The following is a 72,089-nucleotide window of genomic DNA, read 5'->3' on the forward strand; positions in this document are numbered from 1 at the left end:
ATGAGACTTGACCGCTAACCTGTTAACCGTGCCAAACCAGATTCAACATCATCAACCCTCATCTTCAACGTCAATAGTAGAAAAAGAAAACAGCTGAATCGAGACCCGAGTCACTTACCGGAGCTGTTAATTGACACCAAACCACTGCCGTGAGCCGATCCACCGGAGATTACCTGCAGACGTCTCCACTGCCGGACTGTTGATGTCGATCACCGGACAAAAGGACTGACCGGCGGTCAGAGTCTTCGACCGTCGGTCCTCCCTCTCTCCTCTCCGCAGCTCTCTCTCTCTTCGATGTGTCGCCGCCGGAAAAAACGAGGGTACGGGGTGGGCGGGGGGTGGTTGGTTGCTGTTTGACCGGAGAAAGGAAGGAAGAAGGGGGGGGGGTTCGCCGGAAATCATCGTCGCCGCCACGGACGGCGGCGTCGCCGCCGGTCGGTCACCGGTCAGGAGTGAGAGAGATCGGGTGCGTGTTGTTGTTGTCTGGTTGTTTAACCGAAAGAGAGACAGAACTCATAGGGCTCTTAAACCTGTCTTTATGTGTGTGACTTGTTGTTGCCTGTATGTGTATTTGAGAGAGGGGGTTCGAGTGGGGTGAAGGAGAAGCATCTCCTTTGTGTCCAGTAGAAAGGTGAAGAGCCTTTTTATTTGGGTTTTGGGTATGAATAGTCACAAGGAGGGGAAGCAGGTTATGTGCCTACTATCAAGTGGAGATGAGATTTTATACTCACTTATGTGGGTATTGTCTAAGGTTGTTTTATTATGTCTTGTGTGTTAAGATCTATAGAGATCTTATGTGTACTAAATAAAATCTTGCTTTTTAATTTTTGAGACCATAATCTTTACAAAAGATTTTGCTTAGATTTTAGTAAGATTTTATAGGATTTTATAGAGGCCTAATATATTATGTATAGATTTAGGCTTGTGAGTTTTGGGCTTGGACCCAGGGCCCACAAGCCCATCTCATGTGCAAGTGGCACGTAATTTCTACGAGACCCATTGTCAAAACCCGACATCGTAAAAATGTCAAAATTTGTTGTTTTAAATTAAAATGACGCAACGTAGTGTCGGTAGTCGCGTGTGACGTGCTTGATCGTCGCTTACGGTATAAATTCACGAAAATTGCGTAGAAGACGCCGTTCACTGTTTAAATCCATTTTTCGATCCGGTTTCACTGTAATCACTAAAATTTTAATTTTCGAAGCTGAATTTTATCGTAAGAATTTAATATTTGTCGGCGTTGTCAGTATTTTGTACGGCATCGGTCCGTTGTCGCGTAATATTCAGCAGATTTTCCGTAATCACCACACGCGCACTGTATAGCTGAACAAACGTTCCTGGGCACTTCCAGGGCCTAATTAAGTTAATTAGCGCCGTAAACACTATTTATTATTGCGTAATTACCTGTTAATCACGTAATTAAGGGCGTAAATTACCGGTTGTCACATAAACAGAGCTTGAATGTGAGATTAGAGGAGTGGCGTGCAGATTTAGAGAGTGAGTGTTTGAGAATTAGTTGCTCTAAGACTAAGTGTCTTTATTGTGATACTCAGATTACAATTGACGGTCAAAGGATTCCGTTGGCAATGAAGTCAAAATATTTAGAATTGTTTGTATAAAGGGATGAGAAGATAAATAGTGATGTAGTTCATCGCATCCAACCATGATGGTGTAGGTGGAGAATAGCCACTAGGTATTCTGTGACAAGAGGAACTAAATGGGAAATTTTATAGGGTTGCAGTAAGTCCACCTTTATTGTATGGAGGTAGTAGAGATGAGGATGTTAAGATGGATGTGTGGGCATACAAGTTTAGATCGGATAAGAAGTTAGGTTATTAAGGAATTGTTAGGAGTGGGTAATATATCGGATAAGATGCATGGGGAAATTGAGATGGTTTGGACCGAAGTCGACAACACTAGTTAAAGTAGTGGAATCCTTGGCTGTGGAGGGGAGGAGGAGTAGAGGTAGTCCCAAATTAACTTAGGATGTCAGATTAGGCATGATTTGTTAAAGTTGTACCTTTTCTGAGGATATGGTACACTATAGGGTTATATGGAGACATATAATTAAGGTTAAGGACTTTTAAGAGAGAGTTTTTATTTTATTTTATTTTATTTTATTTTATTTTATTATTATCATTGTTGTTGTTGTTGTTAGGGAGGTCGGAGCAACGCCGCCACCGTAGCAGGTTAGTGAGGCGGGTTGGTGAGGCTAGGAGGGATACCCGCGTGAGATGATGATGGCTTCGAGATTTTCGACCGTTGAGCAACAGTCAAAATCAATAAAATAAAAAACCTATTTTTAATACTATATATATTATTCTTTCATCCACATAATTTAAACACACACTCTCAAAATCCTTTATCATTAAAACCCTATTAACTCTCTACAATGGATTAAAAAAAGGAAAATTGGTTTTTAATAAACCAACATTTGTCCCGTTGGTAAATAATAATCTTACCTTCGTAATTGGTATACAATAATCCTACCTATCAACATGTTGGTACTCAATGAACTTCCGTTATTTTTTTTAACTGAAGTTAATTTTTAAGTTTTATTTATTATACAAAAAGTCCATGTAGTTGTAATTTATTAGTTTTAACTATTTTATAAAACAAAAAAACCTTAAGGGACTGTAATTTACTAGTTTTAAAATAGTTAAAACTAGTAAATTACAACTACAGGGACTGTTTGTGTAATAAATAAAACTTAAAAACTAACTTCAGTTAAAAAAAATTAACGGAAGTTCATTGAGTACCAACATGTTGATAGGTAGGATTATTGTATACCAATTACGTAGGTAAGATTATTATTTACCAACGGGACAAAGGTTGGTTTATTAAAAACCAATTTTCCTTAAAAAAAAGAAAGGAGTTAAATTTCATTTAGGGAAATTGGCCTGTAATAATCCCACCTAGACCTTATTGGCCATTAATAATCCCACCTCAGAATATTCCCCTCACCAGTCCCACCTTTCACCTATTTTTCCTACAATGGTCCCCCGTTAAAAAAACTTAACGGAGTTAAGCTTTTTTCCAAATTAAAAACAGATTTTTAGGGCTTTTGATTAGAACGACGATACGAGTCCATTGATGTAAAACTTGTCTCGAAACAGTGCTCAGAACGATGAAAATGACGCTTTAATTCGGGTGTTTAAATTTCCAATTAACCTAAATCAAGTCACTTGGAGCACCATTTCGAGGCAAGTTTTACATCAATGGACTCGTATCGTGGTTCTGATCAAAAGCCCTAAAAAATTTGTTTGTAATTTTGAAAAAAACTTAACTCCGTTAAGTTTTTTTTAACGGGGGACCATTGTAGGAAAAATAGGTGAAAGGTGGGACTGGTGGGGGGAATATTCTGAGGTGGGATTATTAATGGCCAATAAGGTCTAGGTGGGATTATTATAGGCCAATTCCCCTTTCATTTATGTATTTTGTTGTATTTTTATGAAGTTTATTTACATTTGACTTTCTTTAGATTAATATATATATATATATATATATATATATATATATATAGGGAGCCGCTAGAATGAGAACCACCTCGAGTTGTAAGAACCGCGAGAACTACACCCCACGGAGCGCCGTTCGCCATGATTTTTTTTTACAAGTAGATGTGTATATTATAAACACAGCCGTAAAAAATCATGGCGAACGGCGCTCCGTGGGGTGTAGTTTTTTACACCACAAGTTTGGTGAAAAAAAAAGAAAAAAGAAAAAAATTAAAAAACACCAAACTTGTGGTGTAAAAAACTACACCCCACGGAGCGCCGTTCGCCATGATTTTTTACGGCTGTGTTTATAATATACACATCTACTTGTAAAAAAAAATCATGGCGAACGGTGCTCCGTGGGGTGTAGTTCTCGCGGTTCTTACAACTCGAGGTGGTTCTCATTTTAGCAGCCCCCTATATATATATATATGTGTGTGTGTGTGTGTGTATATATATATATAGGGTTGGGCTATATAGAAAACCCTAAATATTTAAGAAACCCGGGAAACTCAAAGCTCCCGACTTTTTTTTTTTGAAAAAAATAACACATGTAATATACATGTTTTAAAGAGTTTTGGGCAAAAAAAAAAATCAAAAAAGCGCCGAAGGGTTTTCTAAAAAAAAAACAAATTTCAGCAACTTTCAGCATTTTTTGTCTAACACATGTTAGTCAACGAAGTTTTTGGAACTTGTTTTTTTTTTTTTGCTTTTTTGTTTTTTTTGGCCCAAAACTCTTAAAAACATGTATATTACATGTGTTATTTTTTTCAAAAAAAAAAAGTCGGTAGCTTTGAGTTTCCAGAGTTTCCTAAAATTTTTAGGGTTTTTTGTCTAGCATTACCCTATATATATATATAGGGAGAAGATCATGCGAGAACCACCTCTTATTGTGAGAACCGCGAGAACCAATGTGAACACACCAAAAATGCCTAAAAATAGCTAAAAATCACACAATTTTTTTTTTAATTTTTTAATATTAAAATTTTTTTTTTGGCTTCTAAAAGTAGCGATTTTAACATAAAAAATATGAAAAAATTCAAAAAAAATTTTTTAGATTTTTTAAGATTTTTTTATGTTTTTTGAGGGTTTAGTTTTTAGCATTTTAGCTTGAGGGGGGGGGGGTTTAGGTTTTTGGGGGGTGGGGGAGGGGGTTTAGGTTTTTTTTTGGGGGGGGGGGGGGTTAGGTTTTTTTTAGGTTTTTTTAGCATTTAGCTTGGGGGGGTTTAGGTTTTTTTTTTTGGGGGGGGGGGGGGGGGGTTAGGTTTTTTTTTGGGGGGGGGGGGGGGGTTAGGTTTTTTTAGCTATTTTAGGTTGTGTTCACATTGGTTCTCAAGGTTCTCACAATAAGGGTAGTTCTTGCATGAGCCCCTCTCTATATATATATATATATATATAGGGGACCGCTAGAATGAGAACCACCTCGAGTTGTAAGAACCGCGAGAACCACACCGTACGGGGCGAGGTGGACCAAATTATTATAAACACATTCGTAAAAAAAAAGTTAAAAAAAATGCCGTGCGTGTAGTTTTTTACACCACAAGTTTGTGGTTTACGAGTTCCGTAAATTAAAATTTTTTTTTACGAATGTGTTTATAATACATGTATCTACGTTTTTGAAAAAAAATTGGTCCACCTCGCCCCGGATCAAGTAGTTCTCGCGGTTCTTACAACTCGAGGTGGTTCTCATTCTAGCAGCCCCCTATATATATGTGTGTATATATATATATATAGGGGGCTGCTAGAATGAGAACCACCTCGAGTTGTAAGAACCGCGAGTATATATATATATATATATATATATATATATATATATATATATATATATATATATATATATATATATGGGAGGGTTATCTTGAGAACGCTAAATATTGCGAGAACCGTGAGAACGAATGAAAAAACCAATCAAAACCAATTTTTTTATACAAACCTCATTCTAATTAGGATACAACATCAAAACAAGAATTTATAACATCAAATAATTTATTTCTCATTTCAAAATCATTCTTTTTAGATTTTTTACACATGTGTAAATATAGCAGATTTACACATGTGTAAATGACAAACTTACACATGTGTAAATTTTCTTTATTTATGAATTCACGTAAATTTAAACGTGTAAATTGAATTTCTAACGTTGTATTCGAATAATAATGATAAGTGTAGAAAAAAATTTTGAATTTGAATTGTTTTTGACCAAGTTCTTATGGTTTTTTCATTTGTTCTCACGGTTCTCACAAATATTTAGCGTTCTCATTTAAACCTTTCCCTATATATATATATATATATATATATATATATATATATATATATATAGGGGGCTGCTAGAATGAGAACCACCTCGAGTTGTAAGAACCGCGAGAACTACACCCCACGGGTGGGCGTTCACCATGATTTCTTTTTACAACTAGATGTGTGTATTGTAAACATAGCCATAAAAAAAAATTTAAACGCCGCGGCCGAGGGGGTAGGGGTAGTTTTTTACACCACAAGTTTGGTGTTTTTAACTTTTTTTCTTTTTTCTTTTTTTTTTCACCAAACTTGTGGTGTAAAAACTACCCCCTCGGCCGTGGCGTTTAAAATTTTTTTTTACGACTGTGTTTATAATACACACATCTAGTTGTAAAAAAAAATCATGGTGAACGCCCACCCGTGGGGTGTAGTTCTCGCGGTTCTTACAACTGGTGGTGGTTTTCATTCTAGCGGCTCCCTATATATATATATATATATATATATATATATATATATATATATATATATATATATATATATATATATATATATATATATATATATATATATATGTATATATATATATATATGTATATATAGTTTCTGGCATGGGTGGGCGCCACAACCACTTACTACTAGTTAATGGGTACTTATGACACTTTTTGATGTGACGAGTTGGTGGAGGCTAGGTTACTTACCCTTGAGTGTCTCTTCCTCCATTTGTTGTTGTATTTGTTTTTACTTTACTATGTTACTCATCAACCTTCTGTCTGTTACCGATCGTTGTGTATATCTTTAGGCCTGTTTTTTGTTTCTATTATCTGTTACAAGTGTTGGAGGTGTCTCCGAAAGCAGCTTTGTGAATGTTAATGGGTACGGTTGTTATATAACATAGTTATTTATGCCACTCCATTATACCAAGATAAATTAAAAGTCCATCACAATGCATGTTTAACAGGATTTTACTCACAAACGTCCCAAGATATTACATTCCAGTTAATATTAATATCAACTAGTGTTTTTCCTTGCGCTACGCGGCGGGAAATCAGTTGGTATTTGTTCGGTTCGTTTTGGTACCGACACTCCCTATAGCAGTTGAAAGAAAAAATTACAAAAAATAAACTCGTGATATGCCCAAAAGAATACGGTTCGTTCTGGTACCGACACTGATATTTGTATCGATGTTGTTCGATTGAAATCCGTTCGGTTAGTCCTCAACACTCGTATAGTTTACAATAAAAAAATGATTTTTTTCTATATTTTTGTTGGCACTCGTATAGTTTATAGTTTACGATATCTATCGATAACTATAAAAAAAGAATACCGGTTCCGATACTACCGATATTGGTACCGATGTTATTCGGTTGAAATTGGTTCGGTACGTCCCATACAAATACTCGTACAGTTTACGATAAAAAAATGTGTTTTTATATTTTTATCGGCACTTGTAAAGTTTACAATAGAAAAAGAAAAACAAATTGAATTTCATTGTCGGTTTTGGTTCACTCTAGTACGATAGCGTTATGGTATCAATTTTAAATATCATTGTCGGTTTTGGTTCGATTTGGTATGATAGCGTCTTGGTATCCGTTTTAAATATCATTGTCGGTTTCGGTTTATTTTGGTACGATAGCGACCTGGTATCCATTTTCAAAAAAATAAAAACATATTAGAAAAAATTAAAATAAATATAATATTAAAATTTTAATTTTACTATTCATCAACACTTCAAAATAATATGTATAAATTAAAATAAATATAATATTAAAATTTTAATTTTACTATTCATCAACACTTCAAAATAATATGTATAATATGTATAATATGTATAATAATAATAATATTAATAATAATATGTATAATATGTATAATATATAATATATAATATATACATACAAGCCTCATGGCCGGGAATAGTGGTTGGCAATTAATTAACGTTTTTGTCCTCAATTAATGTATAGCCCTTGGCCTGGTGGTTCGGCTGGTTGTTTTGCATCCGTTTGGCTTGTGTTTGAACCCTGGCCCTGCCCTTTAGAAAAAAAAAAAAAAAAATGGGTATCCTGTTTTGACTCATGTTTCTTTCGCATATGTGGATGCGACCTATCTCTCAGAATTGGCTTAATCTCCATTGATTTTTCTTTTCCTATGCTTTGTCCTTCTAATCTTCTTTTTTTCAGGTTAGTTTTAGCTTTATTTTTATTTAGATACACATATTAGGGTCGGTTTAAGTACCTGTTTTACTTCTATCGTTTGGGAACGTAACGCTTTTTAACTTCACCAAGCGTACACAGTCTGATCATGTATTTTGCAGCCAGCTAAAACGTAAAAAAACAAAGGTCAATTGTAACTAAACCTGCTGAACTATTGCAGCCAGTTTAACACTTAAAACAAAGGTGTTTGGTTACTAAACCTACTGAACTAGAATCTACTTGCACATCCAAAGCAAATGTATTTTCTATATAATTATTTAGCTGCAATCAAGTCTTTTGTAGGTTTGGCTACTGAGTTTGTAACCACTTGGACACCTAAGGCAGGTGTGTTTTGTATATAACAATACTATTAGCAGATTTGGTACTTTTATCTTTAAACTATATATTGTTGACTAAAAACAGAAAACCACAACTGAAAAAATCAGCGCGGTAGCGCACGTTGGGAAACAACTAGTTGAATGACAAATGAAAAGTGCAACATTATACCTTCTTAACAATTTTTATTTGTAATCAAGAAGTTCCTCTAACAGCTTATCATCATAGTACTCGATTTCAAACACTTGCCTTCCTTGCACATTACCAATAGAAGAACACTCTCCTTCTCCTGACATGGCAGCCGTGTAAGCAGCTGCAGAAAACGTTGGTGGGTATTCAGCAGGAAAATTAAGAACCGCCATGTGGCCTCTCATTTGGTAGGCGGCTCTATCGTAAGCTCTAGCTGCCTCCTCTGCCGTTTCAAATGTCCCTAGCCAAACCCTTTTACCGTTCCTATCAATGTCACGAATCTCCGCAGCAAACTTCCCCCATGGCCGCCTCCTAACCCCGCGGTATTTGATCACTTCCTCCACCCCTCCTCGACCATCCTTTTTGTGGTCCTTGGAACCTCCGTCGTCATCGTCATGATCCATGAAATAATAGTTATTGATATTTTGTGGTATACAGCAATTGGAATTAAACGCCCATGCATGCATGTACATGTTATAAAGGGGGGATTAGTCAAGAATCAAACGAATATGACAGTGGCGGAAAGGCCAGAAAGTTCTAAAGGTCTTTATTAGGCATTTATTTAATTTGGTTTGAATAAACGTGGGTCAAATTGAATTCAGATGGTAATTGACTTCGTGATGGCATTTTGGTTTTGTGGTTTATATAGATTATTATCGACCCATGCACGTCATATGCAAGTCTCAAAAAATCGTCGATGGTTTGCTTTGCTCACACCTGACGTATGTTTATCAGATTATAATATATAAATTTACATTATTACTATGTTTTGCTAAATATTATAGTTGGATAACTTTTCTTGTAAAAATTCAAATAATCTTATTTATATTATTATATATCTTTGTTTTATTGTTTGATTGCATATTTAGTAACGTTAGCCTGACATGTAAAATATGTTTTGTTATATAAATTTCCTTTTATTAACAAGTAACACTTAACATACTTTTTTCAGTACATTAGAGTAGGGTGAGCAAATTAACCACGATAACTGAATAATAACCGACATAACCGAACCAATAATAACTAATATAACCAATGGTTATGGTTATGAAACTTTGTATAACCGCTCAATCGGTTATGGTTATGAAGCTTTGGTTAACCGATATAACCGAAACTGACACTACAAGAAAAGTATACCTTTAGCGGCGACGGCAATAGCGGCGACAGGCCAAACGTCGCCGCTATTAGTCGATCCGCGTCCCACCACCTACCTACCATCAATCCCCAGCCGTTGATCTTTACCCTGATCCAACGGTTGGGGACTTAATAACCAATAGCGGCGACAGCCTTTAGGGTTTTAGCGGCGACGTCTGTTCTCCGCTAAAGAACTGTGGACCCTCATCAAACCCCAGCCACTGATATCTTATCCGGAACCACACCAGTAGCGGCGACAGCGAAGCAATAGCGGCGACAGGCTGTCGCCGGTACTAGTCGAACGAAATAAACCTTTACAGCGGGCTTTTTTCCCTCTTTCCTCATTTTTCCCCCTTTCTTCTTCTCTCAAGCGACGGTAACCGGCATTTTTCTTCAAATTCGGTTAGTTTAAGTTTGAATCTTGTCAAATTTCTTCACTATTTTGATATATACATGTTATAGTTTATAATTTTTGTGTGTTTTTTTGTTTATGCTAGAAAAATCGGCTCACCACCATCACCTCTCCGGTCACCACCATCAACTCTCCGGTCACCACCATCACTTCTCCGGTCACCACCTCGTCTCCGCGTTCTACATCTACTTGAAAACTTGAAATTACGGTTAGTTTTATATGAATTTTTTCAAAGTTTAGAAATTGTATAATTTTTTGTTTAGGTATGTAAATGTGTATGGAAGGATGTATGTTTGTATGTAAATGTTTGTGAAAATGTTGAATGTAGGTGTATTTGGTGAAAATGAGTATATGTAGGTTTATGTATTTGTGTATGTAGGTGTATGTATGTGTATGTAGGTGTATGTACGGATGTATGTTTGCATGTAAATGTTTGTGAAAATGTATAATGTAGGTGTATTTGGTGAAAATGAGTATATCTAGGTGTATGTATTTGTGTATGTAGGTGTATGTATGTGTAAGTAGGTATATGTAAGGATGTATGTTTGTATGTAAATGTTTGTGAAAATGTATAATGTAGGTGTATTTGGTGAAAATGAGTATATCTAGGTGTATGTATTTGTGTATGTAGGTGTATGTATGTGTATGTAGGTGTATGTAAGGATGTATGTTTGTATGTAAATGTTTGTGAAAATGTATAATGTAGGTGTATTTGGAGAAAATGAGTATACGAAAGTCTATGTATTTGTGTATGTAGGTGTATGTAAGCATGTATGTGGGTATGTAAGTGTATGAATGAATGTATGTATGTAGGTGTAAGTGTATAAATTTTATGGTATCAAAATGTGTGTTTGTTTATGTGTAGGTTTGAAAAAAATGTTAAAGTTTGATAATTTGTATATTTGTGTTTAGGTTTTAAAACATTTATATTTAAATTTGACAAATATATATTAGTTAGGAAATGCCCTCTTTATATTAAAATCATCATTTAAAACATAACAGACATAGAAAATACCCGCCAATATTGAAATCATCATTTAAAACAAAAGGAACTATGAAAATACCCGCCCGAAATATAAACCATTATGAAGAACATTACGAGCTTAAAAATAGTGTCGGATATTGAATTCATCATTTCAAACATAACGAGCTAAGAAAATACCTAATCGAAATTGAAATCATGATTTAAAACATAACGTTCTGCCCAAAATTTAAAACAATCATTAAGAACATAACAAGCTTAAAAAACTGTGCCCGTGTTTGAATTAATCATTTTAAACATAACGAGCTTAGAAATACCCGCCCGAAATTGATTTAGAAATTAATTTCGGGTTGTTCCCGTTTATCTTGGGACTGCTTTTTGAATACTTTATCTCATTTAGGATGTGAATGTGTATTACATGATTGTTTGTTTAAGAAGGATTCGGTTATCATTTTCTCTTTGCTCCTCGGGTATATATATCATTACATATATACTTGGGAGCTAAGAGGAAATGCTGCCGAATTTTTTCTTAAACAAAAAATCATGTAATACACATTCACATATGAGATAAAGTGTTCAAAAAGTGGGTTTAGCAGCCTACCCTTGTCTTGTTAATCCTAAATTAGATTTTCTTTCAGTTGCATAATGCCTATCGATAAAAGTTGGATTGATTCCCCACGTCATTCACCTCACTACAAGCAAGGACTCGAGTCATTTATCGAGATGTGTGAAAGAGTGATAAAAAACCATGATGAAGTTAGATGTCCGTGTACCCAATGTAAAAATTCCGGCTTAATAACTATGGCAGAAATGAAATACCATTTGCGTATTAACAGTTTTTGGAAGGAATACACTTCGTGGACCTATCACAGGGACACGACTCCAATTGCACAAGTAAACGATGTTGCGCCACAAGACGGTATGGTAAACGTTATTGAAGACATTAGGGGGAGCGTATGGAAGAAGATACATACCTTAACCAAGAGAACTCGAATGGAGATAGTAGCGGTGTTGTTGATGATTTTGAAGACCTGATAAAGGAAGCTGAAACAGAATTATATCCTGGTTGTACTAAGTTTTCTTCTATCGACTTTTTAGCAAAGCTTTTGAATATAAAGGATACGTACCATTTTCAAAATGAAGGAGTAGATCGACTCCTCTCGTTGTTGCGAGAGTCAATGCCAGAAGGCAACAAGATTCCCCCTTCGTATTATGTAGCTAAGAAGACATTTAAGAAGATTGGTTTGGCATATGAGATGATAGATGTGTGCACAAATGATTGTGCTCTCTTTTGGAAAGAAAACGAGTCCTTTAAAAATTGTCCCGTTTGTAATGAGAGTCGATGGGTCGATAAAGACACAAAAGGCACGAAGGTGGCTCGTAAGGTGTTACGATACTTTCCTTTGATGCCTAGACTACGACGTTTGTATTGTTCAAGGCACACAGCGAAAGATATGATATGGCATATGTAACAACTCTCATTAAAATTAATAATTAGAATGATAATTAGTCAATAAGGAAACCCTAATTGAGACACCCAAGTAATTCTGCACTAACCCTAAAATTTTCGAAACAATCGGAATCAGGATCAGGGCCCCTAAAACTCAAGGGGGTTAAACCCTAATCAATATTATCCTTATTATACGTTGTCTGAATTGAATTTTATAAAACTGTCAACTCACCCAAGCTACTGGACACGAAACCTACCCTACCCTAAATTGGCATCTCAGGCGATACGCGGGAGGTTCCCCGAATTCTGCCGCGACACGCGGGAGAAGCCAATTTTCAGTATAAATAGAGGGCCTTGGGACTTGAAATTGGAAGTTAAAACGTCGTCCAAACGCTTTATGTACGACGAATTATCACAATTATACTAGAAATACACACACACTGTTGTCGAGGTGCTACCGCAAAACAGGGTAATTACTCGATCGCTATTACGATTCAGTTTCCGGGATCAATATATCCAAAGAATGTCTAAGTGCCGCCCACATTGGGTTATGCTTTGTCGTTTGTCGATAATTCGATAAATGAGTTGAAGCATTATACTTTGTCGTTTGTCATTTTGATAAACGAGTTGAAGTATTGCACTTTGTCATTCATTGTGAGAATTTGATCTCGTAAATTATCGTAACTGCTGTATTGATCACTAACCCTGTTTTGTGTGCATTATTGTGAAATTAGGTTAACAGGGCTAAAATCCTATTCTATCCGTAGTAAATCTGCAATGTGAGTTATTCTTCTTTTCTAAACTCTTTTCTCACCGTTTGTGAGTGTTAACTATTTTGTACAATACTCCAAATTCATTTTTCCGAGATTATAATACCAGTGATTAAGTTGATGTAATCACCAAATTACAGCCAGTATGTGGGGTATTGTGCACATTACTACAGTTTAAATCATTTTAGGTGGGCGAACCTAATTTAATTGATTTACGTCATTCATTGGGGCAGCCAATGGTGATATGACCACTATCACAGATCCGGTCGAGTGACAAATACTGTGGGTAGTTGGTTGATATCAGAAACATGCGTAAAAGATCTTAACACTGTGAATAATCATAAAATGTGCCATTTTCAGTAACTAGAATAATTCACTCAGTATTTTCCGCTGACAAAATCTTTTTCAAACATGTTTCAGGTAATCTGCTGTAAATCAGGAAAAGTGCCGAGGAGCATTTCAAGCTTAAAATAGTGGCTCAGTATAAAATAAAGAAAGATGTTTTGAAATAAGGATTTATCACTAAGCTTATGTATTGTAAATTATCAGGGTTTTATCCCGAATTGTGAAATACAAATAATCGGGAAAAGTTTTAGCTTTACAACGATCCTGATATTAAAAATTTCCGCTGCTAAATTCAATTAAACAAATATCACGGGGTTTCTGTCCCGCGGCTCCGGAAACGGGTCAAACCGGGTCGGGGGCCGTGACAGAAACAAGGTGGTATCAGAGCCACTGAGTTAAGCTAATTAAGTATTTAAATACTTAATTTTCCTGATTACTATTATGTAATTATGTGTTATGTGCTTTTAACTGATTATTTGTTAGTTACAGTATGGGTAAACAAAAGTTGCAAGATATCTATCTTAAATTAGATAGATCAATTTATGAAGAAGGAAGTTCGTCCAAAACTAAATTTTCAAAGCTCCCTACAATTCCTGAAGAAGGAATATTTGTGCAAAAAGCGAATTATAAATATCCGCTTTCTCCTAGAAAAAAGGAGTATGATTATTAAGAAAAGTAAAGAGCAAATCCGAGAAAAGAGGATTAAAAAGGAAACCCAGGAGTTAATCAATAAATCACCTTGGGAAGATAAGTTAGATGAAAATTGGGCAAATTTATATATGCTAGCTACTGTAGCAGAAAATGCAAATCTTTAAAGTATTCTAAATCTAGTACTAGTATTTCTCAGTAAGTAAATAAATAAAACTGAGTATGTGTTTCCTTGTATTTAGTACAAATAGTGTGCAATAAAACTTCCATGTTATTTGTTAAACTTTGTTCCAAAGTTTTAACTGGATATTTTGTGCATTTTGCATATGTGCTACACAGCATGAGCGAGATATCTGAAGCTTTTCAGAACCTCAATCTGTACCCAGTAAATATCGAAGTTTCTCATGAATTTACGGGATATTTTGCTGATGTGGACCAACCTGTAAAATTCCCTACTCCACCAGTGACCAAACCAAAAAGAAGGCCAAAGAAAAATTATGTATGGGGAAGCCGTATACGTAAGAAAAAGTCAGTTACAAAACCTCCTAAAATTAGTAAACCTTTAGAGAAAGGAAAGGCGATTATAATCCAGGAAAACCCTAATCAGCGAGAACAGGAAACTGAAGCCAATAATGAGTCTAGGCAAATGGAGGAACAGTTTGATCAGTATTCTCAAGAAATAGAAATAGAAATAGGGCAAGGGTCTAGAACAACTCAGGTAGAAGTTGGAGAGAGTTCTAATCAAAACAAGAGAATTACTTTTCAAGAGCAGATAGATATTTTACTAGAAAAATATGAGACTATGCAACCTGCCAGTCCGGGTATTTTTACCTATCCTATCGAAAACCCAATCCCTATGAATTTTGCACCAACCATCACTGAACCAATAGTCCATGACCAACCTGTAGAAATGGAAGAATGGTGGACAAACGATTGGCAATTTCAAAATATTGTCAATAGCCCTTACTCGTTTCTTCCACAGTTCGACCCAGAACCCCTACCTAATCCACCGATGAGCAATGAAAACCTGGCTGAACTTCGCCATTTCGGTGAAGAGTTGATGGATGCAGGGAATAGAATTAGGGAAATAGGGGGACAGATTGCCTGGAAGTATGACGAGAGGGAACTCCGTTTCTAGAATGACAAATAGGAGGGTGGTAAAACTATCTTTGTATAATAGTAAAAGTAAATAGTGAAATCAGTTGTAACATAATGAATAAAACCTTGTAAAATATCGGTGTGTATTGATGCATACTATACTGATATGAAATGGAATCGAGAAATCGATAATTTTGGCTTTATGTGCTTTAAATTGTTTGAATTATTTGTATAAATTGCTAATTGCTAACTACTCCTAATAAAATTATCATCAGATGGCAAATAATGATAACGAACCAGTAAATGAAGTTAATCAATCAGAGCAACACCCAGAAGATCAATATATGACCAAACAAGATATTGAAAATATGGTTGCCCAAGGAATAGCCAACGCAATTCCAATGTTCGTTGCTGCTATGAAAAATCCAAACGATCCGCAACATATCGTTCCTAGTAAACATACTATCGAAGATAATTTCAGTAATAGTATAAACGGGGGCAATGATCATATAAATCATGACAATGAATCTCAGCACTCGCCGCGCCCTAAGAAACGAAAGGCTGCAACACCTGGTTGCACTTTAGTACAAACGAAAAGCGAATTATAAATATCCGCTTTCTCCTAGAAAAAAGGAGTATGATTATTAAGAAAAGTAAAGAGCAAATCCGAGAAAAGAGGATTAAAAAGGAAACCCAGGAGTTAATCAATAAATCACCTTGGGAAGATAAGTTAGATGAAAAATGGGCAAATTTATATATGCTAGCTACTGTAGCAGAAAATGCAAATCTTTAAAGTATTCTAAATCTAGTACTAGTATTTCTCAGTAAGTAAATAAATAAAACTGAGTATGTGTTTCCTTGTATTTAGTACAAATAGTGTGCAATAAAACTTCCATGTTATTTGTTAAACTTTGTTCCAAAGTTTTAACTGGATATTTTGTGCATTTTGCATATGTGCTACACAGCATGAGCGAGATATCTGAAGCTTTTCAGAACCTCAATCTGTACCCAGTAAATATCGAAGTTTCTCATGAATTTACGGGATATTTTGCTGATGTGGACCAACCTGTAAAATTCCCTACTCCACCAGTGACCAAACCAAAAAGAAGGCCAAAGAAAAATTATGTATGGGGAAGCCGTATACGTAAGAAAAAGTCAGTTACAAAACCTCCTAAAATTAGTAAACCTTTAGAGAAAGGAAAGGCGATTATAATCCAGGAAAACCCTAATCAGCGAGAACAGGAAACTGAAGCCAATAATGAGTCTAGGCAAATGGAGGAACAGTTTGATCAGTATTCTCAAGAAATAGAAATAGAAATAGGGCAAGGGTCTAGAACAACTCAGGTAGAAGTTGGAGAGAGTTCTAATCAAAACAAGAGAATTACTTTTCAAGAGCAGATAGATATTTTACTAGAAAAATATGAGACTATGCAACCTGCCAGTCCGGGTATTTTTACCTATCCTATCGAAAACCCAATCCCTATGAATTTTGCACCAACCATCACTGAACCAATAGTCCATGACCAACCTGTAGAAATGGAAGAATGGTGGACAAACGATTGGCAATTTCAAAATATTGTCAATAGCCCTTACTCGTTTCTTCCACAGTTCGACCCAGAACCCCTACCTAATCCACCGATGAGCAATGAAAACCTGGCTGAACTTCGCCATTTCGGTGAAGAGTTGATGGATGCAGGGAATAGAATTAGGGAAATAGGGGGACAGATTGCCTGGAAGTATGACGAGAGGGAACTCCGTTTCTAGAATGACAAATAGGAGGGTGGTAAAACTATCTTTGTATAATAGTAAAAGTAAATAGTGAAATCAGTTGTAACATAATGAATAAAACCTTGTAAAATATCGGTGTGTATTGATGCATACTATACTGATATGAAATGGAATCGAGAAATCGATAATTTTGGCTTTATGTGCTTTAAATTGTTTGAATTATTTGTATAAATTGCTAATTGCTAACTACTCCTAATAAAATTATCATCAGATGGCAAATAATGATAACGAACCAGTAAATGAAGTTAATCAATCAGAGCAACACCCAGAAGATCAATATATGACCAAACAAGATATTGAAAATATGGTTGCCCAAGGAATAGCCAACGCAATTCCAATGTTCGTTGCTGCTATGAAAAATCCAAACGATCCGCAACATATCGTTCCTAGTAAACATACTATCGAAGATAATTTCAGTAATAGTATAAACGGGGGCAATGATCATATAAATCATGACAATGAATCTCAGCACTCGCCGCGCCCTAAGAAACGAAAGGCTGCAACACCTGGTTGCACTTTCAAAGAATTCCTTGCTTGTAAACCCGCTGAATTTGCAGGCAACGAAGGAGCAACTGCAACACTGCGATGGTTAGAGAAAACCGAAGCAGTAATTGCAATAAGTAAATGTGCTGAAGAAGATCAAGTCATGTATGCCTCAAACCTGTTTAAGGAAGGAGCACTAGAATGGTGGAACACAGTGCTGCAGGAAAAAGGCAGACGGATGGCTTATGCTATGACTTGGGACGAATTTAAAAATCTTGTCGAAAGGAAATTCTGTCCTGAGTATGAGAAGGAACAGATGGCAAATAAGTTCCTAAATCATCGAATGACCGGGGTAGATTGTCGTGGGTATACTTCAACATTCTTCGAATATGCTAGGGTGGTACCAACACTGGCTTCGCCAGAACCGGTACTCATTTCTCGCTATATTTGGGGATTTATTAGCGAAATTCGCAATATCGTTAAAGCTGCGAGACCTCGCACTATTGACGATGCAGTAGAATTAGCTAACACCTTAACGGATGAACTGATACGCACAAGGGACGAAGATAAGAAGAAGGAATTAGCTCAGAGAATTACCCAAGGATTTAGGATGGGTAATAGTAGTAATTCCAAGAAGAGAGGGACAGGACGATCTGCAATTGTGCCATTTTGCAAAATTTGCCGTAAGAACCATTTTGGAAGATGCAATAGAATTTGCAATTTTCGCAAAACAACAGGACATCGTGAGGAAAACTGCAGGAAGAAATCTGTAATTTGTTACCATTGTGGAGAAGCTAGCCATTTCAAAACTGAATGTCCTAAGTTAGTTAACCCAGTAGACAACAAACCCAAGGCAGCTGAAGGAACTACTAAAAAGAATGCCAGAGCTTTCCAACTGACTACTCAAGAAGCAGAACTCATTCCGGATGTGATCGTCGGTACGTTCTTAGTCCACAACGTCTATGCAAAAGTATTATTTGACTCTGGTGCAAACCAAAGTTTTATAAATACTTCATTCTGTCAAGCTCTTAAGTTACCATTAACTACCGTTAGGCAGATTTTTACAGTCGAAACTGCAGATGGGAATTCAGTTAAAATCAATCAGGTTTTGCAAAAAGTAGAAATAGAACTTTCAGGTCATAAATTTGTTGCAAACCTATTGCCTATGAAATTAGCTGAGTTCGATGTTGTGTTAGGAATGGATTGGTTAATAGCCAACCATGCTCAAATCATTTGTGATAGGAACTCTATAGAAATTCAAGCACCTAATGGACAGGTAATTAAGATTTCAGGAGATAAACCTCGGAAGCCATTAAAGTTCATATCAGTAATGAAAGTTGCTAATTATGAACGGAACCAAGGAATAGTATATATGATTTCTGTAATCATCTGTACTAAAGGTAAGGAACTCAAGGAAATCCCTGTAGTCTCAGAATACCCAGATGTATTTCTAGAAGATTTACCTGGATTACCACCAGATAGAGAGGTAGAATTTAGGATTCATCTAATTCCAGGAACTACACCGATAGCCAAAGCACCTTATCGATTAGCTCCTACCGAAATGATAGAATTAAAGAAACAATTAGATGAATTACTAAGCAAAGGATTTATACAACCTAGTTCATCCCCTTGGGGTGCACTAGTGTTGTTTGTGAAAAAGAAAGATGGATCAATGAGAATGTGTATTGATTATAGAGAGTTGAATAAGGTTACAATCAAGAATCGATACCCATTACCTAGGATTGATGATCTTTTCGATCAATTACAAGGAGCTAGGTATTTTTCTAAGATAGACTTAAGATCCGGATATCATCAATTGAAAGTTCAAGAAGAAGACATACCTAAAACTGCTTTTAGGACTAGGTATGGACATTATGAGTTTACAGTCATGCCCTTTGGATTAACTAATGCACCCGCAGCATTCATGGACATGATGAACAGGATCTGTAAACCATATTTGCATAAATTTGTAATTGTTTTTATAGACGATATACTTATTTATTCCAAAAGTCAAGCCGAGCATTGTCAGCATTTACATGCACTCTTAACTTTGTTAAGAAAAGAAAAGTTGTATGCTAAATTCTCAAAGTGTGAATTTTGGCTACAAGAAGTACAATTCTTAGGACACATGGTGAATCACGAAGGTATACACGTAGATCCCGCTAAGATCGAAGCCATTACCAACTGGAAAGTTCCACAAACTGCAATGGAAATTAGAAGTTTTATAGGTTTAGCCGGTTATTATAGACGGTTTATTAAGGATTTTTCCAAAATAGCTGTACCATTAACTAAGCTAACCTGTAAAGCCACTAAGTTTGAGTGGGGACCAAAGCAAGAAGAAGCCTTTAAAATTTTAAAGCAGAAATTAACCAATGCTCCAATCTTAGCTTTACCAGAAGGAACAGAAGATTTTGAAGTATATTGTGATGCTTCGAAATTAGGATATGGATGCGTGTTGATGCAACGCAAGAAGGTAATTGCGTATGCTTCCAGACAATTGAAAAAGCACGAAGAGAACTATACGACTCATGATTTAGAATTAGGAGCTATAGTTTTTGCCCTTAAGATTTGGAGACATTATCTGTATGGAAGTAAGTTTACTGTTTATACGGATCATAAGAGTTTAAGGTATATATTCGGGCAAAAAGAGTTAAACATGAGACAAAGAAGATGGATGGAAGTCCTGAGTGATTACGACTGTGATATTCAATATCACGAAGGAAAGGCCAATGTAGTAGCTGATGCCTTAAGTCGTAAGTATCATGAAAAACAAAAGCGAGTCCGTGCTCTTAGAATAAATCTACAAGTAGATTTAATGGAACAATTGAAAGAAATTCAGGAAACGGCAATCAAGGACGATGCCGAAGGAATGAAAGGTTACCTAAAAGAATTGGAACAAGGAAATGATGGAATTTGGAAATTCCACAAAAGCAGAATTTGGGTACCTAAACAGGGAAATTTAAGATCAAAGATTTTAGAAGAAGCTCATAAATCTAGGTATACTGTACACCCAGGAAACAACAAAATGTACCAAGATTTAAGAAAGAATTTCTGGTGGATAGGAATGAAAAAGGATATAGCTGAATATGTATCTAAGTGTTTAACTTGTTTACAAGTTAAAGCCGAACACCAGAAACCCTCAGGTTTATTACAACAGTTAGAAATGCCTGTATGGAAATGGGAACTCATAACAATGGACTTTGTTACTAAGTTACCCAAAACCAGAAAAGGTAATGATGCAATTTGGGTAATCGTAGACCGATTAACCAAATCCGCTCATTTTCTACCAATAAAGGAAACCTTTAGCATGGAAAGATTAGCCAAGTTGTATGTGGATGAAATAGTATCCTTACATGGAGTCCCGCTCTCCATTGTATCGGATAGAGATAGTCGTTTCACTTCCCGATTTTGGACAAGTTTTCAAACATCAATGGGAACCCGACTTAATTTAAGCACCGCATATCATCCACAGACCGACGGACAAAGTGAAAGGACGATCCAAACTCTGGAAGACATGCTCCGAGCATGTATAATTGACTTTGGGGGTAATTGGGATAACTATTTACCATTAATTGAATTCTCCTATAACAATAGTTATCACTCAAGTATTGAAGCCGCTTCATTCGAGGCACTGTATGGACGCAAATGCAGAACACCCGTATGTTGGGCAGAAATAGGAGAAAGTCAGTTATTCGGTCCAGAAATTGTGCAAGAAACTACAGACAAGATCACTCAAATCAAGGAAAGATTGAAAACAGCAAGAGATCGCCAAAAGAGCTATGCAGACAATCATCGCAAACCACTTGAATTCCAAATAGGAGACAGAGTACTTTTGAAAATATCTCCTTGGAAAGGAGTTGTAAGATTTGGTAAGAAAGGAAAACTGAGTCCCCAATATGTTGGACCATTTCCAGTGATTCAACGAATCGGACCAGTTGCTTACCGCTTATAGCTACCAGAAGAACTAGCTGGAGTACATGATGTATTTCATGTATCCAACCTTAAGAAATGTTTATCAGATGAATCTCTGGTAGTACCCCTTCAAGACATAGAGGTAAATGAGAAACTGAAATTCATAGAAAAACCTTTACAAATAGAAGACCAGAAAATCAAGTTTCTCAAACACAAGCGACTTGTATTGGTAAAAGTCAAATGGAATTCCAAGAGAGGACCGGAATACACTTGGGAATTAGAGTCAGAAATGAAGCGCAAATATCCTCATCTATTCCAGTGAATCTCGAGGACGAGATTTTTCCTAAGGTGGGGAGGATGTAACAACTCTCATTAAAATTAATAATTAGAATGATAATTAGTCCATAAGGAAACCCTAATTGAGACACCCAAGTAATTCTGCACTAACCCTAAAATTTTCGAAACAATCGAAATCAGGATCAGGGCCCCTAAAACTCAGGGGGGGGGGGTTAAACCCTAATCAATATTATCCTTATTATACATTGTCTGAATTGAATTTTATAAGACTGTCAACTCACCCAAGCTACTGGACACGAAACCTACCCTACCCTAAATTGGCATCTCAGGCGATACGCGAGAGGTTCCCCGAATTCTGCCGCGACACGCGGGAGAAGCCAATTTTCAGTATAAATAGAGGGCCTTGGGACTTGAAATTGGAAGTTAAAACGTCGTCCAAACGCTTTCTGTACGACGAATTATCACAATTATACTACAAATACACACACACTGTTATCGAGGTGCTACCGCAAAACAGGGTAATTACTCGATCGCTATTACGATTCAGTTTCCGGGATCAATATATCCAAAGAATGTCTAAGTGCCGCCCACATTGGGTTATGCTTTGTCGTTTGTCGATAATTCGATAAATGAGTTGAAGCATTATACTTTGTCGTTTGTCATTTTGATAAACGAGTTAAAGTATTGCACTTTGTCATTCATTGTGAGAATTTGATCTCGTAAATTATCGTAACTGCTGTATTGATCACTAACCCTGTTTTGTGTGCATTATTGTGAAATTAGGTTAACAGGGCTAAAATCCTATTCTATCCGTAGTAAATCTGCAATGTGAGTTATTCTTCTTTTCTAAACTCTTTTCTCACCGTTTGTGAGTGTTAACTATTTTACAATACTCCAAATTCATTTTTCCGAGATTATAATACCAGTGATTAAGTTGATGTAATCACCAAATTACAGCCAGTATGTGGGGTATTGTGCACATTTCTACAGTTTAAATCATTTTAGGTGGGCGAACCTAATTTAATTGATTTACGTCATTCATTGGGGCAGCCAATGGTGATATGACCACTGTCACAGATCCGGTCGAGTGACAAATACTGTGGGTAGTTGGTTGATATCAGAAACATGCGTAAAAGATCTTAACACTGTGAATAATCATAAAATGTGCCATTTTCAGTAACTAGAATAATTCACTCAGTATTTTCCGCTGACAAAATCTTTTTCAAACATGTTTCAGGTAATCTGCTGTAAATCAGGAAAAGTGCCGAGGAGCATTTCAAGCTTAAAATAGTGGCTCAGTATAAAATAAAGAAAGATGTTTTGAAATAAGGATTTATCACTAAGCTTATGCATTGTAAATTATCAGGGTTTTATCCCGAATTGTGAAATACAAATAATCGGGAAAAGTTTTAGCTTTACAACGATCCTGATATTAAAAATTTCCGCTGCTAAATTCAATTAAACAAATATCACGGGGTTTCTGTCCCGCGGCTCCGGAAACGGGTCAAACCGGGTCGGGGGCCGTGACAGCATAGTACCGGACGATCGGAAGATGGGACTATGCGTCATCCAGTTGATGGATCTGCATGGCAAGACTTTGATAAAAAGTACCCAAACTTCGCGATGGAGCCATGAAATGTTCGCTTAGGGCTTGCAGCTGACGGTTTTAATCCCTTTAACAACGGTAGTGGATCCTCGACTCATAGCACGTGGCCGGTTATACTCACCACATATAATCTGCCTCCCTGGCTTTGCATGCGAGAGTCCACATTCATGTTGACCTTGTTGATTCCTAGCCCTAAATCACCGGGGAAAGACATGGACGTTTTCCTTAGACCGTTAGTGGATGAGCTTAAGCAATTGTGGCAGACAGGTGTACGTACTAAAGACGCAGCAACAAACATATACTTCACAATGAAGGCGGCGTTGTTATGGACCATAAATGACTTTCCAGCCCGTAGTAGCCTATCAGGTTGGAGCAGACAAGGCTACATGGCATGCCCAACTTGTAACCAAGACACTCCTTCAATACGTGTAACTGGTAAATGTGCTTATGTTGGTCATCGCCGGTTCTTAGATGCCAACCATCCTTGGAGAACAAGTCTCGACTTTAACGGGAGACCCGAGACACGAGACCCTCCGAGACAGTTTAGCCCAGCTGACATAGAAGCTCAACTAGGTCGTTTAATTAATCGTCTACCAGGCAAGCATCCAGATTTTGGAGGTAGGAGGATAACCCGGTCAGATTTCGAGTTGAACTGGTCCAAAAGAAGCATATTTTTTGACCTTGAGTATTGGTCTTCTCTGCAGCTGAAACATAACTTAGATGTAATGCATATAGAGAAAAATGTGTGCGACAGCTTGCTCGGTACTCTTCTGATGAACGATAAGAGCAAAGACACGCCAAATGCGCGGTCCGACTTGGAAAAACTAAACATTCGGCCGTCACAATGGCTGAAACAATTGGGTGGCAAGTTCTTAAGTCCCCACCCAAAGTACTCATTCAAGTCCGATGATCGAAAACTTTTTTGTCAGTTTATAAAAAATGTTAAATTACCAGATGGGTTTGGATCTAATATCAGTAAGAGGGTGACAGATAACAATGCTAACATTACCGGGTTGAAATCTCATGACTGTCATATCCTCATGCAACGTTTGATACCGATTGGGGTTAGAGGGCTTTTGACTAAAGATACATCTACACCAATAGTAGACCTTTGTATGTTCTTTAAGCAACTTTGCTCTAGAACACTATCGGTGGATGATATGAAGAAAGCAAAGGATGACATTGTTACCATCTTATGCAAGTTAGAGATGATCTATCCACCTGCGTTTTTTGACATTATGGTTCATTTACTTGTGCATTTACCTGATGAAGCGATTGCGGGAGGTCCAGTAGCTTTTAGATGGATGTATCCATTTGAAAGGTACATGAAAAAACTAAAGAACTATGTTAAAAACCCGGCAAGGCCTGAAGGTTGTATAGCTGAATGTTATGTGTTTGAAGAAGCTCTAACATTTTGTTCAATGTACCTTAAAGATGTTCAGACTAAGTTCAATCGCCCAGATAGAAACGATGATGTCGTTGTTGAAAAAAGAAAGTTATGGGTGTTTGAGTCCAAATGTCGTTATGTTGGCGTAAGAAAGGAGAAATATCTATCATTCATCGAAAAAAGCAAGATGGAATGGTTTGTCCTCAAAAACTGCGCAGAAGTTAGGGAGTACATGAAGTGAGTGCTTCTATCTTTAACATTTCATAATCTGTTAATTGGTATTTTTCGTTCCTTTCTTATATTTGTCATCAATGTAGTGAATTCAAACATACACATCCCCATGATGATCTTAAAACCAAATTTCCGGGATGGTTTCTCCATAAGGTATAATACATATATAACACTCATTACTCTATACTTGCTAGGTAATACATATATAACAAACATTATTACTATATATTTGTTAGGTCCATTCGATGAAAACACAAAATTCTCCAGAATTCCACCCGGAGTTGTATGCTCTTTCAATTTGTGCGAAAATGACTGCTTACACTTACACTGCTTGCATAGTCAACGGTGTTAGGTTTAAGACACTTGAACGTGATGCAAAATGCGCAACGCAAAACTCTGGGGTGGAAGTGGTTGGAGAGAACGGTGTGAAATTTTATGGCCAATTAGAAGAAATTATTGAGTTGCGTTATACAAATGATTATTCCACTGTCCTATTTCGGTGCAAGTGGTTTGATACTCAAAGGGGTGTAAACCATGACAATAATATCACCAGTATAAGCACTGAACATGAATGGGACAAAGACGATCATCTCATATTTGCTTCGCAAGCCAAACAAGTGTTCTTCATCCAAGAAACGTCTCGAAACCAAAAAAATAAACATAGGTGGGTAGTCGAAAATGTTAATCATCGAAGAATTTGGGATCGACCATTAAGTGATGACCGCGTCAATAAGGTTCAAAATGTTGGCAAACGCTTAGAAGATAGTGACGTTGTTGACAACAACTCTTCATCTAACTGTCCACTTGTCATTGACTTGACCCAATACTTTCAAATTGGATCTTCTCATGTTACTGCGGGTGAGCCTTCAATTGAAGTTGATCCCCCAACGGCCACCGTCGATGAAGTGTTTGAAGTCGAGACTGATTCTGATGAGGTCGAGGCTGATTATGATGAGGATGATCCCGATTATGTGGAGTCTGACTAAAAGAAAAGTTATTGTAATTTTTATTGATTTGTAATTGATAAACACTTGTTTGAAATATTTATTTGAATTTGAGTTACACTTGTTGTACTTTCCCTTAATTTGTATTAGATACACATGCTGTAACATTTGTAACTTTATAGGGATTATGTTTTCGATACTCTTGATATTCGCGTATCTGATGGCTGATGTGGCCCCCTGGGGACATGGGGGTGGCGGCGCTGGTGATCCACCGCTTCCACCTGGTGGATTTCATGGCACACACGAGACAGACGGTAAGTCTTTTACTAAATTATTTTGTAGTCCTTATATTTTATATATTATAAATGTTGTTACTAATTATTTTTGTTTTAATTGCAGCGGTTCCCCCGAAGAGGGTTAGGGGGAAAGCAAAAAACGAGAAACTAAGGCGTCTGGTAAAAGCGGGGGGGGGGGGGGCTGTATCGCTTACGTTTGACAGGCAGGTGACGTATACCCCTGTTGGTAAAACAAGGGATATGTTTTCACGGGAGGCCGGCCTGTATATGTGGCGGTCCATCCCCTTCGATAAAATTGGATGGGATAACGTTGAACAAAATTACAAGGATGCCCTCATGAACCACTTACGGGTAAATAACTTATATGCATAAAATTTTATCAAATATTTAAGCACATGCAAATCTAATTTATATATGATATTTTAACTTTTTTATTTAATTTGTAGGAAAATTTCAATTTTGATGAAGTGGAACGTGATATAGAGGCCAAAAACTTGACGGGTGGCATTAGGGCTGTGCTTATGAAGCGGTACTCTGACCGCAAGTACGATGCTAAAAAATTATTTAAGAGCAAGGGAGGTTACGATGATCTTGAGAGTGCAAGGGCATTCCATCCCAAGGATATGCCCTATGATAACTGGTTGAGAACCATCGAAGGTTTCCGGGAAGAAAAATATATTAAAAGAAGCAAGGCCAACACACTAGTACGCGAGAAACAACAATTCCCATACCGTGGGGGGACATCTTCGTACGGTAGCACCGCCTATAAAAATGTAATGTTTTATGTATGTGTGCGTGTGTGTAAGCTTTTGTTTATTTAATGTCTAATCTAAGTTTAATGTTAAACAGGATATGGATTGGGTACCTACGTATGCTAAAACCCACACGGACAATCAAGGGAATTGGGTTGATCCGGTTGCTGAACAAAATTACGTAAGTATTTCTTTTAAGTATTATTTTCTATAACAAATATATATATATATACACACACATATATTTAATCATCTTCGTAAAATACAGCGGAACATACAACATGCCACTAGTGAATGGAGCGGTTAGGGTCCGCCAATTGCCCCGTATCAGGAAGTGTTGGGTGAGCGGCGAGGATGGTACCACGGGATGGGGCCTAAACCTTCTTCCAACACGTCCTCGCACTCGTCATCTAACATGTCGTCTTCGCAAGCTCGGACGCAAGAACCCTTTTCCGAGGTAAACTGCGCAATTTAAAAAAATGACAAACGAATGCATGTTTCCTTGTTAAATATATGTTGGTAGCGTTAATTAATATGCTAATATACGTTTTGCTATCTATTATTGTAGGATTTTGTTAACAGCTTGTTCCAAACCCCGTCATTTTTGAACCAACTTAACAACTATCTTGCTTCACAAGGAAAAGGAAAAGGAAAGTCAAAAGACTACGATTCTGACAACTTATTCGATAATGAATCCGACGATGAACCCAACGATAACGATGACGATGAGTGACTTGTTTTTAATGTATGCTTTGGATTTAATTAAACGTTGTAGGATATAATGTACGACTTAAACGTAGTTTTTAATTATATTACCTTTAGTATATGTTGATTATGTTCATTGCGTATGCTTGCGTTGTTTGAAAATAGGCAGGTTTTGTTTTTTCGGCCGTAAAACTGGCTGGGCAGCTGTATATACAGCTGCTGTATTAAAAAAAACAGACTTTTAGCGGCGACACGTGTCACCGCTATTGCTCTTCTCCCTTTACCGACGAAAGTCAACACCGGCGATACTTTTAGCGACGACAACTGTCGTCGCTAAAAGTACAGCATCAATACCGGCGACAACAATCTTTACCGGCGACATCCGGTCAATAGCGTCCGAGCAATACCGGCGACGCTTTACCGGCGACATGTCGCCGCTAATAGTCAATAGCGGCGACAAAAGTGGTCAATACCGGCGACACCTGTCGCCGGTAAAGGTGCCCTGTTCTTGTAGTGTGAACCAAACTTGTGATGTTAACTTTATATAATGGACTTGTGTTTTACAAAACCATATAGAGGGTTTTTACTAAGATAAAAGTATGTTAGTAACAAAATGATCTTGATGTAGATGTCATTTATTTTGATAAAGAACTAAGGTGTTATGGCCATAATTTTTTTATTTGAGAATTACCTTATTAAAAAGAACCCTAAATCGGTAGTTTAACCAAAAAGTTAGTCTCCGTTATTTTATAAAATAGGCTCAAGCTAAGTTTAAATCGTGCACAACACTATTTACTTCAAACCTTGCTTGCTTACTTAACCGAAATTAACCAAAACCGAACCATAACTGACTTCATAACCGATTAACCGTAACCGAAGTTTGGTTATGGTTATGGTTATGGTTACCAAAACTCCATAACCGAACTAGCGGTTATGGTTATGGTTAATAGTAAAAACCGAACCAAACCGACCCAAGCACACCCCTACATTAGAGTATACCGAGTTACTTCGAGGAGGGGATCAGGGAACTTGATACCGAGTGAAAACACCACCCCCTTTTCGGGAAATTCGGGTGCAATCCTCGATGGCTTCTTGATTTTGATAGCATTACTAACTACTATATAGTGGTTGGTTAACCTTTAAAAAAAAGAGTAAACTTCCGTTTTGCTCCCTGTGGTTTGGTCACTTTAACGGTTTTGCCCCAAACCTTTAAAAACGGACATTTTACTCCCTGATCTATGAAGCCCTTCATGATTTTACTCCTCGCCCTAAACGTCATCCATTTTAACCATTAAAACATGTCACGTGCAAAACACCTGATGGGCAATTATGTCTTTTCCCAACCCATATTAATGAAGTACATTTAAAACTCTAACAACCCATTCTATCTTCTATTCTTCTTCCCCATTCCATCTTCTTCCCCATCACATAAAAAACCCTAATCCAAGAGTAAACTAGCCAACCTCATTCAGACATTATCTCTCTCTCAATACCTTCTCAGACCGCCACCACCCATCAAAGCCCCTAAATTTTAAAATCCCCAAATTTCAAACTCCTATTTCTAAGTTCAAACAGTGACAGCGCCACTACAAGAAAACTGGGTTTTTAGTACGCGCAAAAGCGTCTTAAAATGCTATTTTATAGGACCTTTCATTTAATAGGACCCCTGGTAAAAGCGTTTCATGTAAAGTGGTCGTAAAAAGTCCCGGAACTAAAAAAGCGTCCTAACAGCTCAAATAAGATTATGAAACCAATTTGATGGTCGCATAATATGTCTTTGAACAACCAAAATAGTGTCCTAATAAAAACATATTAGGACACTTTTACGATGTTCTAACATGTGCTTACATACTTTTAATCTTTTGATATACTTACAAGCGTCCTTAGAAATTAATTGATAGGACCCTTATGATGTAACATTATAGTTAATTTAGTACCAAGAAAAAGGTCCTAATATACCAAATAAGATTATGAAACCAATTTTATGGTCGCATAATATGTCTATAGACAACTTAAATAGTGTCCTAAAAAGAACATATTATGACACTTTTACAATGTTCTAAAATGTGATTACCTACTTTTAATCTTTTGATACACATACAAGCGTCCTTAAAAATTAATTTATAGGACCCTTATGATGCAACGTTATAACTACTTTAATATCAAGAAAATGCTCCTAATATCTCGAATAAGATTATAAAACCAATTTTATAAACAGACCATCAACATATAACATCCTAGTAGTTTTTGTATAACATCAACTAATGAAAGAAATAAAACTTCATTATATTTCAAATAAGCATGTTCATAACAAAAACACCAACCATAAATAAGTTATAACATTATCTGACATAGAGTCTTAACATTTAACAAAGAAATTAAGCAATTAAAGAAAAAAGAAGCATAAAATCTTGAGTCATCATGCGTCCTCAATCCTCATGGACTACCTACAAATAAACCACCCATGTATAAGCATTAAGTTCCATGATATTAAAAAATTATTTGTATCACAAGTTTAACAAATACATACCGAGATGAATGGATACGGCCATGCGATGGATGCACCAATACAATCTTGAATTGTAGAAAATAAACCATATGGTCTTACCAAGTTTTCATCTTTTTTTATCGGTACTTGAACGTTTACCTCACACCATTCTGGTTCAATCTCTGTACCACCAACTAGATCATTTGGGTCCAAGCTCTAGACCCTTCCTCTTACAGTCTTGCTACAGTCTCGGTAGAGTTTAGAATGCTTTTGAGGAAAACTTCATCTCCGACTTAGATTTTAGTTTTCAACAAACTAGGATTTTGCCTGTCGCGCGTTGCGGCGGCGCGCGACGGGTGGAAACATATAGTAAGACAAAACATGATTCGTAAAACGCAGTGTGTAAAAGACAATTACAAAAAGAAAAGTGTAAATCACAAAGGTAGACACAAAGAGTACAACACAATGTCTAAGACATTTCGTAAAACACAATGTATTGGCATTTGCAAAAGTAGGAGTTGTAGTCTAGGGATTACAATTGCAATTTTTTTAAAGTTGGGCGGGTGTAAAAATAGAGTAATAGTGCAAGGGTAAAAAAGCAAAGTCTAAAAAAAGACTGGTAAGTCCATCATTTGGTATTATGCAGACGACTTCAAAGAGTCTAATCGTTAGGTTCATAATATGGATATTTGATCCAGGTGCATGTAGTCTTTTGCTATACTATTTTATTACTAATTTTTTTAAAAATATTTTCCAGGTGCATGCGGACTTTTGCTCTACTATTTTACCACTAACAATTTTTATGCCATTTTTTCCATCACCAAGAATTTGGCTTTTCATAATTTGCCAAGAAACCAAATAATGAGAGTTTATTTTCACTTCAAATTAAACATCACCCAGCAAATGACATAAAATTTAGTAAACATATTTTTTGAACAAACTTTTATATATTAAGCAAAAGGGGCCAACAAGAGGCTATTTAATAAGCACATACATACCTATATCACCCTGTTTACCGTCCGACATGTAATATGTCCAATATTTACCGGGGTTGACTTATTCCTTTTCCCAGCATATCACATGATAATCTTACACATGTTCTCGCCTCCTGATATTTGTACCTTCTAGTAGTCATGTTATCTAATCTCTACATAGATCAAAATCACTATTGTCATTACTTGGACGTTAATAAAGAAGATGCTACATAATTATATGCATATAAATCGCAATACAATTGGAAGGAAACATACAAGGATATATTGTTGTTTTTGCCGAGTGGAAGGGAGAGAATGAAAATTAGCATCTGGAACCGCGATCACATTGTTTTAGTGAAACTGGGTAAAATCACAAAAGGAACAATATAAACACTTATTCAAAGAAAACTTAATGGATGATATAATACCAATATAATCATTCATATTCTACCAGGACTCTGTGTATAGCCACCAGCCTCCCACCAAAACTTAATAGCATTGTACACAATTCCGAAAATAGCAAAACGTTAGATTTAAGTAGTGTAGCCTTCAACTTATTAGTTATTTCACACGCAACTATCAGTTCATTTTTACTAAATGTATTTATGTAGAATACTTTCAATGCCTAGCTAAGATGGTTGTAGACTACCCGCGGAAGCAGATGACTCATTTACTGGGTGAACCAAACGTGTCAAAAACTACTCGTTTTGACTTTTCAATGTCAGGCTAAGACGTTTGTAGACTACCCGCGGAAATAGATCCACCCATTAAATAATCATTAGCTGGAGAGATTTTATTGACTTCTGTGACCCACACACACCGTTTGCATTCCAACCAAAACTGGATGTGTAGGACAACAGGCTCTAGGGAGGATCCCAGCGTTGAACTCTAGATCCAGTAATAGGTCCCTCGTATGTATTATAAGGAAACATGTATTACCCTAAATACGCAAGGCCAACTTCTAATAAGTTCAATTTCCAATATAAATACATTAAAAACAATAAATTATGATATAAAGATTGAGGTCAATACCTTCAATAAGTAGGGTTAAATGCAACTGCAGCGACACCAGAACCCCATTGTTCCTAACTTCATGTCAAGAACAAATTATTAGCCAAGCTACATTCTAATCTATCACTAAAGATGATAAAAAGAAAATCATCCTACCATATAACAACCATTACACATGTCCAATCATAAAAAATCTACATATATTAAGCCATCAACCACCAGATAGAAGATAGATGACATATAAATGCCCAAGAAAAATGATATTGCGTTCTACTTCATTTTTTTTCTTTATAACAATAATAAAGTTTCTCATAAACTCAATAAAATGAAGAGTTTACCTTTCTTTTCTTTACTGTTGAATCAAAACGGCTAAGCTCCAAATCTTTAATTGAAGGGAATAAAAAAACAGATCTAAAATCCACTTGAAAATCAAAATAAATGCAATATACTTAATTAATTTAAAAGAAATTGAACAAGGATAATACATAATTTAACTAAATTAAAAGAAACTCGATGAACATAAGTCTAAACCCTAGATCTCCAACAAAACAAGCAACTTCGAACCAAACCCGTGTCAAGAATCACAAAATCAAAAAGAAGAGCTTTTTTCTTGCAAAAGGGATAAAATTCCTAAACTATTGGGTTTTTGCAAAGCATGAAATTCTTCACTCCAATTGTTTCCTATTGCTTCAGAGCTGCTCTACGAACAAAATTCACCAACATTATAACCCTATTCAAATCATGAAAATGATCTAATAAAGTAACTACGATTTATAATTTATAACTTGAAAATGCTCCAAGGACACCTATAGGTGCTCAAAAGAAGATGAGGTTTGCGATTTCATTACCGTTTGTTCTTAATCGCAGGTTCTTAGTCGTCAGGTTCCATCTTTGTGCATGAAGGGAAAGAGAAAGGCGAGTGTTAGTTTCAAGAAACTAGGGCAAAAAGGGAAGGAGAGGGGGCTTTGGAAATTTGAGGCCAGGATCGTTTTCAAGTATGGATGAGGATTTGAATAGATGGTGTGGATAGTGATCCTTGTGCTGCATCCCTATTGGTTGTGTTTTTTTTTTAACGGTAAGTTTGGATCACTGACGGATCACTAGCGTATCATCGTGCCATCAGCGGAACCATCCGATCATATCCATCTCCACTAGGCATAATTCTTATACACCAATTCAGGGGAAAACCCAATAAATATGAGAAAAATCCCTTTGTGAGAATCGAACTCAAGACCTATTGGTCCCAAATTCTTATCGCACCCCAAGATACCAATAGGCTATAAAGCCATGGACTATTGGTTGTGGTTTTACTTTTGAGAACCTTTATGAGTTGTGTTGTATTTCTATTGTAGCTTTGATGTCTTATACCTTGTGCATTATAACTTGTATTCTCTTAATTTTCAACCTCCTCTCTTATATACATTATAGTAATAGACAGTGGCGGACCAAGGATTTTTTTTTTATTGGGGTCCATATTTTGTGAAAGAATTTTTCTCAACCAAACATTAAAATTTTCGGGTCGGTCATCAAAGTCGGGTCGGGGCTAGGAAATAATGTAGAAGCATTTAGTGGATATGAAACCACCACATTATATGTTGGAAGTTTTATTTGGTAATCAAGTATTAAATAAAGTCGACATTTAATTTATCATTTTAAAGAAGCAAATTAATGGGTCAATGGAGCATAATGGAATTTACTAGGCCATTTGGGCCTTTAGAGATTATATTGTATGGTAATGTCAATTATAAATACATCATGTGAGGCCTTATTACTCATGATCATTTTTAATTGACTATTTGGCCTTTATTATGTTATATTGGGTGAATATATCAAGTTGTAGTGAGATCATAATGGGCAATAATATATTATAATGTCATAATGGACTATATAGGTCCTTAGAACGGGCAATAATATATCATAATATCATAGTGGACTATATTGGTTCTTATTGGTCACGATGGCCTTTGGTAAAACCATGTATGTTTTATTATATCATATTGGATCTTTTTATTGAGTTGTACTAAGTCATACGAGATCATAATAAGCAATAACAATTATACATGCTTTAATGGACCATGATAGCGTCCATAGGGTCACATTATGCCTAATAAAACTTATTATGTTCCATAATAGCTCATTTACAAACTATATTGGTAAATTAAATTCAAACTTAACCAATATGGCTTATATATGTGCGTTTGTGTGTGGTAAATAGAGTCAAGCTCATTCGATCTTTAATCATAAATATTTATTTATATAACCTACTTATACATATTTGAGTTAGTTTTTATTTATATAAACATAAACTATAATTAGTGTGTACAGCTAAAATACGTAAATTTATAATATACTATTTAAGCTTATTAGTTATTGTTTACCCACCTTTTCATTAGATATAATCAAATTTAATAACTTATTTAACTAATTTTGTCAAATATGTGTACACTAAAAAAATATCCTCCAAAACTACTATCTTTTCCTGATTTTCCCTCCGACTCTCCAGTTACCACTTCCCTCCAAAAATTATAACTCAATTTTCACTCACTTCCCACCAAAAATTAGAATTTACCATCACCATGAATTTGGGTACCCATAATCTAGAAGGAAAAGAAAAGTAATTAACTAAGAGTGTTATCAGTATAAAAAGATTTTCTTTTTTAGTAAATTAATTAAAACAAAATCAAAATATTATTTATCAGCAAAAAAAATCTATACTCTTTTTTGTTTTTATTGAATTTCTGAACCTAAAAATGTGAAAATTTGTGAACAAACGGGTAACTACGACATGACTATACATTACGTACATTTGAATTCAACCTTTTGAAAATAATTGTTGCATTTAACATTTAAAGATGCAATATTTTAGAACAAGTGTTGCATTTAGATTTTCACAACGCAACCGTTCTAACATCATGTAACTAGAGGTGTTAACGAATCGAGTCAAGCCTGGGCTTGTCTCGTTTAATTTGTAGAGAGCTCGAGCTTGGCTAGTTTCGATATTTATTTCTAAAGCTCGAGCTCGGCTCGTGAGTAGTTTTTCAAGATCGGGCTCGACTCGTTTATTATTAATTAATCGAAACCGGCCACCACCACTCACCGGCCACCACCATCAGCCACCACCACTACTCACCACCACCACCACCACCACCGGCCACCACCACTACTCACCACCACCACCACTCACCGGCCACCACCACTACTCACCACCACCACCACCACCACTCACCACCACCACTCACCAGCTACCACCACCACCACTACCCAACGGCCACCACCACCTCTCACCAGCACCACCAACACCACCACCTCTCACCAGCACCATCACCACCACCACTCACCGGCCACCACCACTACTCACCACCACCACTCACCACCGGCCACCACCACTACTCACCACCACCACCACTCACCAGCCACCACCATCACCATCACCACCACCACTCACCGGCCACCACCACCTCTCCCCACCACCACCACCACCACCACTCACCACCATCACTCACCGGCCATGATTAAGCGGGTTAATAACATAGTGTTATTATAAAACTCTAGCGAATAAACGTCCTATAAAACTTACGTTTTACGACTCAAATATCAAGTGTCCTATTACGGTGTATTATAATAACATCATAATGATTAAGCGTCCTATAAATGTTAAAGTTATAAGACCCTAGTGTCAAGTGTCCTATTAAGTTATGTTATAATAGAACTCTAGCGAATAAGCGTCCTATAAAACTAATGTTTTATGACTCAAATATCAGGTGTCTTATTATAGTGTATTATAATAACACCACAATGATTAAGCATCCTATAAAGGTTAAATTTATAAGAACCAAGTGTCAAGTGTCTTTTTAAGTTATATTATAATAAAACTCTAGTGAATAAGCGTCCTACAAAACTAAAGTTTTATGACTCAAATATCAAGTGTCCTATTACGGTGTATTATAATAACACCACAATGATTAAGCGTCCTATAAAGTTTAAAGTTATAAGACCCAAGTGTCAAGTGTCCTATTAAGTTAAGTTCTAATATGACTTCGACTAGAAAGGGTCCTATAACACTGAACATTTATGACTTAACTACAACGTGTCCTATTAAGTTATGTTATAATAAGACCCTAAAAGTTCATTAGTCATATTAAATAGTTTTTTAGGACCCTCTTTTACAAGCGTCCCACAGAAAAGGTCCTAAAAAGTCATTTTTGTTGTAGTGCGCCTAGGTTTTTAAGCCAAGAACTCTAGCTCCGACGGCTCTTCAGATGATGATGGTGACGGTGGAGTTCGTTGAAATCGAGTAGTTAGGGAGGCCGCCGGAGTGGAGGTGATAATGGTGGTCGGGTGGGGCTGGTGCAACATGATGGTAGTGGTGGTCGGTGGAGGTGGTGCTAGGTGGTGGTGGTAGTGGTTGAGCACCATTGAAGAAGCATTAGGGTTCAGATCTGAACATGACTATGAACATGATGATCTCCGAAAGCAGACCTCATGAAGAAGCTGTTGAGCACCATTGATGCAGAAACAAGTTCAAACTTGATTTTATGAAGCAAACAAATAGGTTATATCGGAATGATTCAAAGGGACTTTAGAGATTATGTGACACCCCGAACTTCCAAGGTTAGTTTGGTAATCCTGATTCCCTATTGCTTCTCTTTCGCATACTTGCTACGATTAATTTCTAAACATAAGCGTGTCGGGTTATGCTCGAGTGAGTTATTAGGCCATCCTTTGTGTCGATATTATTAAGTTTGGGCCGCCACCATTGTTATATAATCTCGGCCCACACACACATTCATGAACTTGGTGCTCTATTTAGTCTCGGCCCAAGTGAATAATGAACTGGGCCCAACTACAACCAGATTTCAATTGGGAAACTTATACGCACACGGTCTTGTAGAATTCCTTTCATTATCTCATAACCACAATATATAACAAACCCTAGACTTTTATTTGACCATAAACGCTAATATATCAAACGTGACTGCAATCTTTCTCCTCCATCCGGACGTTCTCTTATCGTTATCATGTTGAGCCGGTTAGTATGATACTCTGTGTGGATTTAAATTCTTGTTATTGGTTGTGTTATGCTTGTGGTTTCTTTCAGTTACGATGTATGTATTGTTATGATACGAACTAATTTTTATGTATTGTTATGTTTACGAACTGTGTCTGCATATTATGTTTGTAATAATGATATTAATCGACTTGATGATCACTGATGATTAGTCCGAGGATCACATGATTTCTGTATGATCGGATTACGTAAACTGATGATCTTGTAGTGGTTATTCCAGTGCTGAATGATTTCAGCAATTTTTAGGGTTATTGCTTGAGGATGATAATGATTAAAACTGGTATCGTATGATGACTGTTCCTCGATGAAACCCACAGGCCGACGAAACGTTGATGAAACACTCAGGCCGACGAAACATGGTTTTCGTCGCCTGGCCACATTGACGAGGATAGTTGGTGTTTCGCCAGTAGGTATTTTCGTCGACAAGGGGGTGGTTCCACTGTGATAGATGTGGTAGCAAGTATTCATGTTTGTAAATGTGTGCATGTCACTACTATGAATTAAAGTTCATGTGATAATTGTGAGTAGTTGTCATCATGTCTGCTATTGTTAGATAATATAATCATTGCATTCTTTTTGACGGCCCATGTAAGTACAAAACAGAATTTAAGCAGCCAATTTAGATAAGCACTAAATAGGTTTGGTCCAATCAACTTGTAGTATTAATTGGTCCAATTAGAATGGTATAAATGTATAATCTGAGTACATGATAATCGATTTATAAAAGTAGATGTTGATCTGGCATTTGTGTATATATATTAAATCTTGATCCTTTTCAAAGTTATTATAGGAAGTCAAAGTTATAATTGTAATCCTTTCAAACTTATTAAAGGAAATGAAAGACTACATATAATATATGGTCTATGTGCATTATTTTTATTTTGACAGTTAGCATATATTGAATTATTTGGGTTTCTACATTAGGGTATTGCATTAATTTGCACACGTGTGAACTTACATTATTTAAATCCTAGGTTGTGTGAAACGGACCTAACAGTTAACTAACGCGTAGAAGTACGTAATCATAAACCGAGCAAATCGAGGTGAGTTCACTGCCTTTTTCCAAGCATGCATCCCGGGGAGGGAAATCGGGTAACGTTCCGGGGAGGAACGTCAGGTTTATTGGGATGTTTGTTATTATACTCAGTTTCTGTCATATAAGACCCCTTACATCTACCGACAGTTGCCGGGGAGGCAACAAGGTTATTAGTTGATAGCGCTATTAGGTTTGGCACCCTCACACCGTACCGGGGAGGACGGGCGTGAACTAATTTCCTTAAAGCATGACCAATGTTTTGATAGAGACATTGGGGTTGGGCAAACACATCTTGTAGCCATCTGCGGTAATCGAGTTAATAACAACATCAAATCAAATTATTGAACTGTTGAATCGGTGAACTGTTTTATACACATACCTGGTAACTAAACGCATTAACAAAACTTTGAACTCACCAGCGTCATTGGGACTTGCTGTCTGGGATGCTGGAGTGGTCATGGGTCGTGATACATGGAATCTCAAAACAAGCTTAATGGTTTATGTACACATGGTTTACGAAACACTTAACAAATGAGTTATGCTTCTGCTGTATACAATGAATGATATGTAACGTTTGTAACGCTTTATGTTAATGAGTGAATTTTATTTAATTATATTCATGAGTTCAATGTGATTGGTGGCTTGGATCCTGGCACGTCACATGCCTCGCGGGGGTTTCCGCATGTGGTATTTTGGGGGTGTGACAGTTTGGTATCAGAGCCACTAGTTATAGTGAACTTGGTTTTAAAATGTTTTTATAAAACCAGACTATAACCGAACAGTTCTGAATACGCGAATACGACCATGACACTCAGCTCCAGACTGCAAGGTTCGTCTCTCGTTTACTTACTGTACTGCATAACTAGTGAACACTTACATATGATATTGCATGTGATTGCACGTTTAGCACAACAGTATGAACTCATTATTTGCATGTGTTATGTGATGGGTAGTGTGGTGTTTCCTTAGACATTCATGACTCGCGTTTTGTGATGTTCTTTGCTTGCTACTTGAGTTTGAGGAACCATTTCACATGAGTTAGGAGGAGTTGAGATGAGCATGCAAATCACAACATTATTGTGGGTGCACACATAATAATAATGTTGGGTGCATGCGAGTCCCAGTGAGGCTTAACAAGTGAAAGAGGGGTTCCGTTCCGTTATTTAATCGATGTGAAACATAACAGTCTATAGGAGTCATAGTAGTGATTGTCTCTTACTTGAACATGATTTTTCACTCCTTTCTGAGCCCTCACGAATCTTGATACTATCGAGTATTACTTGAACACACATCTGAACGCCTAATGAAACGTGTAGAATGTTAGGTGCTTGCACGAACATCCTTGAGTTGGTTTATACCTTTCCCGCTTCTCTTCATTTGCTGGAACTCTATGTATTGACGTCTTAGATCCTGAAGTGTGATCACTTCTGCAAAAATCTCATAACAGACCGTGTATTACCCAAGCAACTTGCAGCATCGGTGGAGAAAAGGATGAGAGTAGTACCTCACCAACTTCAGTATTTGGATGACCCTGATTACCAACAACGAACACCAGCAATTTGATGCCAATCGAATCTTTAACCCTAGTCAGCAACTTATGGGAGTCAACTCTTACGAATCAATCAGGACATAAGCAATGACAACATATTATAGTATGGAATGTGTGACCACCAGCACAATGAACAGCACCTTAGGACGTGGCACGGAAATGTGACAGGATGGACCCTATTGGTGAAAGATCGTAGGGCTCCGTTTCAAGCAACGGCACTTGTGGTAACAGTCACAGCAACATCAAGATACTCGTAATCGTAGCCTACCGTATGGAAACATAGGTAACCTCGGCAAGGATTGACTGTTATTAAGTAGATGTTGATCTGGCATTTGTGTATATATATTAAATCTTGATCCTTTTCAAAGTTATTATATGAAGTCAAAGTTATAATTGTAATCCTTTCAAACTTATTAAAGGAAATGAAAGACTACATATAATATATGGTCTATGTGCATTATTTTTATTTTGACAGTTAGCATATATTGAATTATTTGGGTTTCTACATTAGGGTATTGCATTAATTTGCACACGTGTGAACTTACATTATTTAAATCCTAGGTTGTGTGAAACGGACCTAACAGTTAACTAACGCGTAGAAGTACGTAATCATAAACCGAGCAAATCGAGGTGAGTTCACTGCCTTTTTCCAAGCATGCATCCCGGGGAGGGAAATCGGGTAACGTTCCGGGGAGGAACGTCAGGTTTATTGGGATGTTTGTTATTATACTCAGTTTCTGTCATATAAGACCCCTTACATCTACCGACAGTTGCCGGGGAGGCAACAAGGTTATTAGTTGATAGCGCTATTAGGTTTGGCACCCTCACACCGTACCGGGGAGGACGGGCGTGAACTAATTTCCTTAAAGCATGACCAATGTTTTGATAGAGACATTGGGGTTGGGCAAACACATCTTGTAGCCATCTGCGGTAATCGAGTTAATAACAACATCAAATCAAATTATTGAACTGTTGAATCGGTGAACTGTTTTATACACATACCTGGTAACTAAACGCATTAACAAAACTTTGAACTCACCAGCGTCATTGGGACTTGCTGTCTGGGATGCTGGAGTGGTCATGGGTCGTGATACATGGAATCTCAAAACAAGCTTAATGGTTTATGTACACATGGTTTACGAAACACTTAACAAATGAGTTATGCTTCTGCTGTATACAATGAATGATATGTAACGTTTGTAACGCTTTATGTTAATGAGTGAATTTTATTTAATTATATTCATGAGTTCAATGTGATTGGTGGCTTGGATCCTGGCACGTCACATGCCTCGCGGGGGTTTCCGCATGTGGTATTTTGGGGGTGTGACAGTTTGGTATCAGAGCCACTGGTTATAGTGAACTTGGTTTTAAAATGTTTTTATAAAACCAGACTATAACCGAACAGTTCTGAATACGCGAATACGACCATGACACTCAGCTCCAGACTGCAAGGTTCGTCTCTCGTTTACTTACTGTACTGCATAACTAGTGAACACTTACATATGATATTGCATGTGATTGCACGTTTAGCACAACAGTATGAACTCATTATTTGCATGTGTTATGTGATGGGTAGTGTGGTGTTTCCTTAGACATTCATGACTCGCGTTTTGTGATGTTCTTTGCTTGCTACTTGAGTTTGAGGAACCATTTCACATGAGTTAGGAGGAGTTGAGATGAGCATGCAAATCACAACATTATTGTGGGTGCACACATAATAATAATGTGGGGTGCATGCGAGTCCCAGTGAGGCTTAACAAGTGAAAGAGGGGTTCCGTTCCGTTATTTAATCGATGTGAAACATAACAGTCTATAGGAGTCATAGTAGTGATTGTCTCTTACTTGAACATGATTTTTCACTCCTTTCTGAGCCCTCACGAATCTTGATACTATCGAGTATTACTTGAACACACATCTGAACGCCTAATGAAACGTGTAGAATGTTAGGTGCTTGCACGAACATCCTTGAGTTGGTTTATACCTTTCCCGCTTCTCTTCATTTGCTGGAACTCTATGTATTGACGTCTTAGATCCTGAAGTGTGATCACTTCTGCAAAAATCTCATAACAGACCGTGTATTACCCAAGCAACTTGCAGCATCGGTGGAGAAAAGGATGAGAGTAGTACCTCACCAACTTCAGTATTTGGATGACCCTGATTACCAACAACGAACACCAGCAATTTGATGCCAATCGAATCTTTAACCCTAGTCAGCAACTTATGGGAGTCAACTCTTACGAATCAATCAGGACATAAGCAATGACAACATATTATAGTATGGAATGTGTGACCACCAGCACAATGAACAGCACCTTAGGACGTGGCACGGAAATGTGACAGGATGGACCCTATTGGTGAAAGATCGTAGGGCTCCGTTTCAAGCAACGGCACTGGTGGTAACAGTCACAGCAACATCAAGATACTCGTAATCGTAGCCTACCGTATGGAAACATAGGTAACCTCGGCAAGGATTGACTGTTATTAAGTCAAAATGTCAACAACCAAGGGAACGATGACAGTATTGGGAAATCCACGTGATTGTAACAACACTGGTAGTGGTGCTTGTGGAAGGGTATTTAGGATTGGCGTAGGCGATGCCAGGAATAATAACAACATGGTAGCTTGCATGGGTAGCTAACCTCTTCGACCCTGATGCTTCTCGAAACCAAACCTGTTATGGAACCGGCTGATGGCAAGTTAGTTGAAGCCTTGTATGTTCATTGGGATGCAAACTCGACCTTGTGGGACAAGTGTTCGACATTGACCTTCCTTTTTGCTATCCTTGATGGTCTCGATGCAGTAGTAGTGTAGATTGGTTATCTGGATATTGCGTAGATATACCTTGTGGGAAGGAAATTTTGCGTCACTTTATACTTTCAAGTGTCAGAGTGGTGTAAAGGTTAGCATCATATCAGCAATGAAGGCCCAGAAGTGTCTACGGAGGGATTATCCTGCAACATTAGCAATCGTTACTGATATTAAGGTTAAGGAAAAGAGGTTCGAGGATCCACCAATTGTTCGCGACTACACTCAGCGTGCTACCTGAGGAACTTTCAGGTTTACTTCCACAGCTGATAGGCAGAATCTAAGTTCGATCTAACATCAGAGGCAGCCCTGATTATTCGTACTCCTTACCGTTTTGCACCAGGAGGGTTGCAAGAACTGTCTAGTTAGCTATAGGAACTGTTGGACAAGAGTTTTGTCGAATCTGGTTTTCGCTTTAGGTTTATATCCGTGAAGATAAGCCTTTTCGTATGTGTACTGACTATCGAGAACTTAGCAAGATGACAGTCAAGAACCGTTCGCCTCGACCATGTACTGACAACCTGTTGACCAGTTGCAAGGTCAAGCTCTTGTTCGGAGATTGATTAACGAACGAACTAACATCAGATGGAAGTCCAAGGGGTTCCTAGAACAACACATCAAACGCGATGCGGCCATTTCCACTTTGTATTCCATGGCCTTTCGGTTAATCAACACACCAGCAGCTTTATGGACCACATGAACCGACCGTGTTTATTGATGACGTTTTGGATCATTTCCAGGAGAAAGGAACACCATGAACGACACCGGTCTTTTGTCCTAGAGCTCCTTTGGGAGGAGCAACTCCACACGAAGTCTACCTAACTGTGACTTCAGGATTTGGGAGGTACGCTTTCTTGGTCACGTAGTCAACGAAGTGGGGATACAGGCAGATCTCGCTAAAGATCCATTTCATTAGATAGTGACCGGCACCAAATAGCCCATCAGAGATACAGTAACTTCTTGGTCCAGCTAGATACCATCGTAGATTTGTCACATGATTTTCGGGAATTTCGCAGACTTAATCATTTTAGCACAGCAGGGTGCTGTGTATTCGTGGGAAACAAACGGGAGAACGTCTTTTCAGCTTTCGAAACCCAACACTACAATGCACTGAGCATTGTCTTTACCTGAGGGTACGGGTGATCTAGTGGTATATCATGACGATTCGAAGCAGATACCCAGTTACACGCCAATGCGGCACGAGAAGGTGACGGTTTACGTAGTGGATTTACAGGAAGAATTTCCCGAGTCATAACCTGCGGTAGAAGCCATGGTCCTTGGAACTAAGATGGAGGCATTACTTGGACGGTACCAATTACGCTATTTAGACCGATCACAAGGGCCTCCCGTGTACCCTTGTTTTCAAAGAGCTAAACGTGTGATGGCAACGCTGGATGGAACTTTTGAATGATTTCGACTATGAAACCTAAACGCGTATGAGCTTGCAGCTCATCATCGACTCTAGCCTACATGATCAGATTTTCCCTGTCCTAATCGAAGCAATGAAGGAAGAGAATTCTCAGGTAGGGTTCATGTGGGGCATGGAGGAGCAACTTTTGGCAAGGCGGACGATATTCGTTACTTCATGAAACGAGTGTGAACATCACTATACGACAACCGCACGGAATTTGTATTGAGCAGAGCACACCAGCCTCGTTATTCTTGTCGTCCGGATTTTGATAGGAGATAGCACACCACTATAAACCTGGTACTGACAGCCGGGAATGAAGGTCCGTACAATGGAGTATGTGAACGATGTTTGACTTGTGCGAAAGTCAAGGTGGAATATCAGAAACTTTCTGGTTTGTGCCAGCAACCAGAAACCCTCATTTGGAAATGGGAACAGATTGCAACGGATTTTGTCACTGGACTACCTAAAACTCATAACGGAAACAATATCACCTGGGTGATCGTTGATTGTCTCATGCAGTCAGTACACTCTCTTGAAATCAAGGAAACTGATGAGTCTTCGCAGCTCTTGAATATTCCTCTGAGAAAGGCAGCTTTTTAGGCACGAGGTGCCGACTCCTATTATCTCTGATTCTGGTCCACACCTGATTTATGGCAGGCAACACACCATACCCTCGACTCACGACTAGACATGAGCATTACTTATCACAGTAGGACAACAGTTAGTGTAAATGAACCATCCTGACACTTGGAGACATGCTGGGGGCATGTGTGTGATTGAATTAGTAACATTGGAAGGACACCTACCTCTGGTTGAATTTACTATAACAACTACCATTCTAGTATTCAGACAGTTCTGTTTGAGACATTGAATGGATGATACTACCAATCTTCTTGTTAGACTAGGGTGGGTGACAACCTAATCACAGATCCCGGATTTGCGCTCGAACTCCCTCTGGGAAGGTTGTTTAGATCAGGAATCGTTTGGCAGCAACGCGTGACCGTCAGGAAAGCCGATAAGCTTAGGAAACACTAGAGTTCGCTGTAGGCGAACATGTCATAATCGAAGGTCTCACCCTGGGAGGGTGCGGTACACTATAGAAAACGTGACAAGCTTAGTTTACGATGCGTTGGGACAGTTGGATTTCTGGAACGAATCAGTGACATGGCTCACAGACTCGGGTCAACTAACGAATTGGATAACGTTCACAATACCATTTATTCCTCGAATCTAAAGAAGTGTTCGGAAAACGGAAAACTAGTGATACCTTATTAGAACCTAAGGCTAGCGACAAGTTGCAGGCGTCATGTAATCTACTGGACCAGGACGTCAGGATTCGTTAGCTTAGTCAAATTTCAATCGTGAGAGTTCGTTGGAACACAAGATGTGGACCAGAGTTCACGCAGGAACGTAAAAGATCTGATAAAGCTCTAATATCCAGAATTGTTCAGGGGGTTGAGCCAATTTTTGTTGTCATTAGCGAATTTCGGGACGAAATTCCCTTTCAAGTTGGGGATGATGTGGTACCCGCGAGAAATCCACAGTCATCCTGCATTAACATCTTGTTGTGTTGGATAGTTTGACAAATTTCAGGACGAAATTTCTTTCAAGTTGGGGATGATGTGACACCCTGAACTTCGAAGGTTAGTTTGGTAATCCTGATTCCCTGTTGCTTCTCTTTCGCATACTTGCTACGATTAATTGCTAAACGTAAGCGCGTCGGCTTATGCTCGAGTGAGTTATTAGGCCATCCTTTGTGTCGATATTATTAAGTTTGGGCCGCCACCATTGTTACATAATCTCGGCCCACACACACATTCATGAACTTGGTGCTCTATTTAGTCTCGGCCCAAGTGAATAATGAACTGGGCCAAACTACAACCAGATTTCAATTGGGAAACTTATACGCACACGGTCTTGTAGAATTCCTTTCATTATCTCATAACCACAATATATAACAAACCCTAGACTTCTATTTGACCATAAACGCTAATATATCAAACGTGACTGCAATCTTTCTCCTCCATCCGGACGTTCTCTTATGGTTATCATGTTGAGCCGGTTAGTATGATACTCTGTGTGGATTTAAATTCTTGTTATTGGCTGTGTTATGCTTGTGGTTTCTTTCAGTTACGATGTATGTATTGTTATGATACGAACTGATTTTTATGTATTGTTATGTTTACGAACTGTGTCTACATATTATGTTTGTAATAATGATATTAATCGACTTGATGATCACCGATGATTAGTCCGAGGATCACATGATTTCTGTATGATCGGATTACGTAAACTGATGATCTTGTAGTGGTTATTCCAGTGCTGAATGATTTCAGCGATTTTTAGGGTTATTGCTTGAGGATGATAATGATTAAAACTAGTATCGTATGATGACTGTTCCTCGATGAAACCCACAGGCCGACGAAACGTTGATGAAACACTCAGGCCGACGAAACATGGTTTTCGTCGCCCGACCACATTGACGAGGATATTTGGTGTTTCGCCGGTAGGTATTTTCGTCGACAAGGGGGGGTGGTTCCACTGTGATAGATATGGCAGCAAGTATTCATGTTTGTAAATGTGTGCATGTCACTACTATGAATTAAAGTTCATGTGATAATTGTGAATAGTTGTCATCATGTCCGCTATTGTTAGATAGTATAATCATTGCATTCTTTTTGATGGCCCATGTAAGTACAAAAGAGAATTTAAGCAGCCAATTTAGATAAGCACTAAATAGGTTTGGTCCAATAAACTTGTAGTATTAATTGGTCCAATTAGAATGGTATAAATGTATAATCTGAGTACATGATAATCGATTTATAAAAGTAGATGTTGATCTGGCATTTGTGTATATATATTAAATCTTGATCCTTTTCAAAGTTATTATATGAAGTCAAAGTTATAATTGTAATCCTTTCAAACTTATTAAAGGAAATGAAAGACTACATATAATATATGGTCTATGTGCATTATTTTTATTTTGACAGTTAGCATATATTGAATTATTTGGGTTTCTACATTAGGGTATTGCATTAATTTGCACACGTGTGAACTTACATTATTTAAATCCTAGGTTGTGTGAAACGGACCTAACAGTTAACTAACGCGTAGAAGTACGTAATCATAAACCGAGCAAATCGAGGTGAGTTCACTGCCTTTTTCCAAGCATGCATCCCGGGGTGGGAAATCGGGTAACGTTCCGGGGAGGAACGTAAGGTTTATTGGGATGTTTGTTATTATACTCAGTTTCTATCATATAAGACCCCTTACATCTACCGACAGTTGCCGGGGAGGCAACGAGGTTATTAGTTGATAGCGCTATTAGGTTTGGCACCCTCACACCGTACCGGGGAGGACGGGCGTGAGCTAATTTCCTTAAAGCATGACCAATGTTTTGATAGAGACATTGGGGTTGGGCAAACACATCTTGTAGCCATCTGCGATAATCGAGTTAATAACAACATCAAATCAAATTATTGAACTGTTGAATCGGTGAACTGTTTTATACACATACCTGGTAACTAAACGCATTAACAAAACTTTGTACTCACCAGCGTCGTCTAACACACTTGTCTGCATGCTTGCAGGTTGTAGGTTTATATCATTGGGACTTGCTGTCTGGGATGCTGGAGTGGTCATGGGTCGTGATACATGGAATCTCAAAACAAGCTTAATGGTTTATGTACACATGGTTTACGAAACACTTAACAAATGAGTTATGCTTCTACTGTATACAATGAATGATATGTAACGTTTGTAACGGTTTATGTTAATGAGTGAGTTTTATTTATTTATATTCATGAGCTCAATGTGATTGGTGGCTTGGATCCTGGTACGTCACATGCCTCGCGGGGGTTTCCGCATGTGGTATTTGGGGGGGGGGGGGGGTGACAGATTAAATATGTGGAATGATGAAAGAAACTTGAAAATCAAGAAAGGATGGATTACAGAGATTATTTGTTGTCTGTTAAAAAGATCTGGGATGGGAAAAGACTAAAATGCCCCTCATGTGAGGGGCATGTGATCAGGATTTAACAGTTAAATTGGATGGCCTTAGAGGCGAGGAGTGAAATAGAGATAAACTTCATAGATCAGGGAGTAAAATGTCTGTTTTTAAAGGTTTGGGGCAAAACCATTAAAGTGATCAAACCACAGGGAGCAAAGCGGAAGTTCACTAAAAAAATAATAAATTAAACTATTTATTTAAATCAAATCAAGAATAACACAAAACACTCAGTATTTCTATCTCTCTCAAACCAAATGTTTAACCCATTCAAGAAAAACAACTATTCCTAGTCATGGATCGTTTTGAACTTCCACCTGCTCCAGCTAGCTTGTCAAGTTCCAATGTAGAAGATATTCTATCAGATAGGAAGCTGACATTCGACACACCGCTAGTTTATCAAGAGTATATGTGAACAGAGACCATAAAGTTGCACTCTAGTTTCTATCTCCACCAGCCAGATACTTTAGAAGATAAAAAATATCTTCAAAGATTTTTAGGTATTTTAACCTATGCTGAGAGTTATATTCCTAAACTCCCAGAACTTAGGAAACCTTTACAGGTAAAATTAAAAAAGGATTACATATGGGAATGGAAATAATCTGATACAGACTATATCAAAAAGATAAAGAAAAACTTAACCAGTTTTCCAAAACTTTATCTTCCAAAAGAAAATGAATTTTTAATCATAGAAACAGACACTTGTCACGATTATTGGGGAGGAGTTTTGAAGGGAAGAACAACCGAAAAGGAAGAAATATGTAAGTATACTTCTGGGAGCTTTAAACAAGCCGAAAGAAATTACCACAGTAATGAAAAAGAATTACTTGTTGATATTCTATCAGATAGATAGGAAGCTGACATTCGACACAGCACTAGTTTATCAAGAGTATATGTGAACAGAGACCATAAAGTTGCACTCTAGTTTCTATCTCCACCAGTTTTATGTTTTTTAACTAATTACATATATATTAAAGACAAAGGTCGGTGGACCTTTTTCTTTAAGTCCTTAACTTTTAAAAAATACATATTTAGCCCGTACACATTTACTTCTTTAAATTTTTATATATTACAATTCCAACCCCTATACTTTTACTTTCTAACCCCTTATACTTTTAACTCTTTCACTTCACACTCTCAAACTAATTAAGTTACACGTTCACTTTTAACTTTTGGTAATTGATAACTTTGATCCGCCAACTTTTTCTACTTAATAACTTGACGTCTCATTTTATTTGAATTGCTTTTATGACTTTAGACCATAGCGTAATACATTAATATGCTATTTGTTATCTATAACTAACCATGTTAATGTCTAAATTACTTTTACGACTTTACACGGTTGTCTAAAATATTGTTAATGAGCGAGCCGTATGGTTGTCTAATGACGTTAATGTCAAGAACGTACCCATGTAACAAAGTAAAAAATGTGTAATGTCACATGCAGGCATCACACGTTATTGTTATCATTGTACATTGTAACCACAATACTTATATAGGTTATACTGAGTTTGACCGGATACGTCAAACACGTGTTTTATGTGGTCAACGCATCACATAACGTGCCGTTAACTATAAACAACTAAGGTGTCACCGACGTAACGCTCTGTGAATCGCAGTTTTAACGTACCTGTCATTTTAAATTCACGTTTCAACATAAACAACTCACGTTTTGTCACAAACTTTTTTTCTCAAGCGAGTTTGGTAAAAAATAATACGTTTTATACTTGTTTTGTGTAAGTTCTTAAACTTTATTCGAAAGCGAGTCGGGTCAAATATAATACGTTTTCATTCAACGGTAACGCATTTTTTTCAGTAAAGAGTTGGGTCAAATATAAAGTATAAATACGAGTTAATTTAACTTTCGACGCCACCGTAAAGCGCGGCGGCTAAAAATCCTAGTTAAATATTAAAATACAAATATTTGTTAAATAGTCTAATTTTTAAATAAATGAATGTGATGTGGCATTTGGAATTTGGGATTTTGTTGTGGATGCCCTCCAAATTGAAGAGTTAGAAAAACTTATTTGAGGTTCATGTGACATTCGATAAGTTTGAAAAAAATTGTTGGATACCATCCCCTTTAATATTTGAAATTTGGTAATATATATAGAGAAAGGATAGAAAGAAAATTCATATTAGTTAAGAAAACTATGAAACCCACATGAATGGACCTTCTTTTGTCACGTGTTACACATTTTTGTAGACTGTGCTACGTGTAACAACAAGAAGCTATCACGTGTTACGTATAACAACTTTTGCAGACTTTATGCTTTTTCTGAAAAAGTAAAAGCTGTTACGTAACACATGACTGCCTCTGGTTGTTACACGTTACAGTCTGCAAAAAAGTGTAATACGTGGCAAAATGATGTCCATTCATTTGGGTTTCTTAGTTTTCTTAATAAATATGGGATTTATTTCTATAACAGCCCTATTTATATAGAGGTCGGTTAACATACAATATTCTTTAACGTACGAGCGTACGCTGTGAAATTACGCACGTTGTAAAACTTAAAACCCTAATCACACATGTTGTAAAGACAAAATCACGCATGTTGAAAACCATAACATGCTTTATTACATAATTATAACATGCTTCATTACATAAGTATAACACGCGTGATTATGTTTTTCAACATGCGTGATTAGGGTTTTGAGTTTTACAACATGCATAATTTCATGGTGATCGATCGTACGTTAAGCAATATTGTATTTTACACTTTCACTATATATATATATATAGATTATGTACAATCCCCTTTATCAAATATTATGTACGCGACCAGCAGATGAGAACACGTGTCCCTCAATTAGGTTTCCTACTTAAAGGCAAAACAGACAGTTCATTCCAATAAGTTAGGGCAAAAGCGACAATTCATTCAATTCAATCAGCTGATCGTGAGGAGTTTGTTACACCACTATTCCGGTAATTATGAATCGTATCAATTTCAAATATTCAGAATTTTTAAAATTGTACTATACATTGCGGTTATCATTTCTTCATGGTTAAGGTTTAATTGATTGTTGTTTTCAATGGATCCACAGAGAAGCACTGAACGAAACATAGATGTTGATTTTGAAGACGTTGAATTCGTCAGTGAACGTGCTGATGAGCAGAGAGTTACGACTGAGGAAGTTAGAAATCCAATTTCTGAAAATGTTGTAACTGAGGGTTCCACTAGTAAGTTCTATGTTAAAATGTTCAGTTTGAATGTATTTCTTACTCGGTGTAATGATTTTGTTGTTTTTAATAACATGAGAGGTAACTGTCATGGAATTAAAAGAAATTAATTTCGCATGTTATTATTTAAACAAATCACATTTTATGAGTCCAAAAAAATCACATGTTATGAAAAGTAGGTGGTTTCGCATGTTATGAAAATCAATTGATATTTTTAAGTTTTTATTAAATTTGTAGATGAAAGAGTTTATATTCCCGAGGTTGAATCATCAGCTATACATGTGGTTGGCATGCTACTTCTATCGAACAAGCTTATGTGTTTTACCAAACGTATGCCATGTTATCAGGTTTTTCTATCTGTAAAGGTGGTGAAAACACTAGTGGTAGTATAATTAAGATAAAATATTTTGTGTGCTCGAAAGAGGGACATAAGTCTTTATTTTTAAATGATGCTTTTTCGAAGTCTAAAAAGCCATACAAAACAGGGAAAAGACCAACCATCAGAACCGGGTGTAAAGCGCAACTTATGCTTGGATCGCTAGATGGGATATCATTTACAATTAAGAAGTTTGTTGAGGGTCATAATCATAGTTTTGTCTGTCCCGAAGATCTTCATTTGCTACCAAGTTACAGGAACTTGACTGATGTTCAAGAAGAAATGATATGGAAATTAGGTACTCTAAACATGGGGCTGGTGAAAGCATTTCATATAATGCGAAAAAGATACGGCAATTTTGAGAAAGTTGGTGCTATTGTCGATGATTGTAAAAATTTTAGAGCTAAAATTAATAGCTATATATGTGAATACGATGAAGACATGGTGATTAATAGGCTGACCGATAAGAGAAATTATTTAGTTGACTATTCATTTGAATATTCAGTTGGCGAGAACAAGTGGTTAACTGGTTTGTTCTGGGCGGATGGATTATGCAAGCGGAATTTCATTGACTTTGGGGATGTAATATCGTTTGATGCAACCTTCAAAACAAATAAGTAAGTGTTTACCAACATTTTCACATGTTATGATTAAGAATATAATATTCGTTTTCAATTATCGAAATCGTATGTTACCAAAAAGTCTAATACAATATATTGCATGTTATATGAAGCAACCATTACAAATCGCATATTAACAATTTTTTCACAATGTTTTTATGCGAAATGTTCATTAGTACCATTTTTTGTATTAATGGTTTAATTTTCCAGTGTGTGTAGGTATAAGATGGTCTTTGTACCATTTATTAGGCTAGACAACCATTGTTGAAATGTAACACTTGGGGTCGGATTGTTAGCTTGTGAAAGTATTAAATCTTATAAATGGCTTCTTAACTCATTTGTGAAGTCATTTGGACGATAGCCAAAGATTGTGGTGACAGATCAGGACCCGGTGATGAAACAGGCTATTGAGAGTGTTCTTACCATTAGTAGACATAGATTGTGCATGTGGCACATAATGAAAAAAGTGGCAGACAAGGTATAGTTGTGTTATGTTCTTTGTCATTACGTTTTTATTATTTACATTGTACATGGGTTATATATTGATATTAAAACTGTCACTTGTGTAGGTTGGACATGAGTTGTGCAACAACGATGATTTTAAAAGGAGGATGTGTGATATTGTATGGACAGATTCCATTGAGCCAGAAGTATTCGAGAGAGAATAGAAATTGGTGATAATTGAGTTCGGTCTTACCGAAAACAAATGGATAGTTGATATGTTCGTGTTGAGATCCATGTGGATTCCCGCTTTTTATCGTCATGAGCCAATGTCTTGGTTTATGCGTAAAACTTCAAGATCAGAGAGTGAGAATCATTTTTTTGTCAGGTGGCGAGTTCATACCTCACCCTTGTAGAGTTTTTGAATCATTTTGACGGTTCGATGGATGTACAAAGGTTTAACCATCGAAAGAATTATCATATATCAAGATATACAGAGCCTGACAATTAGACCAAGTCTACTCTGGAATCAGATGTTGCCAAAGTATACACGAGGTCTATATTCTACGATCAACAGACAGAGATATATGCAACTATCGATGAATGTTTGCCTATGGAGACCAAAATCGATGGCGACCTATTAAGGATATCCATGAAAGATTTTAAAGCCCACGGAGAAGGTTTGCTAGAGGTAACATGTGATTTAGTACATGCGATTTTATAATCATTCATGCGTTTTATTTTTTTGTTTTTGTAATGTTATATGTAGATTTTATAACATGCGATTTTATAATCACTCATGTGTTTTTATTTTTTTTTTTATTTTTGTAATGTTGCATATAGGTGTGCTTCAAGAAACTTGAAGATGTAACTGTACAGTGTAGTTGTATGTGTTTTGAACAGTACGGTTTGCTATGTCGCCACATCTTTTTTGTTTTCAAGATGTTCGGTGTTAAAGAAATACCTAACAAATACATTATGAAGAGATGGACAAAAGATGTGGTTCCAAATGAACTAAACTCCACTTTTGACATATTGGTTGATGAACAGGATGAGCAATACAAGGCTAAACAGATTGCTCGTGAAATCATGAACACCAGGGAGTATCTGGTTAATAATTTGATTACTGACCTTGACCAACTTGTTTTGGCTAGAGATCAAATGAAGGATATTAAAGCAAATGTGCACGAGAGTCACATAACTAAGCCACTTTATCCAAAGTTTGACAGGTTCTCAAAGCTAATTGGGTATCAACAACCAACAACTGAACATCACCTACTATTCGTCTCCCGACCGGTATTAGGAACAAAGGTCGTGGCTCACACAAGAGGATAAAATCAAAGAAGGGACAAATGATCAGTCGCAGAGGGGAAAGAACAAGGACTTGTAGTGTATGCAAAGTAAGAGGTCACGATATACAGACATGTGAGGTATTGAAGGGTAAGAAACAAAAGAAAAAGAAGGGGGAGAAAGCCCCCGACAATGAAGATGCTGACGTGGAACTTGATGAGGTTGAAGATGACAGCAGAGAGAATGATGATGACCTCACATTGTACAATGATGATAGCGATGATGATGGTGATAAAGATCAATGGGAAGAGGTTTTAGAAGATGAAGAATAAAAAAAAACATAATGTGTGATTTTTACGTTTTAAACATGCGATTTCTGCGTTAAACATGCGATTTTATGTACGTGAGGTTTTTATTTTTGTAACATGCGATTTTATGTGTTTCCATGTTATATCATGCGATTTTATGTGTTTTTATGTTATAACATGCGATTTTTAATAAGATGTCTGTGTTAGCAACATGCGATTTTTATAATTTAGTTGATGCGATTTCTATAAAACATGTGCAAGATCAGAAACATACAAAATAAGCATAATATAATATGTACATTAAACACAGCAAAAAGTCTTCAAAACAATAACCATCAAAAGTTATCAAAACAATCACAGTTTCAACATAGTTTTGATTAACATAACAAAAGATAATATAAAGATGAAGATAACCTACTTTCTTGCAGCAAAGATCTTTTCACGCTCACTCGAGCTGAACTCCATCTTTTCTTTCACTGTAGACAGAGCATCCTTCAGAAAAGAGAAGACCAAGTTATCAGCTCGAGACTGTTCCTTGATGTGCTCCAATGCTGCGTCTTTGAAGTTCGACTGTTGGGATTGAACCCTACCAGAGGAACAGATAATGTAAAGCCAAAACCTGGTCACAACAGTGGATTCACAATAAGCAGATGTTTACACTAAGCTCTCCCCTTGACAGTGGTTACCTATCTGCTGATACACTCTAAACACTGCTCAGAAGAACAACTGATGAACCAAACACTGATGGAACAAAAGACTGCTGAAGACAAATACTGAGCTCTATCTACTGCTGTCTCTTAAGTACTGCTGAAGATTCAAGCACTGCTCATTCAAAGACTGATCACCTTTTGAAGAAAGCACTGATGGTTAAGTAATCAGTGCTTAGGCTACAACAGTGGAACGTGAACAGTGTTAGACTTGTTTTGTATTGTATTATCTATCAGTTGTTAGACATCAGTAGTTTTGTATAGATCAGTGTCTATAGGTTGTTAGGCTGTTAGAAGTCACTATCATGGTGACGTCAGCTGAGGTACATCAGTAGTTTGGTTTGCCTATAAATATAACAGTACTCTGTACTGTTACATTCGATTCGTTTTGAGTGAGTTCTTCTCCTCAATTCAATCCTTTCATCTTGTGCAACCAACTCTGAAGTATCAGGCTGAGGGGGAGTTTAGTCTGGAAGCTTGCATTGTAACCTTTTGCTTTTATGTAATCTTTCGACTTTATGAAGAAGCAATTGTTTATCAAACTATATTCTCCTTTGATTGTGTTTAACAAAGTTTGTATTCATTTCCGCTGCACTTTACATCATTTCATATACTCTGAATGTTCAATACATACAAACAAGCATAATCATGAGAGCCTCGGATCCTACCAATTGGTATCAGAGCTTGGACAGTCAAATTTGATCTAACAATCAATTTGACATAACAGTTCAGCTCACAATTCATTGATACTAAGGATGGTTATATTTAGTTGAAAAACAGAGTAACGAGTGAATCATGATCAAAATGGTTATTCAGAAACTCTGTAAATCAACCAAGATGTCATATGACACACATGTTTCACGCAACAAGTGATATCAGGCACAAGTCACTCATAGTTTTCAGATCTGTAAAATATCTGATAAACTATGGGATCGTTCAATATTTTCAAAATTGATTTCAATTGTTGTTTTGATATTTGTGATGTTTTCACTAAATGCTAAAGTATGAACCTCAGATTAACAAAAACCTATGCTCTTAAAAACATTAGTGTTTTTTGATAACATAAAAGAGGGAAATTAAAACTTTAGTCATTCAGATCTTATGTGTTGATAAGATCATGAACTTATTGGGAAGCTGTTAGATCCTTGTTGATATTTTCAAAACTCCTTTTATTTTTTTTGTAAAGGGTTTTTCTCAAATAAAACCAGATATATATTACTTCTTGTAAAATATACTTTGAACTTTTACTCATTTTTTATAGTAAAAGTTCATCTCTGGTCAGGATGAAGTTTCCTTATTTTTGTGTGAAATTACTATCCTTAAATCTGATCAAAAAGGAAATGGCACACATATCAAGGTCATGTTAATCTCAAGTTTGGTTGTCACTGATAAAAAACTGATTGCAAATTGATTTTGAACTACTGAGATACTCATGTTCTAGTTCAAGTAATTAGACACAAAATGAGTTGTTTTAGTAGAAAAGTTTTTATCATCTGGGGTGCTAAACCACTGTCTGGAATAATGGACATGTGGCAAAACCTTGAACAAAATTTCTGTAGATAACTGCTGGCAATTTAATCTTGATAATATACATCTAAAATGTATTTTGTTAAGAATAGCAATTCTGGTGTTCAACAGATGCTAGATAAGATATTGTGTTTTCACAAGACAAAATCAATTCCTACATCTGGACAAGCAGATGCTAAAATTATTTGTCAAAAGTCAAAACACTGCTGCACAAATAGTTGTTACACAAATGATCCTTATTATTGTTTTCATCCACTGCTGTTCCTTAAATGCTGTTGTGCCTCAACATCTGTTCTCCAAAGAATGTCCACTGCTAATAAGTCAACCCCTGCTCTTTCAAAAACACTGATGTTTAAAATCTTTGTTCCAACCACTGATACACCCATTGCTTCACTTCATTAACGTTGTAACTACTGATGATTAATCCATCAGTGGTTGTCAAAACAACTATCCTCCATTATTTACCATTTCATCAAGGGTTGGCACGTGGTCAGTTTTTAGTCGTCAGATCGTTATAACCGCTGCCACATCAGCATTCATTTTTCCCTGAATAAAACCCTGATTAAACCCAAACAGGGGCTCACACTGTCGAATTGAATTCCTAACATTCTCTTCACAAAGCAGTTTCCCTCTCATAACTCCAAAAATCTTCTTCGATCTTCTTCATCAACAATGACGAAACCTAAATCAAAATCAAAATCAAAACCATCTTCTTCCTCCACTACATCAGACGCCACTCAAATGGCTGCTGAAGCTACGGAGATTCGTTACAAATCTCCTCACAACTATGTGGGTATACTCACAAAACCCACAACCGACAACACCTTCGACTCCATCCTGGATACCCTATCTGCATCGAAGTACAAAACTTTGATAACAGCAGACGCTCCCATTTATCTTCAAACCCAGAGAGAGTTCTGGAAGAATGCCACCCTTGAAAAACAAGGAGACACCATCACAGCCATCAACTCCTCGATACAGGGTAAGAAGGTCCAAATCTCTCCACAATCCATTTCTGAAATCTTTAAACTCGATGATTTGAAAGGAAAAACTTCATTTTCTAAAGAAGAGTTGAAAACGGATTTCATAAACAGGGGCTATGCAGAGCAACCTAAAAGGGATACCTTACAAAAAGGTTATTTTCCGTCTGCACCTAGATTTTTATTTCACACATTGTTAATGTGTGTTTCTAATAAAACAACGTCTTTTAATGAAATACCAACAAAAATTCAATGCCTGGGGTATGCAATTTTAAACAATCAAAACTTTAATTACTGCCAGGAAATTTTTGATGATTTGGTAAAAAACGTTGATAATAAGGCATTTCTGCTCTTTCCACGATTTCTAAGCTACTATTTTGAACAAAAATTTGTAAAGGAAGATGCAGAATTGCACAAACAAGGTGCCTCTTTTAAAATAAACTGCTTAACACCTGAAACATTCTCTAGAATGTTGGCACCAATAAAAACAAAAGCAGAGGTGCCTGAGCAGAATTTAGCAGATGAAACTGCTCCTCAGGTATCTGCTGCTGAGCCCACTGCTCCAGGTGATCAAAGTAGCACACCCACTGCTTTGAAACCCACACCTGCCACCAAAAAGACAAAAAGAAAAACATCCAGAAAACCCACCAAACCCACAATAAAGGCATCTCTGGAAGATGAGATCCCAGAGACAATGCCCATGATAGCACAAAAGTCACCAATAACCACTGCTGCTACTTCCTCACATCAGTTGGAAGAAAGATCTCAACCCCAGCCTCAAACTCCTCCTGCATCCTCACAAAAGGATCAGGTTGTAACCACAGGGACACCAAATTATGAAGCTCAGGATCCACCCGGATCTATCTTCCACAGTCCTGATCCCAAGGACATGTCTCTTTCAACACCCATACCCTCACCAATCATAATGCCACAATCAATAATACCCCTGTTGCATGCAGTTGATATTGCACAGACACAAACCAGTTCCTCTCTATCACCCATTACTGCGAGTATACCTCCACAAGTGACTGGGTCTGATGCTTATACCTCTGCTATCCCAGCAACAGCTGAGGAGGTTACACCCCCTGAGTTACAAGTAACTCTCGGTGGTAGTTCAAGTGGAGCAACAACTACAACTGATGGATCAACAGATCTTCAGTTGGACAGTTGTTACATTAATAAGACTCCCTTGAAGGCAATTTCTTCCATGGCAACATCGGTAACCACCAGTGAGTTGATTTTAACCACCGGTACCATCAAAGGTTTATCGAGTGTTGAAGAAAGAAGTCCCCAGTACCAAGAACAAGGGGCATCAATGGATGATTTTTGGGACTCAGTTCCTAAGTCACACATTGGTACAACCACCACTGGTGGGGATTAAGATAATCCTACTAATGTAGGTGATGATTCAAAATATCAGGAATTGACGAAAAGAGTTGAAAAACTTGAAGATTCAGTTGCTAAAATTAAAGATATGGTGCAAGAGATTTTAAAAGCTCAAAAAGCACAAGCTACTGCTGTTCCTGCTCAAGCACCTGCACAACATGCATTTGCTGTAAATGAGCTTTGGAATATTTTTCAACCCATGCTTGAAAAACAGCAACATATAGCTGATCAAAAGCATGCTATTCAAGTACAAATGCTGACCAACATGGTGGAATCTAGGTTTAAAGACACTCAAGCAGATATCAAGGCTATAAAGGCCAGCATACAAAAGACTGCCCATAGTGAAAAAGTTCCATCTTCCATCCTCTTCATGGATACACCCCTTGCAGATAATGCCAAAAAGGGGGAGAAAATCAAGTTGAGAAAGAAAGGAATAGAAGATGAACTGTATATTGAACCAGAAGAAGAAAAACAAGCAACTCAAACCACAAAATCCAAAACTACAATTCTAACAGCTGATACATCAGTAGTTACAAAAACTGCTGTCAGTAGCCAAACAGCTGCCATGACAACAACACACACACCTCCAACACACACCACTCTATCACATACCATCACAACCACTATTCCACCACCATTACCATCACAAACAGCCAAACCATTATCACCCCCTGCCAAAAAGCAGAAGACAGCAGATGTTACAACATCTGTTGTAATGGCAACAGTGGTTGAAACACCAGTTGTTTCAACTACTGTTAGTCAACCACTGATCACCACTCAAAAAACTGCCATCATAACCCCTGCTCAAAAGCAGAAGACATCTGCTGATACGTCAGTAGTTGTAATGACAACAGCAGTTAAGACACCAGTTGTTTCAGCAACTGTTAGTCCATCATCCACCACTGCTATCACCTTTCCTACATCACAACCAAAGCTCCTCAGTAGAAAAAGAAAGCCAATCCCTGCCAATGAGGAAATACATGATCCTAATGCTGCAAAATATCCACTGGAAATTGAAGCTCTCAAAAATGAGATGAGGCAATTCTATACAGAAGAAGATCCTTCAAAAAGAAGATTCTCCTCACTCATAGGCTACATGCCACCAGAGGATATGGATGATTACCTCAAGATCAAGGCAAGGCAAGCTAAAGTAAAAGCTAAGGTTGAGAGTGAAAGTGAAGGTCTAAGCGACGAAGGCATTGCTAAAAGACTGGAGTTCTACCTCACAAAAGTAAAGCAGATAGAAGAATTTGCACAAGAGTTAATCAAAGAAAAGGCTGATCAAAAGAAAAAGTTAAGGAAACAGTATCTAGCCTACATCATGAAAGAGAAATTCTATCCTGCTGAAGAACAACAGTTTGAAGAATGGCCATTAGTTGCATTAAAGCATGAAGCTGAGAGGATTGAAAGAATCAAAAATGATTCTACAAAGAAGAAAAATGCTCCAAACTGGAGCAAATACAAAAAGCTCATTGCTGACCTCACTGCTGAGTACAAAGGAAAGAAAAAGGAGCTGGTGGATGCAAAAATGGATACTGCTGAAGCCATATCAAAATGGTCCATGCAGCAGACTGATGAAGCCTATAAAAGGCTGAAGAAAAGAAAGACAACTGCTTCAAGTGCTTCAAAGAAACAAGAACATTTGATGAAACTTGAACAGTAGATTGAAAACCTCAGAACAATGTTCAAATCAGCATACAATCCTACTTTCGTGTCAGACCAAAAAGAAGGTAAACAGCTGACTGAGGAAGAGGTCAAAGAAAAAGAAGCAGAGTACTTTAAGGACGCCATCATGAAAATGGGTCTGAAAGAAGATAGCTCAACAAAGCTTCAGAACCTTTTTGAGAAGGTGTTAAACAAGCCTGCATCACCAAACACTGCAACAGACATATCAGAAATTGAAAGGCAAGAGCTTATTGAACAAGAAACTGCAGAAGACATAGCTGCAGCAAACAAAGTCATTGAAGAAGCCTTCAAAAGAATGTATGAGAGCTTGCAAGTGTTTACAAGGCCATCATCCCCCAACTCATCTAAGAATAAATCTCTCCCAAGAAACCCACTAGGATTTAAAATACTAAAGTGGATGTCTGATCAAAAGACCCACGTATTGACCTTGGTCAGATCCAGTGGCGAAATGAAGTACATATCAAGGAAAGAAGCACTTGGCCTTGGTGTTGAAGATCTGCAGGATCTCTTTGAACTTTCATTGTGTAGGGATGAGGATGACCAGAGTTCCAAGGAATTTGAAGCTGAATTTAAGAAACAAGCTAAGGAACTCTTGATGAGGAATAAAAATCCAGAATAATGACAAGTTTTGGCATTATCTGTTCCAGGGGGAGATTGTTGGGATTGAACCCTACCAGAGGAACAGATAATGTAAAGCCAAAACCTGGTCACAACAGTGGATTCACAATAAGCAGATGTTTACACTAAGCTCTCCCCTTGACAGTGGTTACCTATCTGCTGATACACTCTAAACACTGCTCAGAAGAACAACTGATGAACCAAACACTGATGGAACAAAAGACTGCTGAAGACAAACACTGAGCTCTATCTACTGTTGTCTCTTAAGTACTGCTGAAGATTCAAGCACTGCTCATGTTGATGCATAGGATGTCTGTTGACTACGTCTGCATGAAGTCTTAGGTCAAGATAGGTCAACACGGGGTCAAAAATATCAATTTATGTATTTGTAGAAGTAGGTCCGCTTTTATGTCAAGGTTGTATAGAGGTCCGCTTTTAGGTTCTAATCAGGTCCGCTTATAGTGCAAAGTTGTAGGTCCGCTTTTGTGTCAGTCACATAAGCGAACCAGAGCTGCCTATAAATAGCGTGTCATTTGGAGCGGATCTGTGACGTATGTGTGTGCTCTGGAGCGAAACTCTGTCAAAATTTACTCAGGAAGCAAATAAAAGCAGTGGAATTAATAGGACAAGCTGTTGTAACCTTGTATACTCTGTTTCCGCCTTTGTATATGAGGATGAGCTACCTTGACTGACTTTTCGGGTCAAAACAACGGTCCAACAAGTGGTATCAGAGCTCAGGACGAGGAGTTCATACTACTACAGCTTAGATCTGCAGAAATCTCTCTTTTCTACTAAATTTCACTCATACTTTTTCGGTTTTCAGTGGTTCCTACGGTTGAAATTGTCTGAAATTTGAGTATAACGTGTAAAACTTACTAATAACAAACCCTAGAAAGTTTTAGATTGAAATTCGGATTAAAAATGGTCAAAATTGGTTAAAAACTGAGGTCCGCTGTTACGGTTAATCGGAGATCCGCTCGGATTAACATGTTCGGTCCGCTTTTGTGACTCTGGTCCGCTCCAAAAACAAGCTTGGTCCGCTCGAGCATACATTTTCTGGTCCGCTCGTATAAACGTTTTTGGTCCGCTTTTACGAACAAGTTCTGGTCCGCCCAAACGAACAAGTTCTGTCATTTGAACGATTACTGGTCTGCTTGAAAGACATTTTCTAGATTCGCTTTTGTGACATTATTGGGTCCGCTTATCTGTCATCTATACAGATAGATCCGCTTTTGTGTACTGTTTTTCAAAAGTTTCGGAAAATTTTTCTAAGTGTTGGTTGATTTTGCAGGAATAGTCAAGATGGATGGTATCTTCTTGAATCCTTTCAGCGACATGTACGCTTTCACGGGAAGTTCTGGAAATAATGATACGTCTTCGAGCAATACGAATGAGGATCCACCAAAAGTGAAAAAGAAAGAAGCTTGGGAGTCGGAAACTGCATTTGGTACATTCAACAAACCTCCGAAGCTGATGGCTATAGAAGACTATAGTAGGTGGTCAACAAAATTCGAAGACTGGCTGATGGCATTCGCATTTGCAAGTTGGAAAAGTATGAAAAATGGATATGCAAATGGAAAGAAGAATGGTGAAGCATTGAGATCAGCTGAAGAAATTGAAGGATTTGTAGCCGAGCAAAAGTGTGTGGCTTTACTATTTCAGTCGGTACGGGAAGACATCATTTCTTTGATAGACTACTCCAATGCAAAAGATTTATGGGAAAAACTCAAGAAGAAGTGTCTAGGAAGTAAAGAGATTGTAAAAAATAAAACGAAACTTCTTAGAAAAGAGTTTGACATGTTTGGTTGTCTTAAAAATGAATCGGTTTGAAAAATGATTGAAAGGTTCAGTCATCTGAAGCTGGAACTTGCAAGACATAAGATCACGTATTCTGATGAAGAACTTGTTGATAAACTGTTCGATTCATTACCAGATGAAGTGGATTGGAGATATTACGCACTGATGTTAAAGAACACTATTGCTCCTGAAGATTTGACTCCAGATTTGGTGATTGAGAGACCTGAAAGTCATGAGCTAGAGCTAAAGAAAACATACAAAGTCAATCACTCATCTTATCAGCAAAATCTGGATTTGTACTATCCGAAAAGCTTGATGCCGAAAGCTACTTCTCCAAAAACTGCATTTTCTGCTGAAAATGTTTCTTCAGCATGCAAAGAAAGTCAAAGCAGTCCAAGCAGCGGAAGTCACAGTGGTTATCACTGTCGGTCTACATCTTCTGCAAATTGTTCTGATGCGAAGTTTTCTTGCAACATCTCGATAGATTTGAAGAACGCACAGAATTTTGATGAAGAGTCGGCTAAGCAACAGATGGTTTTCTTGGCATCTGTGTTGGAATCATATGAAGGGTTGGCGGCTGGTAAGATCGGGAATACAAATCTGACGAAAGAAGATTACGATCAGATAGATCCCGAAGAAATGGAACTGATCGACATTCGTTGGGCGATGGCAAGTGCAGTTCGACGCGCACAACGCTTCATGGAGATTACTGGGAGAAAAACGATCGGTGGTCCGTCTACGAAGTTGGGATTCGACAAATCTAAGGTGAGGTGCTTTAAGTGTAAGCTGAAGGGTCACTTCAAGCGGGAATGCAGAAATGCGTACGCTGATGAGTCGGAGAACCCGTTTCGAGATGATTACTACAAAAAGGCAATTTATCACAAAATAAATCCGAGCCGCCGAGATTGAAGCAGACTGAAAATAACAGAGACAAATCAAGGGCTCTTGCTGTGATTTACGATGATGAGGGGTACGATTGGAGTAAGGAAGTGTTACCGGAAGAAGATGCGGTTGGTTACGCATTCATGGCAAATGATGATGAACCGATTCTGTGGAAAGATGATCGTACTGACGAGCAGAAGTATTGTTATCGAAAAATGATTGCTGAAAACAGAATCTTGAGGATCTCTCGCGTTTATCTGGAAGCAAGAAGAGCAAATAGATGGGATCCAGACAGAGAATGCTATCTTAATCGGTATGGAAACATTGCGATTGATGACAGCACACTCAATATGGAAGCCATCATCAAGGAGATAAAAGAGGATGATGAGTACTGGCAGCACAAATGGTGGGGAACGCCAACAGAGAAGATGATTGAAGAAGAAAAAGAGAGAAAGGAGAAAGAAGAGAAATAGAAGAAAGAAAAAGAAGAGTTTGAGAAAGCAAAGCAGGTTGATACGGGATTGATCGATACTACGCAGAAGTTGATGGCTGAGAACATGGGAAAGATGGCTGACAAAGTGCTAGCTGCGAAAGCACTTGAGGTAGACCCTAATTCTGTTACTGAGTCAAAGGGGCAGGTCAGTCAAATTGCGTCAGCAAATGCGTCAGGTAACAAGGTCGACGGAAATGTTGACTGCAAAAATTGCACCAAACAATGCAATTTTTGTAGCACTGTCACGTACCTTAACAATGAGAAAATCAAGAATCTGACAACGAAAGTTAAAAATGTTGAGGATCAGATTCTAGGTCGTGACAGAACTGTAAAAGCTTCAACTGAACGGATCAAAGAATTAACGGCTCAAATCGAACATGATAAAACTGAACGTGAGAAAATAAAATGTGAAAATGAAAAGTTAATTCTTGAAAACCGTCAAATTTCTGAAAAGTTTGAAAAATTGAAAAGCATTGTCAAAGATAGTGATGATCGAAATGGCAAAACGTTTAAAGAAAACGAACATCTGAGAGCTGTGGTGAGAATAAAAGAAGAATCAATTAACAATCAACTGGATGAAATTGCTAAATTGAAACTTAAAGTTCAAGAAGCTGAAATTGAAAATGAAAGAATTCAGTTGAAGTTAAACAGCTATAGCTCAGCAAGCTTTGTTTTGCAGCATATTGTTCCCAAACCTATAAGGAAAAACAAAGCTGGCGAGGATGTGTTTTCTGATGGAACGGGTGTAGGGTTTCACAAAGTTCCACCGCCAATCTTAGACAACTACACGAAAAAGCAGTCTAGTTTGGTGGAAATTGAGGAAGAAAGTGATGTTAAACTTCCTGAGAACATTGATGTCACGTTCACGTCGTCTTCCAATGACGAGGGTGTCCAAAATGATGTGGTGAAAAGTGTGGTAGACAAAGTGCTTAAACCGGATTGTGACACTTCTAAGGAGGATGGGTGTTTCTTGGATAAATACATTCCGAAACAAAAGTCCAAGAACAACTTAGATGAAGAATCAAACCTTGTCATGTACAAGATGATGGGTTCGGATAAGTTGTTTTCGGATTCTGAGTTTCCGATAGAGAATGTTAATTTGAACAAATTGACAAATGTTTTTAAACTGGTCGAAGTGGAGTTGTCAGCTGTGAACAATTTGAGTCGAAAGAAAGACAGGGTTTACAACAAGAAAACTGGTTATCCACCACGTCTTTATAATAACAACAGAAACAATTGGTCGGGTGGTTATCAGGTGGGTAAACCATATCAGAAAAGAAATGTTCCAAACAAGAGGTTTGTCGAGAAGAAAAAATTTGTGAATACTTCGAGTTCATTGGCTGATGAAGAGAAAAAATTTTTTTCAAAATCGAACAAAGAATTTTTTGAGAAGAGAGCTTCACAGGCTCAGTCTGAAGGCACGAGTCGAGTAACTGATACTCGTACTTGTTTTAGGTGTGATAAGGTTGGTCACATTGCACGAAAGTGTAATTATGTGAAGCCTAAGACTGAAGCTGTGAAAGTTCAACAAAAGAAGGTTGATGTGAAGGGTAAAGCACCGATGTTTGTTGAGAAGAAGATTGTTGAGAAGAAAAATGTTAAAATTGACAACTTAAAAGTGAAAAATTGTGACAACTCGAGTTTCTGACTTTTGCTTTCGCATTAAATGCGCGTTGACTTTGACTGTTTAGTAGTTGACTTGTTGGACTTGTTATTGTACGCGTTGTGTTTTAATGAAACGTGTTGTCATTGTGCATACATGTAACTACTTGTGGTTGTAAAAGATAATATTAGAATTATTATTTAATACACTTAGTCTAGATCGAAGCATATCCTTCGATTCGAAGGATCAACTTTCGGTTCGAAGGATCTCGAAACATATCCTTCGACCAAGGACTTTATCCTTCGACATCCTTCGGCCACGAAACATATCCTTCGACTGGAATTCAGATCCTTCGGCCCAGTCTTTCAGATGGGCTTGGCCCATTTCTGTAATATGTATATATACGGGAAAGCACGTAATCGGCTGTCATTTTTCAACCCTAGAGCTATTTCACTGTGACGGCAAACTAGATACCACCGGAAACTTTTGCGTGACCAAACCCTCATCTCGGTTAGTTACTTCTAGCACTTACTTGTCTATGAATCGCTTAGGAATACCGTGATAATCTGCGATTTACACAACTTGTATGATTAGGGTTATCAATTTTTGATTAATGTTATGATCTTACTGACTTGCTTGATGTGTTATCGGAATGGTTGTTATTGTCAAATCGATTAGGGTGTTATTGGTGAGATCTGAATGTTCATGGCATGTTAATAGGGTTCGATAATGTGACATACTATGTTAATCGGCTTGGTGTACACATAAACTAGGGATCACAATGGGTATTAGTATTATGATGATTTCATGATGATTAGATGATGATCCTATGATTACTGCATGATTGTTGTTTGATCGATAATGTTGATTGACGGCTGTTAGCATGCTTAGGGTTTCTGGAATTGTAACTGTTGTTAACGTAACTGATTGTATCGAACGATACTTGTCTACTCGAAACATAGTTATTGTCGAAAGATACTTATTGTCGAAACATAGATGTGACCGAAGGATGCTTGACCTTCGAACCATAGTAGTGTTGACCGAAGGATAGCATTGACCGAAACATAATTACCGAAAGATGCCTTTAGGTCGAAAGATGGCATGTGTCTCGAAACATAACATTCGGTCCGAAAGATAACTGTGATAACTGATATGTCGAAAGATAACTAATAGGTCGAAAGATAAGGGTGGATTCGAAAGATATGTGGTTATAAACATACTTTGAATGATTTAATGTGAAGTAATACGTGTTGTGCCGATATGCAAACTGACTGTTATGTGAACATTAAATAGCATGCGTATCATTGTGAACATGAACTGATTTGTTATACGTGCATACAATAGGACTTGACTAATTACTTGTGAGTGCATAACCTAGCATACCGAGCAAACCAAGGTGAGTTCACACTCTTACCAAGGCATGGGATTCCCGGGGTGTTGGGAATGGGATTGAAAGGATAAGGTTGATTAGATACATTATTGACACTATGACTAGACTACCACATTACTATCCTCGGTTGTGAAGGATACTTATACTGATCACTATCCTCGGTTGTGAAGGATACTTATACTGATCACTATCCTCGGTTGTGAAGGATACCTATACTGATCACTATCCTCGGTTGTGAAGGATACCTATAGTTACGAGTAGTCTAGTGGTTATACAACGTGGAACACCACCACCAGTAACGTGGAACACCACCACCAGTAACGTGGAACACCACCACCATTAGAACATACAATCGGCCCAGTAGAGCCACTTGTTACAAACGAACTTACTATTACGCATTTACTTTCTGTGAACTCGCTCAACTAGTTTGTTGATCATTCTGTTACATGCCTTGCAGATCGTTAGGTACTTGGAGCTTGCACACGGAGGAGCTGGTCGTTGTGGGGCTTGGATCGTGATCACCTTGTTAAACACTTTTGATGTTTAATACTTATTTGCTATGGGTTTTACAATAATACGCTTCCGCTAAACAATGTTATCTTACTTATTGTTTTGGTAACACCTTTCATATGGAAATGGTTTGGATTATAATGTGTTTACTTTTACTTTATACAATGTTCTGTATGATTGGTGGCTTGATCCTGGTCAGTCACGCTCCCAAGCGGTGATACTCCGCAGGTGGAATTTGGGGGTGTGACAGATTGGTATCAGAGCCATTGGTTATAGAGAACTTGGTTTTAATATGGAAAAACGTTTTTATTAAAACCAGACTATAACCAGAACAGTGCTCTCAACGATCCACAACGACGCTTCGCTCCACGTGCAAGACTCAACTTCCTAGGTAATAAGGTTTATGTTTATTGCCTACATGCTAGAATTTGCATAGAACTTTGCTCGTAGTATGCTTACATTACCTTGCTCACAATTTGTCATTGCATGAGAATACTTATGTGCTTACACTCTTCTGTCATCGCACTATTCGCGAACCTTTCTCACTTATGTTGCCTTTGATGTGAAGATCAATGGCCGCACGAATTACCATGACTCAAGCCCAGCTAGAGGCTCTCGTTGCTGCGGCAGTTGCAGCCGCCCAAGCAGGTAGTATACCCTGCAGTATAGACACTAGGATCTTTAGATCCTACATTAATTCTCGTACTTAACTTTGCCCTATTCGTACACAATAGGTCAACCCGCTCAGCAACAGCCTGGGTGCACCTTCAAGAATTTCATGGAATGTCGTCCTAGTTCGTTCAGTGGCACGGAGGGAGCAGTTGGACTCCTCCACTGGTTTGAGAAGCTCGAGTCGGTTTTCGAAATGTGTGAATGCCCTGAGGCTCGCAGGGTGAAGTTCGCCACTGGCACACTGGAAGGGATTGCGCTCACTTGGTGGAACGCACAAGTGCAGATCTTAGGGTTGGCAGCTGCAAACGCCACACCCTGGAATGATTTCAAAGAATTGATCAAGAGGGAATACTGCACTAGAGAAGACATTCACAAGTTGGAGGATGAGTTGTATAACTTGAAAATGGTTGGTTCGGAAATCGAAGCTTACACCAAGAGATCGAATGAGTTGGCTGTGTTATGTCCAACTATGGTGGACCCTCCATACAAGCGTATTGAGTTGTATCTCAAAGGGTTGGCACCAGAAATACAGAGCCACGTTACCTCGGCTAACCTCAACAACATCCAGGAAATCCAGCGTCTCGCTCACCGCATCACCGATCAGGCAGTGGATCAGAATAAACTGCCTAAGCGTATCAGTGCTACCGCTACCACTACTGTTTCCACTACACTTGCTACTCCCAGTGAAAGTAAGAGAAAATGGGATGGGGATTCTAGCAAGGGATCAGCTTCAGTGCAGTCACAAGCTCAACAGCGAAAGACAGACAGTTACCAGAGTCCAAGTCAGCACTCCTCAGGCAGCCACAGACAGGGAAGGTATCGAGGAAATCTTCCAAAGTGTAACACCTGCAACAAGCATCATCGTGGCCAGTGTAACCAGGTTCGTTGTCAAAGATGCCTCAAGGCGGGTCATGAGGCCAAAGATTGTAGAAGCCCTCAACCTGCAAACCAGAATCAGCAGCAACCGCAAGCACAGCAGAATCAGCAGCAGGGTAACAAAGGGTGTTTTCATTGCGGTGCAGAGGGTCACTTCAAAAGGCATTGCCCTCAGCTGAACAGAAACCAGAACAACAACCATAACAACAATCAGGGTAATGGTAACAACAACAACGGGGGAAACAACAACAACAACGGCAATGAAGCTCGTGGTCGTGCTTTTGTGTTGGGTCGAGGAGATGCAGTAAATGATCCCAATGTGGTTATGGGTAAGTTTCTTCTCGACGATATTTATGTTACTGTCTTGTTTGATTCGGGTGCTGATACAAGTTATATGTCCTTGAAAATGGGTAAATTATTAAAACGTACACCAACACCTCTAGACACCAAACACGTTGTAGAACTAGCCAATGGTAAAAGTGTAGAAGCCACACAGGTAGTCAAGGGTTGTAGTATTGTCCTAGCGGGTCAGGCCTTCTCGATTGATCTCATACCCATAGTTTTGGGTAGTTTCGACGTCGTCATCGGTATGGATTGGTTATCCCAACATCACGCGGAGATCTTATGCAAGGAAAAAGTTATTCGTATTCCTCGCTCCAGTCAGAAACCTCTCGAAGTACAAGGTGACAAGAGTGGTGCTGTGGTTGGCATCATCTCTTACTTAAAGGCGCAGAAATGTTTACGAAAGGGACATACTGCCATTTTGGCACTTGTCACTGACGCATCAACAAAGGAAAAGAAGCTGGAGGATATACCAGTTGTGCGTGACTTTCCTCAAGTGTTTCCTGAAGATTTACCTGGTTTACCTCCTCATCGTCAAGTTGAGTTTCAGATTGAGTTAGCTCCTGGAGCAGCACCAATAGCCCGCGCACCGTATCGTTTAGCTCCAACCGAACTGGAAGAACTGTCAAAGCAGCTACAAGAGCTCTTGGAAAAGGGCTTTATTCGTCCAAGCTCTTCGCCTTGGGGAGCTCCAGTGTTATTTGTGAAGAAGAAAGACGGTACGTTCAGGATGTGCATCGACTACCGTGAACTCAACAAGGTGACGGTGAAGAACCGTTATCCTCTTCCGCGCATAGATGACCTATTCGACCAGTTGCAAGGGTCGTGTTACTATTCCAAGATTGATTTAAGGTCAGGGTATCATCAGCTGAGAGTCCGGGATGAGGACGTCTCCAAAACCGCTTTCAGAACTCGCTACGGTCATTACGAGTTTCTTGTCATGCCATTCGGGCTTACAAACGCGCCTGCAATATTTATGGATCTTATGAACAGGGTGTGCAAACCCTATCTCGACAAGTTCGTCATTGTTTTCATCGACGACATCCTGATTTACTCCAAGAGTCAGGAGGAGCACGAGCAGCACTTACGTCTCATCTTGGAACTTCTTCGAAAAGAGCAATTGTATGCAAAGTTTTCAAAATGCGACTTCTGGCTTCGTGAAGTCCACTTCTTAGGCCATGTGGTGAACAAGGATGGGATTCATGTTGATCCATCCAAGGTTGATTCGATCAGAAACTGGCCAGCACCACGTACACCAACAGAAATACGCCAATTCTTGGGTTTGGCGGGTTACTACAGGCGATTTATTAAAGACTTCTCAAAGATCGCGCAGCCGCTCACTATGTTAACACAGAAAGGTGTCGTTTACAGATGGGGTAATACGCAAGAGACCGCTTTTCAGTACTTAAAGGATAGGCTTTGCAGCGCACCTATTCTCTCATTGCCAGAGGGCACAGATGATTTCGTGGTTTATTGTGACGCATCGATACAGGGGCTTGGCTGCGTATTGATGCAGCGGGATAAAGTTATTGCATACGCCTCTCGGCAACTCAAGGTTCATGAACGGAATTATACGACGCACGATTTAGAGCTGGGAGCTGTTGTTTTCGCGCTTAAGATATGGCGACACTACCTGTACGGTACCAGGTGCACGATTTACACCGATCACAGGAGTCTCGAGCATATTCTTAAGCAAAAGGATTTGAATATGCGTCAACGGAGATGGGTTGAACTTCTGAACGACTACGAATGCGCCATCAAGTATCATCCAGGCAAGGCCAATGTTGTGGCTGATGCCCTCAGTCGGAAAGACACTCTACCTAAGCGCGTGCGAGCGCTACAGCTTACTATTCAGTCCAGTCTTCCTGCACAGATACGAGCTGCTCAGTTAGAAGCACTGAAACCCGAAAACGTCAAAGCTGAAGCCTTACGCGGCTCAAGGCAACGCATGGAACAAAAGGAAGACGGCGCCTACTATGTAACGGGGCGTATTTGGGTCCCACTTTATGGCGGTTTACGCGAGCTTGTAATGGATGAAGCTCACAAGTCTCGCTATTCGGTACATCCAGGGTCGGATAAAATGTACCACGACATCAGTACTACTTATTGGTGGCCTAGTATGAAGGCCCACATCGCCACCTATGTTGGCAAATGCTTAACCTGTGCGAGAGTCAAGGTTGAATATCAGAAACCAGCTGGTCTACTTCAGCAGCCCAAGATACCGCAGTGGAAATGGGAAGAAATTTCCATGGATTTCGTTACGGGCTTACCTAGATCCCAGCGTGGGAATGACACTATTTGGGTGATCGTTGATCGACTCACAAAGTCTGCTCACTTCTTGGCTATCAAAGAAACGGATAAGTTTTCTACTTT

General features: G+C 37.9%; 3 protein-coding genes and 2 long non-coding RNA genes across 16 annotated transcripts; 3 read left to right on the forward strand and 2 right to left on the reverse strand.

Moving 5' to 3' along the window:
- Positions 1 to 8,267: 8,267 nt before the first annotated feature.
- LOC110934894 (ethylene-responsive transcription factor ERF096) lies at positions 8,268 to 8,916 on the reverse strand. The gene has a single exon (XM_022177613.2). It carries the CDS (start codon positions 8,914 to 8,916, stop codon positions 8,440 to 8,442), a length of 477 nt encoding a protein of 158 aa, XP_022033305.2. The 3' UTR covers positions 8,268 to 8,439.
- Positions 8,917 to 23,580: 14,664 nt separating this feature from the next.
- LOC118491566 lies at positions 23,581 to 24,996 on the forward strand. The gene has a single exon (XM_035989434.1). The coding sequence runs from the start codon at positions 23,581 to 23,583 to the stop codon at positions 24,994 to 24,996; it is 1,416 nt and encodes a 471-aa protein (XP_035845327.1).
- A 1,154-nt stretch (positions 24,997 to 26,150) lies between these two features.
- Positions 26,151 to 27,310, forward strand: LOC110934893. The gene is made up of 5 exons (XM_022177612.2): positions 26,151 to 26,244; positions 26,330 to 26,577; positions 26,673 to 26,999; positions 27,076 to 27,159; positions 27,247 to 27,310. The coding sequence occupies exons 1-5, from the start codon at positions 26,151 to 26,153 to the stop codon at positions 27,283 to 27,285; spliced, it is 792 nt and encodes a 263-aa protein (XP_022033304.2). The 3' UTR covers positions 27,286 to 27,310.
- A 36-nt stretch (positions 27,311 to 27,346) lies between these two features.
- LOC118491345 lies at positions 27,347 to 27,813 on the forward strand. Its single transcript, XR_004891366.1, has 2 exons — positions 27,347 to 27,435; positions 27,547 to 27,813. It is a non-coding gene; the product is annotated as an uncharacterized LOC118491345 (long non-coding RNA).
- A 2,174-nt stretch (positions 27,814 to 29,987) lies between these two features.
- LOC110936888 lies at positions 29,988 to 33,184 on the reverse strand. 12 transcript variants are annotated; one of them, XR_004891369.1, is made up of 6 exons: positions 33,005 to 33,184; positions 32,495 to 32,856; positions 32,178 to 32,230; positions 31,422 to 31,505; positions 30,214 to 31,318; positions 29,988 to 30,130 (listed from the first exon to the last, which is right to left on the reverse strand). It is a non-coding gene; the product is annotated as an uncharacterized LOC110936888 (long non-coding RNA). The 12 variants fall into 12 exon arrangements; XR_004891368.1 differs by having other exon boundaries at positions 32,178 to 32,234; XR_004891367.1 differs by having other exon boundaries at positions 32,178 to 32,234; positions 32,495 to 32,886.
- Between the last annotated feature and the right edge of the window lie 38,905 nt (positions 33,185 to 72,089).

This window comes from Helianthus annuus, chromosome 4 (assembly GCF_002127325.2).
Source record: "Helianthus annuus cultivar XRQ/B chromosome 4, HanXRQr2.0-SUNRISE, whole genome shotgun sequence".
Classification (NCBI taxonomy): Eukaryota; Viridiplantae; Streptophyta; class Magnoliopsida; order Asterales; family Asteraceae; genus Helianthus; species Helianthus annuus.

Bases quoted from the DNA above. Each gene is read 5' to 3' on its own strand.
- LOC110934894 (XM_022177613.2), bottom strand. From the start codon at position 8,916: ATGTACATGCATGCATGGGCGTTTAATTCCAATTGCTGTATACCACAA.
- LOC118491566 (XM_035989434.1), top strand. From the start codon at position 23,581: ATGGACGTTTTCCTTAGACCGTTAGTGGATGAGCTTAAGCAATTGTGG.
- LOC110934893 (XM_022177612.2), top strand. From the start codon at position 26,151: ATGGCTGATGTGGCCCCCTGGGGACATGGGGGTGGCGGCGCTGGTGAT. The intron at 27,000-27,075 runs GTAATGTTTTAT...AATGTTAAACAG, and splicing joins GTAGCACCGCCTATAAAAAT to GATATGGATTGGGTACCTAC. The intron at 27,160-27,246 runs GTAAGTATTTCT...CGTAAAATACAG, and splicing joins CGGTTGCTGAACAAAATTAC to CGGAACATACAACATGCCAC.